At 30.7% G+C, this 72,089-nt stretch overlaps 2 protein-coding genes and 2 long non-coding RNA genes across 20 annotated transcripts; 3 read left to right on the forward strand and 1 right to left on the reverse strand.

Moving 5' to 3' along the window:
• Positions 1–15,383: 15,383 nt before the first annotated feature.
• On the forward strand, positions 15,384–24,014 carry LOC121124558 (uncharacterized). 17 transcript variants are annotated; one of them, XR_011781880.1, is made up of 9 exons: positions 15,460–15,798; positions 16,640–16,677; positions 16,754–16,964; positions 17,020–18,559; positions 18,687–18,922; positions 18,973–19,013; positions 19,557–19,664; positions 20,316–20,387; positions 20,641–21,398. XR_011781880.1 is itself a non-coding variant. In XM_040719716.2 (7 exons), exons 1-7 carry the CDS (start codon positions 15,657–15,659, stop codon positions 23,781–23,783), a joined length of 1,095 nt encoding a protein of 364 aa, XP_040575650.1. In that variant the 5' UTR covers positions 15,463–15,656; the 3' UTR covers positions 23,784–24,014. The 17 variants fall into 17 exon arrangements, 7 of the variants coding, with proteins under 7 accessions (XP_071747269.1, XP_071747268.1, XP_071747271.1 ...); XR_011781881.1 differs by having other exon boundaries at positions 15,460–15,679; XR_005866339.2 differs by having other exon boundaries at positions 15,455–15,679; positions 16,754–18,559.
• Positions 15,711–16,638, forward strand: LOC139906296 (serine/threonine-protein phosphatase PGAM5, mitochondrial-like). Its single transcript, XM_071890940.1, has 2 exons — positions 15,711–15,798; positions 15,940–16,638. Exons 1-2 carry the CDS (start codon positions 15,711–15,713, stop codon positions 16,539–16,541), a joined length of 690 nt encoding a protein of 229 aa, XP_071747041.1. The 3' UTR covers positions 16,542–16,638.
• On the reverse strand, positions 21,954–25,395 carry LOC121124559 (uncharacterized). Its single transcript, XR_011781882.1, has 2 exons — positions 24,751–25,395; positions 21,954–22,162 (listed from the first exon to the last, which is right to left on the reverse strand). It is a non-coding gene; the product is annotated as an uncharacterized lncRNA (long non-coding RNA).
• A 4,208-nt stretch (positions 25,396–29,603) lies between these two features.
• LOC139906388 (uncharacterized) lies at positions 29,604–51,111 on the forward strand. Its single transcript, XR_011781883.1, has 2 exons — positions 29,604–29,738; positions 50,078–51,111. It is a non-coding gene; the product is annotated as an uncharacterized lncRNA (long non-coding RNA).
• Positions 51,112–72,089: the final 20,978 nt, after the last annotated feature.

Genomic DNA, 72,089 nt, shown 5'->3' on the forward strand with positions numbered 1-72,089 from the left:
ACCTTCTTGAAATAATATGCAAGGTATATATTAGTGATATGGACAACAAGATCAAAGTTGGTCTAGATACCAATATTTGAAGTTCATAGTCTCGTCTCCATCTCGATCCATGAATTTCTTGTTTCTGTTTCAAATTCTTGAAAGTCTTGATCTTTGTGTCAAGATCACAAATCCTCTATTTCCCCTTGATTTTATCTTTTCAATGTCATGATTATTGAGATTCGTTGTCTTGAGTACAACACAAGTATATTATATATACTTGTTATTACAATACCTACGTACCCCGAGAATGACTTTAACATATTTCAAAATAGATTAATTAAAAAGGACAATCTACTAACAACTGGAATCGAAAAAGAAAAAAAGATTTGTCATTATATCCAATCTTTCAAAATTTACACAGATACTAACAGAATTACTTATGTATAACTTGTATGGGCATACCCTATATGTATTTTGATATTTAAGTTATCCTTATAAATCAATAAGGTTTTCTCCCTGGATCTTGTTTCCCTGAAATTTTTAGGAGCTAGATAGCTACAAGAATTTACTCAGAAATCCCGCCTTTAAATATTTTTTAAATATATGTTTCACTTAATAATAAAAATCATTAAACTAAACAAGGAATCGAGCAAAAAAACTTATTGATATGTCAAGTAAATGATTTGTAAAGCAAAAACATAATGTATTTGGAATATTATGTATTTTGAATCAGTATGAGATTTGAAATATATCTAATATTTTTATAAAAAGAACTACATATATTCCTGTGATGTGCGAGTAGACTTTTAGCCCATTGGTCGGTTTATGTATATTACAACTCCCTACTCCCATAAAAATCAGGACCTCAAGGCTCTAAAAAACTCATTCCATGCAATATTAGTGATAAGGATTTAAATGAAAATTGAGAATAAATGAGTTAGACTAGCTTGAAATATATTTTATTTTCTCTAAATAAATAAAAATACTACAATTTCCCCGAATCCCCCTCAAGAACCTCTTCCAAAGGCAATTAGGAACCATATTAACTGCCAACTCATTGCGATCAAATGACTTGTTTTTGATTCAACATTATATAAGATATTTACAATTGTACAACATAAGTAATAATTAGAATCTTGAGTTGATTTATTTGAATTATGAGTTGTCTGTCTCTGTAAGACAATTCTCTAGCTAACAAAAATTAATCCTTCTGAGTTAAATGAACCCTTGATTGAAACCTTTTCTAGTTAATAAAAGCATGTTCTTCAATACATGTATTGTATGTAGAGGGAAGCCTTGCTTTACAAGTTTAATGTCATATTACCGTATGGACATTGAAGCATGTTTAGCAGACTTTATTATTAATCCTTATATCAACCTCGACTGGGAAATGAAATTTTTTAAATACCTATGGTTAGTGTTAAGGTGACTGACTGACTATATGTAAGGTGTGTCGATAAGACGTCACAATGGACCCATGTTCACGGATAAGTGTTAATTAATAATTATAGATAAACACTAGAAGTCGAAGAAGGATAAACATTTGTAAGCTCTGTGGAAATACATTTAATTCATAGTGATTTGGATATATCTTTCGTACGAAGGACTCAGATATACTTATCCACATCCACCCACCCTATCCGTTCCTAGGAATTCGAATTATTTCCATTTGGTTATCCAATACTGGGCCCTCTCTTTAACTTCATGTTAATGAGAGGATCTCGCCTCTTAGTCTTTTTCCCTCACTCGATGGATATCATCTTATTTAATGGAAGAATCCTGCATTGTGCAAGTGCACTTGACTTCAAGGTCTATCATAGTAACTTCTGACCTTGTGAATCATTGCCTTTATGCTCAAGAATAAATAAATTCTCCCAGATCTCTTACGAGATCATCATATACCTGGACACCTTAAGCCTGACCCCTGATTAGTTATTTCTTTATTACTTGTGAGTCCCTTTTGTGATTGAAAAACAAGTGGCAGATTATTCTAGACTTCAAAGATAATTTGTCTCTCTTTTCTTGATAGTTTTATCTCCAATGCATAATATATTCTGCTAATACCTTATAAATAGCTATGTGGAACTATTAAGTGATTATATGTCAAAAAATATAAGAAACTTCTTATTTTCTGTAGATTTTATTGGAATATTTGAATATCGTTGCAATTTCCAAACTAATTGACTCAAAACTCCCCTTCGAAGCAGGTAAATTGCTTATTAGCATACTGGAATATTTTTCTCTTGAAAATCTGGGATCTTACAAAAATAAACAAATTAGTAAGTGTGTGCTATACAAGCTATTTGTAAGCTGTTTGATTGAAGACAATATTTTAAATATCTCAAAATTATATTACGACTATTTGATTTGATCAATTTTATTTTGGACTTGCAAATGCTATTGCGTTATTGAGATTCTTGTCAGGTGAATAACGACTTCAAAATCATTCCTATTATTAGTTAAATAACTATAATTAGTTTATATTTCTAACTATTCCATGCTATATAAAAGTGAGGATGCTTTAGAAAATTTGATTTCACTAGTATTATTAAATGTATACTTATCTCTAGAGAGAAGACTCAAAATCACAAGGGAAAAGAGGCTTATTCAAGGCATCATATTCGGTTATGTTAGCAAGATAATTATATTGAACTCTACTTTTATTATATTCAAGATAAGTGACAAATTAAGATCTTTATGTTTTTCAAATGAGCATTTCAGATTTAGTGCATAATATTCTTAATATATTACTGATTTCTTCGCTATACTATATTTATTTGAAAATGTATGTTCTGAACTATTTTTTTTTTATTCAAAACAACTTTTAATTAATTTTTTAATATTAATTTTAGTACCGTAATCTTTGAAGGGTAAAAAATCACACTTATAGAATTCTCTGATAAAAAAATAAAATACTATTATATGATGTATTAATACGATTAGTTATATAAATTTGAATTTCCTCCTCAATTGACTCCTCTATGACGTCATCAAAATAGCCAGAACAATTGTAAACAAAAGCAAAGAAATCTCTTATCAACACACCTTATATATAGTCACCTTGGTTAGTGTTGTGGTGCCGAATCTTATTTAGGACTTCAGTCTTGCTTATCATACTAAAGCTGATAAAGTTCGGTCCTTGATGACGTTACTCAACTATGTTACTTTTTTTAATCAGTTCTAGTACTGAGAGTCCGATGGACCGACGGTCCTAAGGAACGTTCCCAAGAATTGATAGGATCGGTCCTAAGACTGGCCTGTACTGGACCAAATAAATAAGGACGGACACAACGCTGCATATCTTAGCTAATCTTCTGGATAGTTTTAATTGTCATCTGTTAATTATTATTAAGAGAAAAGTTATTAATTATTGTATAAATTGAATTGATAATTTTATCAACGTAAGTATCAATCACAGAGTATGAAATGACAAAAATTCTAAACGAAGGCCTTTAATTGATAATAATTAATTTAAAAATCTAAATTATTTATAATACTTTTTGAGTTCAGAGTACGTAGAGTCAACTGCTTTAGATCAGTAAAGAGTTGCCTTGTATTGATGTACTAGAATAGACACTTGGGCGACCTCTATTTTGACAGAATATCAAATTTTAAATGCAAAGAGGAAGTCGAATTTCTGTCGAAAAATTCAAATTGCTTCCTGGGCTCATTTTCCTGTACTATTAACTCTCCCTTGAGCTTGGATTTTTCTGACTTCATAATGTTTTCAGTAATAATTATCGTTTACAATCTTATTGAGCTTTGTCGTTTGTAGTTGCAGTAAAAATAAATAAATCTATTATTCTTAATGGATTTTTTTTTTTCATTAATGTTTATCCCCTTGGCAATAAAACAGTGCTTACATGACAGTGAGACTCGACAATTTACATTATTTCATTTTCAATTTTGACAATTGACCTTCCAGAGCGTAGTGCATCATTGTCATTAAAATTAACAGAACCGAATTGATGAAACAAAAATACCACGTAGTCAGCTCTTACAGTAACAGAACTATAAACACTATTCACATTTTGAGCCCCCTGGCTCGCTTCTTACACTTTATCGAAGAAAAACTGTAAAATATGTTTAGGCCGATTCCCTTTGAACGTGTCTGCCTTGTATGAATTCGCCTTATAACAATTTTGCCTGTCGACGTTTTCACCTTCTGACATTTTCACCTTCTTCCGGTTTTGCCCTGTACAATAATGATGCCTTGCAACGTTTTCACTTTGAACTTTTTCGCCTTGGATAATAATATTTTTACCGTTCTATTCCAGCTTTGAGACATTTGAAGCAAAAAGGTAAAGAATCTATGATCTCTTCATTCATATGAAGTCCATTTCATCATCAAAAGGCCATTAAAATAAATTAAAGTCTGTACTTACATCAAGGATTGCACTAGAGTTCTGGATCAAGATGTGGACCTCATCCATGAAATCATGTCTTCTCCTTTGCTGTACATACTAGGGTTAAATTTCAATCTGGCTCAGACATAGGCTCAAAAAAAATAATTAAATTAATAATAATATCAAGTTCTTAACGACTGCCATGAACCAACACTATAACATTACAAAAGAGTTTATATATTGTATCACCAATATTTTAATCCTGATATTAACTATAAATCATGAAATCAATTCATATGAATTTAGTGTTGGGATTTACCGTTGTGCCGTGATTATGTACATATCTTTATCTTTGAATATTTTACTCAAATTATGAGCATGGCACAAAAAGTATCATTTGTATTGTAAAATCATTTGAGGGTGTCGATTTGTCTAAATTGATTTAACAGTTGATAGAACAATACAAATAGATAAATTCATTATAAAAATATCCTTTTCAAATGGCTTAAGAGGTACCAAATACGGCCATTGAAAAATTAAACTTTTTAAACATTTTTTTTTCTTTCATCAAAACACAACAGGAAATCAAATCAACAGACCATCCAAAAATGATACACTATAAGACTTTAAGATAACTAAATAATATCTTGACTTTATTCTATTTTTATAATTTATATTTATAAAAATAATTATCATCTAGGTATTTCGATTCACTCTTTAATAAGGTAGTTCCCTTGAAATTTTATTGTCGCTGATGTTCAATATCCCATTCCAGAAATTGACTTTCTGAGTTTTTATAAGTTTGAAAATGACTGTGAAATAATAATTATAGTTATTCTCATATTAGTAAATTATATTACAACTTTAAGCCTAAAATTGTGAAGATATCCTGATCCTATGTACTCTATTCATCAATTGGGATATTGTAATGATGAACCTCTAAAAAGAGTGCTTTATTTAAGCAGAATTTTGAAACTATGTTTTTCTTCCTTTCGTTAGTATCCAAAATCCTCACAGTAATAGGAAGGAGTTAGTTCACACATAGAATCACAAAATACGATTAAGATATAAGCACATAAGATTCCAAGATAATTTACTCCCGAAGGAGAGGGAGGGAAGCACTAGTGAAGGATCGAAGCGAGCACAGCACAATCTATGATTGTGAAGTATCTTGATATTTATATTTAATATATCATATTCACAAATACATGGGGACCTTCATGGACGAGGTCTCCATCTTGATCAATAGCACAAGTACAACTCGTGCTGTAAATAGACATTTCAATATATCTTCATGGGATTTGATAAAGAAATGGACTGCATATCAATGCCAATGATTCTTCTCAACGGACCGACTGAGTGTTAAAATATTTCAAATTTCTCCTCAAAGAATAAGTTTTGCAATGAGTAATTACTCTTTTAAAATGATTTTCCTCTCTTCTGAGTAAATGCAGTTAACAAAACAAAAAGAAAAAAAGAAGATTCGTTCCGGTGAATTTAAAAAAAAAATTCACCAGTAGTAATCATGTGAGTCCTTACAAATGTTTTGAAACCTACGTATTAAGGTTTGAATAATTGTGATTGTCTAGTTTGTTTATTTTTTTGTTTCAAATTTTTCAAAGCGAGAATACAAGGATAAAAATAAAAGTAGTATTCCCTTTATTATTATCCAAGGTAAGGGGAGATGGTGAAAATGTCACATGGCAATAGGGATACAAGGCAAAAAATCCACATGGCAAAAGTGTTACAAAAATGACACGTTCAAGGTAAACATTTCACAGTTGAATCTTCCTGACACGGTAAAATATCTAGTACTTTCTCTTTGATGGTGTCCATCTTTGACGGTCGCTTAAAAAATACTCAGTCCAACAATCCTAAAACTCCCTGTAAGATTTTTTTTAGTAAGAAATCTTATGTTCCTTATACCATCCTGTGTAAAAGGATCGCACTTATACAACGAGAGATGCACATTACTAAAGCCCTCTATTGGCAAAGTAATGGATTTCTCTTATCTCCACCATGGAATTCTAGAAACATAGAAGACCTGTGCTATTCCACGTTGAGGTTTAAATTTCCCTTCTTCACTTTTACAGGAAGTAAAGTAGACAGACTATTATTATTCCTCTCCTACTTGTTTCACTCTGTTTATTATCAGTGATGCGTGTCTTTATACCCGAGGATCCTAGTTCTCTAGGACCACTACCTTTCATGTTGTCCTAGAAGACATTACATTATAGAAAATGATTGGATGATTGTTATTCGATACCAAAGGCCCGTTTCCTTGATTGACTAAGTCGAACTCTCACATCTCACTTGAGCCACTTCGTATAATGGACGGAGTCGGACTCTCTCAGAGCAAGGAACAAACTGACGTGACTCCTCTGGATGAAAATAGGATTTTATCCTTTGGGCTTTCTCTAAACGCTTCACTGGATTGATGGAGAATAACTATCACAAAACGTCAATCCAACAGAAGTGCGTCCCCTTGAGGAGGCTAAGAGACAATACCTGAAAAACTTTGGATCCAATACCCACCACCATTAGTTCCTTCCTCGTTGGTAGGACGGGGGCAGGCTTCCACGCATGATGGAGCCTCTTTACTTGAGCCACGAGAAGGCTGGGATCCCATAACCATGACTACCTGTTACCCCTTTGGGGGAAGGACGGGATCCTCTTTATGTACTCTTTTGTTGGAGGATATATCCACTGAAAACTTATACTTTGGAAATAATGTGTAAACAATTTTTTTCTTGATCTTAGAGAAATTTATGAGGACTAATTATTATTCGTTACCTATATTATTGATTGGAAGATAACTTAACAATTTTTTTGAGTATGTGTAGCTGAATTTTCATATTTATTATTTGAATTTAATTTGGAATCTAGTTTTTTCGCAAAATAATAATATCTCTCAGAACCCATGTTTTTTGAAGTTAAAGTCTTAGGCCTATGACATTTACTTCAATCCCCATACAAAACGGACATTGGAATAAGTAGGGTCTTTGTGTATGATTGAGCGTCTTCCTCTCAACTCTTTAATAATTAATTAAGTAACTTAAGATACATTGAGCCTATTTAGAAGGGGATTAATTAAACGAAAAATTTGTAGTAAGGATTCATTTTCCTGCTATGTCAGGCTCCATTGTGTACTACCCGTATATCTTATATACATTACATATATTCCCATGAAATAAGGACAGAAAAAACGGTCAAGATCCTTGACATTACATAGATAGTTATTATGTTATTATATATAGAAAAGAAAAAGTAATGCCTTCAAGATATTGATAAAACACAAAGGAAAAAAAATGTTATACATATGAACAAAAAGTAGGTCATGTAATCAGAGCTACAAAGTCGGAGTCATTCCCTTTTTTGGTGGAGCGAAGTCAAGGGGTTGGAAAATTAGTTTCGACTCCGACTCAGGCTATAAAGTTATTATAATTCATGAAAATCAAACTTATTTACAATCCAAGGCTTAGTAGATAAGGTGTTGGTAGAGTTTTTTCCTGAATGCCTATAAATGATTGCTATTAAATACTATTAATTAACATGGGCATCCGCAGGGGGTGCGCGAGAGGGGCAATAGCCCTTCCCGAATAAAGTATTTTTCACCTTTTGCAAGAAAATTTAATATTTTAATTTATTTTTCAAAAATTTAATATATGATATTTAATTTTTTTCCAAAAAATTAATATTTCGGGAATTACTTTGGATTTTTGAATCAATTTCCAAAAAATTAATATTTGAAATTTAATTTTGATTTATTTTGTGAATAACAGCGGATTTTTGAGAAAAAAAAATCATATATATGAAATTTTATTTCTCATTTTTTTTTTTTTTTCACTTTATTAAATTTCTCAAGTTTTTGTCGAAAGATAAATTAATTTTTAATTTTTCAAATTTTTTCCAAAAAATTTTAATATTTCAAATTTTTTCCAAAAAATTTTAATTTTTCAAATTTTTTCCACGAATTTTTAATTTTTAAACCAAGCCCCCCCCCCAAAAAAAAAAAAAAATATATGTATATATAATTCTTCACACAACTCTGATTAATTAAACTTGAAAGTTTGAAAGCATTAATTTAAAAGTTTACCTCACAAATTTTATCGTGCTCTATATTTTATACAATTCCTGAATATCTCTCAAGTCTAAGCTATTATCTTGCGTAGAGCGTCATAAAGTGTAAACTGTAAGGTTGCAGTGAGAGGTTGTGTGTATTGTTGCGTTTACGAGTTCATCAATTATGTTCAGAAAGAGATTAATGTATTCAGTATTAGTAAGAAATAACGTATGATCAATTTCATTTATTTGTCATGTTGTTGGTAAAAAACTTATTATTATTCTTTCTAGTAGATTCTCTAGATAAAGTCTTACAGTTAATATATATAATATATAGATCAAATGATATTAAAACTATAATGGACTAGAGCCTTGAGTCACTACATTATTATAAAATTGTGTGTTGGAGTCGGAGTCGGTGACATTCAAAATACCAAAATGCAGGAGTCAGACATTTTATGTACCGACTCCGTAGCCCAGTATGTAACCAAGACGAATAAGGGGATTGGGATGCTTTTGATGTCACTTGGTGTAGTAACATGGATTTTTTATTTTGTTCATTTCTTTTTGATTAAATTGGATTATGCAAATGAAAGAAAATAATTTTTATCACGAAATTTCCAAGAAGTCCATAAAAGGGGAGGGGGCGAACAGAAGGAGTTTATTTCCTTGATAAAATATGTAGATATCAAAGAAATGCATTTTTCAAAATAATAAACATGTATTGGTAAAAAACTTCCAACCGAGTAAGCAATATTTTTATAATACAATTAATAGTTGTATTTATGTATCAAATGTATATATTTTGTACTGTGTACTTCATGTTGTTAAGAATAATAAAAAAGGGAAAGAGGAGTCAAAGGAGGAAGGGTAAAAAAAGTAGTTGTCTCACTAGAGCACGAAGACAATTCTCTGAAGTTTTCCCCCCACCTACAGAATATTAGATATAACCTTAGTCTATTTACTAATACCATTATTAGCACTCAATACTTTTCAGTTATGAAGAAACGAACACGAATAATCCTTTGGCTCCTTCTTTTGATTTCCAACGATATAGAAATCAATCCAGGTCCAATGACTCAAGATCCAAACACCCTCCAAACTCTTCAAAAAGAAATGAGGGACGTAGTCAAAATAGTCGAGAGTCAGAGGGAGCAAATCTCGGATATGACTCGGTTTCATCAAAAAATAAAGTTGGAAGAGGAATTACTTCGCCTCACCAAAGAATTAGAATATTTGAAGGAACGGATCTTTGTCAATGGCTCACTCGTTACTCAAAATAAAACTGTTCAATCTGCTATGGACTACGAGGTGGCTGCTTTAAAAAAACTATCTCAGCAGAATAGAAATGAGCTTAAAAACTTTGGATCCCTAATGGTAACAGATCTAAGGAATATGAAGGAGGAATTGGGTCAGAATGTGGCTGCTATTCGGAATGAACAACAGGATAACAGAGAATTTAAAAAAGAGTTTTTGAGACTCAGTCGTGTTTTTCGTGAAATGACGGATGATCAGAAAGGGATGGTGGAATTGCTAAGAAAAGACTTTCTTGCTCTTAGAGACTTTAATCGATCACAATTGTTGGGTTTAAAGGCTGTGATGGACAAGGTATCAAGGGAAATAACGGATATGCAAAGGGAAGCAGCTCATTTTCGAACTGAAATACAGGGACTTAATGGCTCGATTCGAAATCTTTCATCAGAATCAGATCAACATCGATCTTTGATCAATCAAACAAAAAGGGTCACAGACTCATTAATTAACAAGGAAAAAAGTGGCGATGAGACTTTTGGGAATATTGGGGGAATTGAAGATAGAGTGAGCGAGCTTTCCATGAGATTGGATCAACATTCAGACTCTCTAATGAGTAATTCAAAAGACATCAATATTATTAATGAGCGAATAAATTCATCAATTCAGCAAGTTATGGACAAAACGAGTGAACTATTTAAAAATATCCATCATAACATTAATCAAAACTCAAAAGATGTCAAGGAATCCATGGACAATCTAAAATTGGATTTGACCGACTCTAAAGAGATGACCCATCGAAATATACAAATGCTTTCAGAAGAAACCAATACTAATATTTTAGATTTGAATAATAAAACCTCTAGAATTTCACAAAACCTTTGTGATAGGATGGATGAAATCGATGCCATGCATGATGACATGCAAGATCGAGTATTCGAAATTGATAAAAATCGAAAAAACAATCTTGTATTTTACGGATTAAAAGGAGAAGAGGTTGATCCAGATGAGAGTGAACGACTGATAAAGAGTTTTTTAAATATTTACTTACGTGTTTCAAGAGAAATTCCAATTAACAAAGGGATTCGCCTCTGGAATGGACCAGCCTTTAGAGGAGTTAAACCTCTTTTAGTATGTTTTCAACTCTTTAAAGACAAAGAAGAAATCCTACGGAAATCTGCATCATTACTCAAAGGAACAAACGTATACGTAACAGAGGATTTTTCACGTAAAATTCGAAAACAAAGAGAAGAATTGCTCAAATATGCGCGGGATCTTCGATCTCGAGATCCCGAAATTAAAGTTAATCTCGTGTATGATCGTCTTTACGTTGAGAGTGACGTTTATCTCTATAATGAAGTCGAAGCAAAGGTGGAAAAAGTTCATATGAAAATAATTCAGAGTGATGCTAGGAAGCAAGCAACCCCGGGATCTAATTTAAACATAAATGAGTTTGATGATCCATATGACGAAGATGTGAAGGACAGTGAGACTTCTACTTCCCTTCGTAGACAGAGGCTAGAAAATGCTAATAAGTCGTCCCTACCAAATGACTTTTCAAAATGTACTGAGCGAATAGAAATTGATATATTTCAATTCCCATCCAATCATCAAAAAGGCAAGGAGAGGTTTGAGAATGCAGTTTTTCCTTCTATAGACTCTCAGACATCGGGAAAAGCCACTTTGGGATCGTTGTCTAGAATGGATTCACTGATTAATGGCTCGAATCCTAAAGCTTTATTACCCATTATTAACAGCTAACACTGACTACGCGAACTAAATCAATAATAGATGGTTTCCCCCCGCCCAAAAAAAAAAAAAAAAAAAATTTTTTTGGATAATTAGTGCACTTTTCGGGAATCGAGATCAATACTAAGGATAATATTATTTGTAGCAGATATACAAATGTGAATGACTAAAACAAACTTTGAAAGCAACATTAATATAAGATATCTTATTCAATGATTAATATTAGACCTATATTTCATATATTTATGTACCTACTACTAAGAAATATTTTCAATGCACCATTCAATTTTGATATATATATATATTATTTTATTTTTTTGGATAAGTAGCGTCAGGGGCATTTGTAGGATAGGGGGGACTGGAGGGGCTGTAGCCCCTACCCCTAAATTAAAGAATTTTTGCTTTTTACTATAATTTTTTTTTTTACTCATTCTGGTAAATTATGCAGCAGAACAAAAATTATGCAAAAATTCCATAATTGATTGGGAGCCCTTCCATTCCACGTCCTGCGGACGATCCTGATTAACATACCCATTCATAGTACATTCAAGTAAGAAGTATGAAAATTTTATAGTAAGTTAGAAAAAAGAGGAAGGGATGTTATGACTTATGACGACTAAAGGCATGGAGAAAAATATTTTCTCTTGTTCCTACCCTTCTCTTCTGTAGTCCATGATATATTAATACCTTTTTTAAAATGAATAATTAATTAAAATCAAATACAATTATAATATATGAAATAATACATAAAAAAGAAATTCATGTCATAATTCAGTATTTAATATTGAAGTACAATACAAATATTTTTACAATTTATAGCAAAAAAAAAAAAAAATTATGTAGTAGAAATTAGAAAATTCCCTATGATTAATTATTATTTAATAAAAGGATGTAGATTTAAAAATCGCAACAATTGCTCTTAGAGAAAAAAGCGCAACCTTTTGTTGGCTCCAATCTCAAATTAAAAAAATGAGAACTTCAACTGTCAAAATGTGGAAAAAATATTAGGTAACTTTTTTTTTTTTATTGCCACCTGCTAATTATTATTTAGATAATCGTTTTTAATTACTATATACATTAAATTGATAATCTTATCAATGATTGAGTATGAAAGATAACAAATTCTAAACGAAGGATCTTAATATATACAGTTAGGAACGAAATTATTCGCCCACTTAATACAAATGATGATTTTTCTTCATAATTTCAATATAAGTCCTCTGAAACTATTAAGATTTTTCAGTATCTCGGAAAAGTTAGTGAGTACTAATCTTGGATGAGTTATTATCATTTATTTATTCACTAATAAATGTTGTTTAAGTTGTTAGAGAAAAATGCTGAGCACAGAAATATTTGCCCCTATTAGAATAATAATAATAATTAATAATCAATTGCAAATCCTTTTTGGGTGAACAGAGCGTCAAGTCTCTTTTTTATTGAAGTGCCAGGTTGGCGTATATATTCATAGAAAGTTTCGACAATTCCTCCTTAGCAAACGTTTCCAATTCATTTAAATTTTGGGGACTCCTAGCATGGACACGCAGCATTAATTATCTCCACAAGTTTTTAATTGAGTCGAGCTTTTGATTATGACCCTTTCAAACATAATGGCCATCCAAGTTTCGGAAGGACAACTCCATTGTCAAATCAATTCTACTCCAGGCAATTGAGAATAATATGACAGTTAATATTTAATTGAGTCATTAATTAAAGGATATTTACCAATGCAGGGTGCATATAAAAGTTAATAGACAAATTGTGCCATCTTTCTTTAATTCCTTACCTAATTTATTTTTTATACTGCTCTTATTTAATTTATTACTATATTTTAGTCAAATAAACGTTCGAGTTCGTATAATTTTTTCAGGAAGTTAATTAGGGTACTTACTTTGAATAATTGTGATCAGTCTATCCATAACAAATGGTTTATTATCGACATAGTCGCCGTGGAATTGATTAAATTCGTCTTCCATATCCTTTGAAAAGTTTATAAATTCTTTAGATGATTGAATTAATCCCCCTCTTGATAAAGTTTGCAGCCATAGACTATGTGGGACATTAAGATACAAGGTATGGATTCCTAATATTGGGGACGAGATTTTTTGCCACTTACCCCATAACATATATAAATCCCTCTTCCTGCAACATTGATTCCTTCCTCTTCCTAGTAACAAAGCAGACTTGCCTTGCCGCAACAGATCTGGCAGAGTATCTTCTCCTAGATGAAGACTTCTCCTATGCACTCCTCGACATTTTCCAGTCTGATCCCATCGAAAGAAGGTTCGTCGGGTATAGACAACAAAGGGGAAGTATCTACTACATCAGAGTGAGACAGCTCCTGGAAGCAGGGAAAAAGATTCTGATTCTTGTCAAATTCTCAGGTAAATAAAATATTTGTTAATAGTAAGCTTCTTTATTAAGGTATTAATTATTTTTACAATATAATGATATCATTACAATATTTTATTTTTTTAAATTTTCAGGTATGACTACTTCAGAAATTAAAGCTCTGCTGGATAAAGACCTGGTAAAGCTGAGCTCATTTTGACTAACTGGCAACCAGATGGCCTCCCAATTCGCTTCCAAGGAAATAGAAATTAATTCTATCTTCTTTGTTGCAGCCAGATATATTGGTTCTTCTTTGAAGAAGATCAGTTGTACATCATACCAAGAGTTAATGGTCATCAGAGACACACCTCCCGACTCAATAGCCTTCGATAGCCCACCCAATCAGCATGTAAACCTGAAAGAATTCATCGACATAATGAGCATATGGTGTTGTCGACTCCATCCTACCTTCTCTACCTCTCCAGTCTTTATGATCACTCCATGTTCTCTTACATCACAGCTACTCATAAGAGAAAGATAGTTCACTTGTCACCCCAAAATCCTACATCTTCATTTTTTGCCACATTCATTGGGGGGATGCAGGACAGTTTAAACTCTGACATTATCACCGTTGTGGGAGTAAAGTGCGAGGATGGACAATCCTGGTCAGCTTTTTCTTCTAAGAATTTCATTCACTTTGTTTAATGCCATGAGTAAAAATTCAAGTGCTAAACTGAATGATGACATCCGATTTTTAACAAAAAAGAGAATGGCAGCTAAGAATTCAGAAGCTAATAGAAAAAAAGATAAATTTCAATCATAATCTTCCGACTTGTAGACTTGGACCAACCTTGTAATTTTTGATAGTGCATTTTCTTTTTTATATGTTTTTAATGTTTATTTTGATTAAATTACTAATAGTATACCACTTCTATTAGAAATATATAGCCTCATTTGTATTATTTTGTTGATCTTCCCTAGGAAAATACTTTTAAAAACTCTTTATTTTGAAGCAAAGCACTTTAAGAGAGACATTCCATATGGAATAAACAAAGACCTATATTGGAAACGCGTGGGCGCAGTGTCCTGTCGTGCTTACAGGAGTCCTTGACACAACAATAATGTGATATTAACATATATTGTCAGAGAAGTAGGATTCGGTTTGCTCCATCACCATCACTACTACTACTTATTGCGCACTTCTATTGTTTGTATTTTTCCTCCCTCATCAGCTGACCAATATCAAACTTCTCTCTTACACGTTGGGTGTCTAACGTTTCATCGTTCTTAAGCTACTCTCAATGTGAACGTGCTCCTCAATGGGACACGCGTCGTTATCTTTATTGTATCATGCAACCTTTCATAAAAAAGAAATAGAAAAAAGGCCTAAAATCATCTGGTAGTTAGCCAAATAAGTCAATCGTACCACCACTATTTATATCTTATTTACTCGCAGACTATCACTATCATATTATTTCTTGACCATTTTAAAATATTTACATATTATTATATGTAACGTATAATACAAACATACATAGTATTTTATTCGATACTTAGTAATATTTGATGAAAAGAGTAGTTATGATAGGTTACATTATATTATTTTTATGAAAAAAATAGCCAAAATTTCTTCATAGAAATAATAAAATGACCAATATATATACAATATAATGGACGAGGGATCAACAAGAGATTATATTCCTATTCTTTTGGAAACAGAGTATATGTATTGAATAACTTATTGCCCATGACGTCTGAAGGGGGAAGAGGGAATGGACAGCTGACAAACCAATAGAAAGGGGTATTTTTGAGTTGGTGAGATACCTCATTGGCCCCCATTCATATTAATAATAGTAAATACGAACTAGTTGTAAGTGGTAACTCTTATGTGAACTCGATCGAACTTTCCTCGCACACGTTCTTCAGTTGAAGCTGTTGATGATGAATAAAATCCCTGAGAGGTAAGTGACTCCACTCTCACTCAGGTTCACTATGCGTTGGGTTCGTTGCCTCCTCTCCGCGACAGGATTGAGTCTAAGTCCGAGTACCTCTTGGGATTGGGACTGGGACGCTCGTCAAAGTATGTTTGAGTCCCGCTCACCCCCAACTTCCCCCTCCTCAAACTCTTTGAACAACTTTTCATTCCCAAGGGACTCTAATTGTAATGCTAATTGTAATATGCAAACGACAAAGGGAAATTGGGGGTCTGCGCGGTTACAGTAAGCCCCATTTATAGAGAATAGCCCTTCCAAAGCCACTCGCTACCTTCTCCTGGTCCGCCATGGACAGTATGACTTTTCCAACGGGAAGCTGACTCCCAAGGGCTGGGAACAGGCCTTTGCCACGGCAAGACGCCTCAAGGAACTGAATCTTCCGTTGCAGTACATTGTGAGCAGCTCCATGCCTCGGGCCATGGAGACGGCCTCTGCCATTAGCTCCATTCTGGAGAGTGGTGTTGCTCTTCTCCCGACCAATGAGCTCCTACGAGAAGGAGCTCCCTACCCAGACATTCCAAAGAGATCCTCTTGGAAGCCTCCTCTCTCTTACCATGTGGATGGAGCACGCATCGAAGCCGCCTTTCGCAATTATTTCCATCGCGCTCCCCCGGAACAAAAGAAAGATTCCTATGAAATCATTGTGTGTCATGCCAATGTGATCCGATATTTTGTTTGTAGGGCTCTTCAACTCCCACCGGAGGCTTGGCTCCGTCTCTCACTCAAACATGCTTCTCTTTCAATAATATGCATTCGTCCTGATGGGCGCATCTCTCTAAGAGCCCTTGGGGATTCTGGACATTTACCCCCTAATTTGTTAACTGTCTGATTTTAGGATTTTGAATAAATGTCTGGATAGCTTTTTATTATCAATCTCTAACTTAATAAGGAGCATTCACTGAAATTTCAATATTATTCTTATTTCAGATGGGAAGTTTACAATAATCACGGAGAAAGGATTCCGGGTACACCATTTATTGCCTTTAAAACACCTTTAAGTGAAGTAAGTGATGGTATACTAATCATAACCTATTTTCTTAGTGTATCTAGGATTCTGAGGAGCCTCAAATATATTAATCCGATTGTATTGAAAATTCGATTATTTGCAACTCAAGTTATGTCCTCATTTTATCGAAATGTCGTATTCGAGGGATTGTCGAAACTTTCTTCCTCGCCACTTCGATGTTCTAGTGACCCACGCCACTTCTTTATTTCAAGAATGAAGTTTGTTAAGTGTCCTAGTACTATTGAAGTAAATCCTATTCGTCTTCAAATGCCATTTACTCATTTATGTTCCTCTTCAATAGTTGAAAACTTTCCTCTTGACAAGCATATTATTGGAGTTTCTCAAGACCCACTAAACAAAGTATTCAATTGGGATTTAAATTACTCTTCTTTTAGCTCAAAATTGATATGTGAAATACTCTCTAAACCTGATACTAAAGATGATTGGGTCAATAATAATGATTCCTTTTTCTCACCTCTCAATTCTTCTCCAAAGAGGATTATTGTTGAGTTCTCATCTCCAAATATAGCTAAACCCTTCCACTATGGCCATCTTCGCTCAACTATAATTGGTAATTACGTTGCGAATATCAATGAAGTCCTAGGTCATTCTGTTACTCGCATAAATTTTCTTGGAGATTGGGGAAATCAATTTGGCCTTTTGGCTGCTGAGTTGGAGAAAAGGGGCATAGATGTTATTTCTCTTGAATCTATAAATGAATTAAATACATTGTATGTTGAAGCAAATAAAAGAGCGTTGACTGACGAAAGTTTTGTTCTTCAAGCAAAGGAGTGCTTCCGAAAACTGGAGAAGGGGGATGAGTCGTTACTGAATCAATGGAAGCATATTCGAGAAATAACTGTATCAGAGCTTGCTCAAGTATATCGACGTTTGGGTGTGGAGTTTGATTATTACCATGGAGAGTCCATGTACAATAAGAACAATTGTACAGAAATTATAGATATCCTAGAATCAAAAGGACTTCTTAATCGTGGTGAGCTTTTGTCTTTTAACGACGGGTTGGGCAAAGCAATTCCTCTTTGCAAAAGTGATGGGTCATCACTCTATGTTTTACGTGATGTTGGTGCAGCGATGGATCGTGCTGAAAAGTTTCACTTTGATAGGATGTATTATGTTGTAGAGAATGGACAATCCCTTCATTTTCAAAATTTGTTTCGTATTCTAAATGCTCTGAACCCTTATCTCAACGTTGAACATATCAAATTTGGTCGAATCCATGGTATGTCATCCAGAAAGGGAAACATCATTCTTCTTACTGATATTTTAGATGAGGCTAAACAATTAGCAATGGAGCTACAAGATCTCTCCATTAATACCCGCTTAAATTCTCATGAAGAGAAGGAACATGCAGCGGATATATGTGGGATGACCGGGGTTCTTCGACATGATATGTCTAATAAGAGACAAAAGGACTATCCCTTTCGATGGGAAAAAGCTATTCGTAAGAAGAGTGATACATTTCAGTACAATCATTGTAGATTATATCGTCTTTTAACGGAGCAAAATATTGTTTCAAATACTGAGGAGCTATTACTTGATGAAAATCTATTTTTGAATGAACATGATGCAGTATCCTTGGTTCACCAATTGGCCTTATTTGATGAAGTTTTGAAAGATTCGCATTCTTGCTTACAGCCTTATATATTAGTTAAATATATGCAAAATTTATGTGAAGCTATTTCGAAAGCCTTCAGAACTCTCTCTATCAAAAATGCAGAGAGTCACGCTATTGCTCGAAGCAGAGTCTTGCTATTTTTTGCTGCAAAAAGGACATTAAAGATGGGAATGAAGATATTGGGAATTCAGCCATTGTCTAAAATGTGATTTTATGTTCTAGAACTAATAGAAATAAACATTTCTTTGGAGTTGTTTTCATTCAATGTTGCGTTTCTTAAGATTCTTTCTCATATAATTGTTCTATATTAACGAGTAAATTATTTATTGCAGAGATTTTTTAAGAATGGTTGGGAAAATTATTACTATTATGAAAAGGGATGGGCAGATGATGCCTATTATGATAAATGGACTCCAGCTATTCTGGAAGGCACCATTCCCCAATTGGGATCCGTTATCGACCTCACAGCAACGCATAAATATTATAGACCTTACGAATTGAAATATGCAACGCATTTCAAAATCAAAGTGCCGGGACGGGTTATTCCACCAGAAGACATTGTTGAAAAGTAAGGGTAGCTCAATATCCCTAAATTATTACTATTTCTTATTCCCTAAGGTTTTTTGATATTGTGGATGAAGTGAGAGAATCCAAGCCGGGTAAATATGTAAAGAGTCCTATCCAAAAGTATTGTAACACTTCTCATTTTTTTTTTCTTAAGATGGTAGCTTTAAATATATCCATGTAGACAAGATAAGAAATGTTAACTAATTTCCCTGATTTTAATATATGGATGAGAATATAAATCAATTAATGTCATGGCTGATTGGAGGGCATTCCTTTAAATTTCAATGGATATATTTTTTGGTATATAACACTTATATATATATCTATCAGTCAATCTTATATCTATCAGTATATATTAATGATTATATTAAAATAGCCTCATTTCTAAATTCTACTTTATAATTATTTCAATGCCCATTGATCCACCATCTTTTCCATATCACCCATCGTAAATGTTGGAGCATAGATTATAGAAGCTAAAAAATAATAGCATTTGATATGCAGTTTTCATAAGGGGAAATTTTTATTTTAACTTTTTTTTTTTTTTTTTTTTGGGGTATTGTAGAGTTGTCAATTAGTTATTGTATTTGTTGAACCAATTCAGCAAAAAAAATAACAGTTTTATGTATTTATAGATAAGCTAATTGGAGTTCATTGTACTCATGGAGTCAATCGTACAGGATACTTTTTATGTCGATACTTAATCGATAAAATGGATTGGTCTGCAGAAAAAGCTATTTCAGGTGGGTTCATGTTTTATATAGTTATAGTTAATACTGGAGTTCAAATGATAGTGGATTTTAATGCTCGATATAATTACGATCATTTGGAGAGAAAAAAAATAAACGATTAATCAACCGATCAGTAAATACTATCTAATAATTGGAAATATGAAACTTTATTAAAAGAAATTGTTTTTGTTTTTTGTGGTTTTTTTTTTTTAATTTGAGTCTGCACGACTGTAAATTAAGTATCTGATTAATATCCTGATGAATCGGTTAAATTAAGATAACCGTGTTTAGCATTAACAAAGTTGAAAAGCCTTTAGATGAAAAAAGAAAGAGATTTCCTCATGTTAGTGACTAATGAATGACTTAATAAAAAAATACAGTCTTAAAACTTATAAAGTTCGGTTCTAATCAGTAGTAGTACTGACAATAATTAGTACCGATCTTATGACTGGAATGGACCAAATAAATAAAGACTGATAGAATACTAGTCATTTGTAGCTAGGTATCTATAAAATTCATATAAGTATAATATTATCAAAACAGTAAATCGTAGACCTCGACTTAAAGCTTCTGTTAGAAATACAAAATTAATTAATTATCATTTGAAATGAATAGGTATGATCATGTATTAACGTATCATCCATATATTATTTTCATTTTCAGAAGTAGGACAATCTCGTGGATATGAAATCGAAAGAGATTGCTTTTTAAATGGATTAAGACCCTCGAACAAAGGTTAGTTTTTATAATTAAATTTTGTGGTTTTTTTTTAATGAGGTTAGTGCACTAATTCAAAAGTTTATCCTTGTTGAAGTATTATTATATAATATAGTGATGACTGATAACATCAAATTGAAGATTATATGTCTAATTGTTTCTCAATTATTTCATTAGTTAAGAAATAAAAGAAAAAATATATATTTTAACATTTATAGTCCGATGTATTTATAGATCATTTCTGCAATTGATACTTTTTTCTGTGTTTTAGAATCCATTTCAATGCGTAGATCACGTAAAAAAGATACGAAGAAAAATATTTCAAAAGAGGAGCGAGAGCGCTCCGCCTACTAAATAGTTAATCAACCTCATTTATGTCGTGTCACTTTCCAATCCAATGCATCAATTGTTCCAGAGATAAGAATGAATCTAATCTCATTCATGTTAAAACTTTACTCAATACATGCTCAAGCACCTCAAAAGTCTTGTTTTATTAAATATTGAACCAAACTACGTGATGAACATGTATTCAATCTACTGCGGAAAATGATTTGAACCCTTGACACATTATAGTCTTCTATTAAGAGTTTGCTACCATTTTTTATCAAGCTATATGGAACGTTCCAATTCCATCCACTATTTCTTAGTTTATGTTTGCTCATGAAGCAATTAAGTCTATTTTTGTGAATAACGATATTAAGGTACACTTTACAATGAATCCAAGTATTATGTTTAAAATGATCCTCAATTAGTGTGGTGTTTAACTTTGATGTTCAATGATAATGATGTTATGGGGACAGTAGTCTAAGAAAAGAGGATGAATAGTACTTCAATGGCTCATATGATTGTGTGCCCCTTTTGAATTTCAAACTTACTGGAGTTATTCAAAAAAATCTAAGAGTGCTTCATTTTTATATTAGGCATAAAATAACTTTCAATTATTAGACTTTGGTTATGTGCTTTGATAAATATAATTTATCTATATATTATACCGATAACGGATTCTCGAAATATATAGAAATGTTGTTATTTCATACGTATTATTATTATTTAAAAACACTGCATTTAGTTATAAATGGTTCTTGACAAACCGTCATTCTTCATTCGTTAAGTTATCCTTTTGAGCAGAATAAGAATATTTATTCGATCATAATTGGTGCAATTTTATCCTTTGGGTCAAGCAAAGAAATGTCTATGTGTGTACAGTTTTACCACAGAACTGTAACCATAATTCATTCTGGAGCTATGGTCCAAAATCGAAAATGTTTGTTGGAAATCCTATTCTATGACGATATTTATTTATTTAGATTAAGGTCTAGAATTTGACATAGATCAGTAGTAATGTAAATCCTGTGAAATTTTGAGCCTGCCCGGTGTTTTTTTTTTGGAATTGTTAATCAGAGGAATGAATTTTCTTTTCGTTGCAGGTGTCAGTATTATTTAATTCCTTAGTAATGAACATTTTTTCCTAAATAAATTCAATTATATTCAAAAGCTGATTGAATTTCGTGTGTGCTGATAAATAACGGAAAACATTTTTGCCGCAGTATCGTTTGAGGCATTTCGCCGAAAAATGAGATTAAATTTATTTTATAAACGATTGTGTATTTTACTTCATTTTAAAATGATATGATAAATATGTATTTTTCATATGCTGTATATATCATAGGTAAAATAGCTGTGTGGCAAAATTGTCGTGTACGTTATCATTGTGAGCCAAAATAGTTTTGGGTAACATCGTCGTGAAGCAATATGACTGTGAGACATTATTATTGTGTGGAATTTCGTTGAATCTATATTATATTCAGACAATAAAATTATTGAATGATGAGGAAACTTGCTATTAAATTTCCTATTTAATATCCTCAGCCCACAGGTTGTAGAGGTTAAGGGCTGGGTCCTAAAGGTGTTTAACCACTGCCACATTTTTAAGTATTAATGGCACTTCTATAATGTGCTATAATACACCTAGAAACACTGGTTGTTTAAGTGAACCCTGAGCCTCGAATCAGGTCAAATTCCAGCGTCGCAGGTTTTCTAAACATCAAACAATTCTTTTAATATATAAAAATAAACCCTGACCAAAAATTTGAACGGTTAAAGTACCTCATAGCAGATAAAATGTTTTCTGAATAATTTCTCTTTTTTTCATTTATTGCGTCTTATTTCATAAACGTTTTTAATTTTTTAAGAAGGAACGGGTAAAAAATGATAAATTTTGTATATTAAATTATGGACTCCTAACATTACAACGATATATTATTTTCAATTTCCAAATTTTTAGTTCCATAATGTTTGCAAAAATCAACCAGTTATTGAGGGTCATTTTTTTTCGAGAACATTATTTCCAATAACTTTTTATTTATACAAGTTTTTTTGTGTATTCGTTTAATTCAAAAAATATTACGTGTACAAGGCTCATCTTAGGTAGATAAGAGTTGAAAATTCGATTCTGGTTGGTTGTATTCTGTCAATTGTCTTTAAAAATATCTTCCAGATCTTTAAAATAATTAAATTTCGTTAGCATTTAATCAGTCATAATTTATATATGAGGATGGGTACATGTTTTGTATCTTGGTTAGGTTGGAAACTTTTTAGACCACCTTCGTAACTAGAAAATTGCTGAACGTTAATACTGTTGTCAATTTATATCAAATCAAATTACTCTTAATTATAATGGTGCATTACTCTTTGTATGTTCCGTCCGGGGGTGCAAAAATAGAACTGAATATATAGAACGGCCTCGCCTGATGTATCATTTAAAAAAAAAATCTAAACTGCTATTTCTTTGTAATATAATTATGTATTTTTTTAATCATTAATTTGATGATGTTAAAATTCTTATCAAATTAATAAAATGTATTTTTCATTTTAGAGTGTACCATCAATAAACCCACTTGCAATTTGAAGGACAATAAACCACCTAAATATTCCGCTGATTATCCGGCAAAGAAAAAAAATAAGAATAAATCCAAGATAATTGTGGGGAGAGAAGCTACTAAAGTTTTAGAGTTAAAAAAAACCAAAGAACATGCAGAAACTCCAAAAATCAAAGATTTAATGGGTGCTTCGTTGAATTTGGATTTAGGTGGAATGGACATTGTAACAAAAGATGATTTTAGACAGATCGAAAGAGCCTTAATACGAAAAATTAATACATTCGCTGGTGCACAATATTATAGTTGTTTCATCGAGAATTTTTCGAGGAATTTGTGTGCTGACTTATCTTCAACTATGCTCAAAAAGATAAAATTGACATTTATCGCACTTCTTTCAGAAAGAATTAAAAAAGAAAATGCTGAAAAAATCAAGAAAAAAAATAAAAACCCCACTCTCAATGTTTATTCGATTAAGGACTATCGAGATACTTCAATAAACCTTGAGGACTATTATATAGATGAGGATTCTACTTAACTTGTTGTAAATAACGATTAATAGCAAACGCGAGGAAAAAGGCGGGATCATGACATACAGTACTATGCCCTGAGGAACTTTAATAAAATAATTAAGATAGAAAAGGAAGTAATTGTAACAAGGTATATATTTTTTTTTTCAGGTATGGTCTTCTATAATGTTTTTGATTTGTTATTTAATCTGATGTCATTGCACAATATATACCTTGGTTACAACTAGGTTTGTTCAGAAGCTGTTTAAGACTTTTTTCTACTTTTTTTATGTAAAAATTGAATACATCGGTATGTATAATACCGTTGTTTTTCCTTTTTTCCGAAGGAAAAAAAAGAAGAGTATGAGATAAAAAAAATTTCATGCTTTATTTTCTTTAAATGCAGGCTCTGGATAATATTTTTTTTTGTTTCTGTTATAAAATTAGGACCCCCCGCCGCCAAAAAAAAAAAAAAGTTTTATGTGAGGGCTTGATTTTTTGAAAAAAAAATCCCAAAAATTAAATATTTTTTAGGAAAAAATAAATCAAGTATTAAATTTACAAAAAAAATCAAAAACCCATCGGTATTCAAAAAAAAAAAAAATCCAAAACGGAAAAAAACAATTTAAACATTTAAATTTTTTCGAAAACAATTTCAAAAATTAACAGCTGTTTACACCAAAATTCTAAAATTAAATTCTAAATATTAAATTTTTGGAGGAAAAAAAAGGAACTTTTTTTACAATAAATATTTTTTTTGGGATATTTGGGGGAGGGAGTTACAGCCCCTCCAGTCGACCCTTCTGAGAGGAACATATAAAATATATATATGTTTAAAGGCAGGGGATATTAAATCAGAAAATTTAAGTATAATGTGTAGTACAATTAATTTCCCAAAATTAATCCAGAAATTCAAAAATTATTTGATTTACATCAAGGGGTCCATAGTGAAGTCAGTCACTCAAACCACCTCTAGCTTTAACCACAGATTCTCACCTGGCACAGGTATTGATAAGGAACTCTTTCTCCATGGTGACCACTGTCTCGAGAATGGTATGTAGTTCGAGGGGTTCAGGTCCGGCGAGCTAGGAGGTCACATATCCTTTAATGTTAATCGGGTATTCCTTTAATTTGTCCTCAGTTATTAGCCTTAAACGATCATGAGTCTTCCTTGAAGGTATTCCCGACCATCAAGCTCCTTGAAATCCTTAGCTACATGGGAAACAGTTGATTTGTGAACCTTTGTAAACTCCATTATCTCATTGGGCGTGTGCTCAGCACGAAGGCACACAATAATATCCTCACGGCGTTCGTATTCGTAGGACACCTTAAAAATTTTGTTTTTTATACTTTTCAGTTTTTTCAACAATATCTGATCAATACGCTTTCATAAACATAGATCTCAGGAAGGCTAAGCTATTGAGGTCTAAATTTGTTCTGGATTTAAGATAGCCAGCCTGTATAATTTAGTCCAAAGCTCTTACAAATGTTAAAATTATAGATTAATTCTATATCACCATCTTTTGTTGAAACAAAATAAGTTATTTGTGCAGCTGGACCTTCTATGACGTAACTTAGATCTAACCTAAGTGATGAAATTATTAATAACTTAGTATTTTTGCGACCTTATTTCAAAAAGGAGTATTCACTAATCAATAATATTTACGCTATTTTGAAATAACGTAATCTTCAATAAAAGTAGAAAATTGACTGTTTATTTTTTTTTATAACTTAATACTTAAATATTCCATGTTTACTCATTGAACCTATTTCTAGTTACAAGTAAAAAGATCAGGGAAGTACTCTCAATGGAATAATTGAAATAGGAGGCGCTTAATTGGAGAATAAAATGAAGATTAATAATCGTTAGATGGTAGATTGTTGAGTCTGATTAAAAATATAAATCTAGATTCTTGTTCCTTACAGTCCCCGTAGTCTCAGGTCCAATACCAGTACTTTTTTTATCCTGCAGCTTCTTGTACAATTGAGAAGGTGGACAAAATGATTTTTAAATGAGGACATGTAAATTTGGATTCAAATTGATTGATGCTAATAACTACAGCTACATAATCTATAAAAGATTTTCCCAAAACATTTATTAGAGATGTGGAAATCCCGATTGTTAGATAATTAGATTAGATTATAGTGAGATTTCGAACGTATGAATTGAAATTTCAATAATATTTCAACAGAATACAACTAATTAATACTTTTTACAGTCATAAATAATGTTCCTTTTGATTTAAAAAATCAAAAGGAACATCAACTTGAATAAAGAACAAACAATTGTTACGCCTAAATTTCATATAATTATATATTAAGGTTTACGTATACATGAGATGAAATGGCTTTAAGGCGAAATGTCCTAAGTATAAATTGTGTAAGGTGAAATGTCCTGGGGCAAAATGGTTTAAGGTGAAAGTCCCTGGTCCCAGTCAAAATAGATAGTTTTCTTTTTATATAAAAATATCTTCTTTCCAAATTTGTATTAACTATTGAGCATAGACCAATTATAAAACTGTTATGTATTGTCTTTTATTTACTTTTAGATCATGACGTAGGGATTTGTTTTAAATAGATAGTAATGTACCTTGTGTTTTACGAGTTGGTATATTTAATAGTTTTATACTATGTACATCCTTCTAAATGTAATCCCTTATTGAATATATGTTTTAGTGTATGATTGTACCCCCAATCCAAAGGTATTCTTATTGAATTTACTCCGGTCCGTTGCTTCCGTCTGTTGGTGGTGTTCGTGAACATTACAAAAACTTTTTCTCACTTTTCTTTTGTCCCAAATTATGTTATATATCCTTGTATTATCCAGAAAATAGTTAGTGTCACACTTGAATAAAAACTTATTAGTTGAGAAACTGCAGCGGTAAGGCGATCTACAGGATCCACGCTCCCCTCTTTGAGCGAGGAATATTGTATAGGAAGCCCAAAGGGTGCCAAATTCGGAATTTTTAAAACATAAATTAAACAATTTTATAAATAATTTCTTTCGAATGGTCTAAAATATAAAATGATGTAAGTAAAGACATATTTCTTCATAATTACTTTTCTAAAACAAGCACAAGACCAGAAAGTAATATAACAAAGAGCTCATTATTAAAAAAAAATGAATTTGTAATTCTATAGTATAGGGGCGCTAAAATGTACATTTGGCCTCTCCTGTAAAAATCGTGCTACTCCGTTACGGAACAGATGATTTTTCAGGAATGTTACTATACGTTTTATTATAATGAACACTGTTGTTCACTCATTTGATCGATATTTTTTGTAATATTTTTGATCCTCACCGTATTATGAATTGAGATACGACTGTCTATTATAATATATTTGGAGGGGTCCTTGAAACTCCGGATAGTGGTGATAGGTATTGAGTCACTTACAAAACCTGTTGGCCGAGTTGTATTTTGCAAAATAAAATGTGACAATCTTGTGACAATTTCTTATAAAACTAAAGTTTGATTGTCTGAGTACAATATTAATTTCAATAAAATGTACTATATACAAATATAAATGAAGGACAATCATAATCAAATCCTTCATGATCAAATTGCTTGCAATGAATTGATTAATAATCAAATTACTCACCATTATTTTACCTGACAATGTAAATGAAGTTCAAATGACCAATGATCACTCTATCGGAAGATTTTTTAGATTCTCGGGCATTTTGCACATTGCCCGTAGCATTTATGTTAGCCATCATATTATTTTTATGAATGAAGTTTGGGTATCATATAATAATTCAAATGTATAGCTACGTTTTTAATAAAATATTTAAAATAAACAATATAATAATTATGTATCGAATAAAATATTATGTAGGATTTTAATATTATGAAATATATAATATTTTTTATTCATTTAAAAAATTGTAGAGAAATAATATGACAAAGATAGTCTTGGAAAATTTAAAAATAAATGAATAGCATTTGTTGTGATTTACTTATTTGGCTAACTACCAGATGATTTCGGGCCTTTTTCACTTTTCCTTGTGGAGAAAAAGTATCAAATAATGCAGTAATAAAGGGAACGACGTGTTAACGTCCGTGCTGGAGATACGTGCTCGTCTGCTGATGCATGGCGTTAGTATCGCAGCAAAACTTGATAGGATACTATAACATTGACTGCAAATGAAATGATGAAATGTGGACAATTCAAGCTCATAGCAAATTTGTATATATCAAAAAAATGATTCCACGGAATATATTCATTTATTTGACAGAAATTTGACTTCCTCTTAGTGTTTAAAATTTAAGATTCTTGTTAGATTTTGACTTGATAGAGGGCGCCGTAGTGTCTATGCTTCTACAAAAAACAGTTCCCTTCCACTTTTTATATTAAATCTAGCTTCTGAAGTTATAATAATTATTATATTATACCAAAGCTACAATGATATAGCTGATTGGAATCAGCAAAAAATGTTACGTGCTGCTACCATTTGTCGCACTCATTTATTAATTATCATATTATATACAGATTTAACCTCATTTTAATAGACAAAGCACCGAGAAAGGTTATAATATATTAAATTATGTCGATGAATATATTTATATTGCATGACTTGAAGGACATCTAACAACATAAAATCAAATCAAATATCACGGCTCGCTTTATTGAAATAGTAGTAAAGGATACTAATTAATAATGATTTTCTTTCAGAGCAAATAAATCTGTTTTTAATGATTTTTTTTATGACAAAACTTGAAGAGCGGTGAGATTCTTTGACCCTTTATTGGGTATGTAGGTACCGATGACCATTATGAATAAATTGTCTCCTGGGGATTCCGATCGTACATATGTTGTATCTACAAATAATCCTTCATAAATACAAAATAAACATTAGAAATCCTTCTTGGCAATTAAATAAATATACTTTGCTCTGTTTTTCTTTTTTGTAATTTTCACAGTTGGTTTCAACTTTCAAATCCTTTTGTTTTTTGTTCCTTCACATTCTTCAAGAAGAAGAAGAATTATTATTGAGGAGAAGGATGAGAAAAGAGCTTCATGGTGCTATAAATAGATGGACATAATAATCATAGAGTAAAAGAAGGATTGAGGATTCAATTACGCAATTGGCGCCTCAAGAAGTATTAGTACAGTACATATTTATGACGAGAAATAGACAGAACAAGAAAATGAATTATAATATACTTTATTCATACTGTGTATGATTACTAGGCACTGCCAAAGGAAAATAAACACTCTTGATTAATCAATTTGACCTTGATACACAGCTATACTGATGCTAACATCAAAGGCTCAACCACCATCACCATTAGAAACTAGAGATGGGACGATTAATCGGAATCGGAGAATAGGGTGTATTTTTTTGTAATCGGAGTTGGGATGGCATAGGGAAAATAAGGTTTAATGTCCCATTCCGATTTTTATTTATTACTGGTATTTAACTATTTATGACTTTTCTATGTTATATACATATAAATACAAAATAGCCACTTTTTACTAGAAAATTTAATTTTTAAACTTAGTGTAATTTTCTGTGAATAACCATATATTTTTCTATTTTTCTCCACAATATTAAATATTTGAATTTCCTTTTCAAAAAATATTAAATTAAAAGTTTAATTTTACAATTTTTTTTTACAAAAATTATTTGTTGAGAATAGTTGGAGATTTTTAAATTTTTTTTTCCAAAATATTTTATTTTTATGAACAATTGATTGTTTCGGAAGTTTTTCTCCAGAAAATAATTTTTTTTGTGAATAGATATTGATTTTTGAAATTTTTTTCTAAATGATTTTTTTTTTGTGAATTTTTGAAATTTTTTTCTAAATGATTTTTTTTTGTGAATTTTTGAAATTTTTTTTTGTCTATAGGTGTGGATTTTTTGAAATTTTTTGCCTTTTGGAATCGTTTGATCACTATAAGAAACCTTTTATAAGTCATCACTACGACTAGCTCTTTTATTCCCTCTCAACATCGACTTACAAATGGACTTGTTGCCAACTGTGAGTCCTTATTTATAGAATATTTGTTCATTATTATATTATTGGTGATACCCAGGATTGCCAAGATTAATTAGGCGTCTATTAAAAGACAATTATGCTTAAATCAGATGCTTTTTTCATGATCACTCTCACATGTAACTTCTCAACTACTTATATCAATTTATTGAAATTTATGTGAATAGCTGTGGAATTTTGAAATTTTTCCCAAGAAATTTAATTTTTTTGAAATTTTTTTCACAAAAAATTTTACTCACTGTGCATAGCTATGAATTTTTGAGTGTTATTTTTATTAAAAAAATTTTAAATGTAATTTTTCAATTTTTCTCCAAAAAATTAATATTTGAAGTTTAACTTTTGAATTTTTTGAATATATATTGATTTTTTGTACATAGCTATAAATTTTTGAATTTTATTTTTCTTCAAAATTTTTTAAATATAACTTAAAATTTAAATTACCTTCAAATTTTTAATTTTTTTTCAATAATCGATTATTTGAGAATAACAATGGAGTTTTCAAATTTTTCTGAAAAATTTAATATTTCTTTTTGAAAAAAACTCATTTGTTTCTGATTGGTTGTGGATTTTTAAAAATATAATATTTCTTTTTGAAAAAGACTAATTTGTTTCTGATTGGTTGTGGATTTTTAAAAAATTAACTTTTTTATTTTTTATCAACTAAGCCCCCTCCCCCCCACCAATAGCCATATTGAAAAAAAAATATATATACATATTATCCTACGGACGTCTCTGCCTAGTTATTGATGTTACATATATTGATATAATATATAAGTCAGAGTTTATGAAGGGTAAATGAGTGACGAAAAAGTTTTGCAACTACTTATGTAGTTAAGTATTCTAACTTTAACAAGTCAAATAGAAATAAGGACTTTAACCTCAAATTTGCCTCCCCTTTGGGTATGATTAAGAGTAGCAAATAAATAATACAATTGACTATCCGATTACATCATAGTCATCATCCCTCAGTAATGTGCACATTAGGTATATATATATGTATTATTGAGAATTGGGTAATGCTTGTAAGAGGTGCATATTACATAGGTATAATTACCCCTTCACACCACAATATTTAATAGTATATACTTATAATAGGAGGACGGCTGTTCTCATTTTACGAAGAGGGGGTCGGAAGTAAGGCATACAAATATATAAACTTGCCTTTAACAAGGATTTGACATAAAATTTTCTTTACGGAGTGAGTTAGCACTTTTATTAAATCACGCAACTTTTCCTACAAAAAAAATCAGTGAAATTATGATTCAATAATTCTAGAGAAGTGTTCAAAGGCGGTGGGTTGTAGCCCCCCCCAAAAAATAAAGGAATTTTTGCTTTTTACTAGAAAAATTAATATGTGAAATATAATTTTTGAATTTTTTTGTGAACAGCTGTGGATTTTTGCTTCCCCCCCCTCCCCCGAAAATTTACTTTTTTGTAAATAGCTGAGAATTTTTGAAAATTTTTCCAAAAATTAGATATATTTAAAAAAAAAAAAATATTTGAAATATGTTTCCAGAAATTTAATTTATTGTGAATAGCTTTGTATTTTTGAAAAAAAATATAATATTTTATTTTTAGAAACGTCGACAGCCGACAACAAAATACACTAAATAATATTTTTTTTATCGAAAATACTTATCATTCAGCCTTTCATAAGATAAGAAACTGAGGGGGGAGAGGAAAAGCCAACAATCAATTTAGAGAAGTTAGTCAATTTTTCCCATCACTGAAACTATTATTGCATTATTCTTAAAAAAAGCCAAAATTGAGACAGCTGGCAACAAAATATATAGGTTAATTTTTTTGTAAAATAGGTAAAGTATTCGAGTATTAGTTACTTCTTGAGTCCTTCAAGGTCCAAGTAGAGTCTCAGGTCGTTAATGTTAAGTCCGATTCATATCAGAAATCAATATTGGCTCGTATCAAATCAAGTCAAATGTATTTGGAATACGGAATTCTAAGTAAAAAAGTATGAATGTTTATTCAATTAACTCAAATGACAATTGAGCAATACGTTAAGTAGAATTTAAAAAAAAGAAAAAAAAACATTTCTAAAAATAGATGGTCTAAGAGATTGAAGAAATTTCAAGTTAAGACATAAGACCCTTTTTGGTGGTCTTCGCGTCAGAAGTCGGAAAATTTTCACCGGCTCCCATGTCAGCTACAAAAATTATTATTATTTATATAAATAAAACTTATTTATAATCTAAGGCTTACATTGATTGTAATCTATGAAACTTGAAAGTTAACTAATTTATAAGTTTACTGCACAAATCTTAAACGTACTCTGTAGTATATACAATGCCAATTCCTGACCATTTCTAAAGTCTAAACTATTATGTTGGGTAGAGCATAGTCAGTAGGCATGCTAGTGCATTACTTCGTATAGTGAATAGTCAGAGTCTCATTGCAGTGAGAGATTGTCTTTATTCTTTTTCTTTGGTTACGATTACATAAATTATGTAGATAAACTTATAAATGTATTAGTAATGTATAGATTTTTGTCCAGCTCATTTGGTGTTTATCTTGTTAAATATCTTATATTCCAAATATTATAAATATACAGGGTAGGGAAGCAAAACGTCTACATATTTTGTTAACATTGCCTATTATTGGAAATATAAATTTTTTGATGTATTTCTAAATCCATCTCTCGAGTCCACGTTTTTCTGCCCCACCCTGTAATATTATATTTTAATACCTATAGCTATAAATTAGGTATATATTTGTAGTCTCTAGACTCAAATGATTCAATAGTAAAATATAAAAAATAAATATATTATAATAAAATTGCAGTCCGGATTACTACAAGTAGAACTGTCAAAGGGATTTTTCTTTGCAGGGTGGAATGGGGGGAGGTATTTTTAGAAAATCCTTTTTTTTAAAAGAACTAGCTTACTTCTGCCTTTTTTTAGAAATTATGTCCATATTAAATTTAATGGCGTTTTTTTAGAGAGAAATATTTCTTTAAAAAATTAATTTTTCAAAAAATTTTAATTTTCTCTGAATAGCTATAGATTTTATAAATTTTTTTTCAAATAATATTTGAATTTTTTGCAAAAAATTTAATTTATATGAATAGCTATGGATTTTTTAGTATATGTAGAATCTAAGTTTTTAATTTTTTTTACAAAAAAATTAATTTTCTGCGAATAACTATACATTTTTAAAGAAATTTTAGAAAAAAATTAATTTTTTGTGAATGGGATTTTTGAATTTTTTTTGAAAAATAAACTCAAAAAACACTGCTCCCTAAAAATTTAATCATGTGGACGCCTCTGAAACAACTCACGTGTCTTCCAATAAAGTTAACTAATTTCACTGTTATAACTAATACGAGATCACTATATCAATATTCTTCTTGTACTGAGTGCTCATGGTGATAACTAGAACAATATTTTTCTTAGCAATGGACAGCTAATTATGTGTTCTATAACATTGCTTATTAGAAAATCGTTGAAAAATAACTCTTAAGCTCTCAAAGTTTGCATAATAAAGAAGAGTAAATGATAACGGTTGGTCCAATATATATATTATAATAGTGAATGGGCATGTTAACTTATATTAATTTAAAAACAAAACAAAGCGACAGAGAGTTGCGCCGTCTTGTGGCAAAATACAACTCCATGATGATAATAGTATTTATTATAAAATATAGTTGTATGCCAAGGTTAATAGAAATACAAGGTTAGATCATCATCTAATCCGGCTTGCTATAATTTTCAATTTGATGTATCGTACTGACTGCTGGGCAAGACAGACAGATTTTGGTAAAAGAAGAAACCATTCATAGTCTATGACGTCAATATTAAAAAGCGTGGTGGTAGTCAAACATCAGTCGTACAAGCGTTATTGTATAACGCTTGTATCTTGCTCATATAAAGGACTCTGTGAAAATTCTTGCCGCATGCGCAATTTTTTAAAAAGGATTAGTTTAAACAACAAGCTAAATACTTTTTATAAAGATTGTTCATCCCCTATTAGGTGTGTTATGTCATTTCCCTTCAAGAAGAAATGTCTGACGCTGGGCTGAGCATGGGGCAAGGAGTTAAATTTAATATGTTCAATTCTTCTTTCGAGTGCAGACTCTAAATTAGGTGACCATTTGATGGAAGAATCTTTAGAAATCGGGGAAATGTAATGGATTCTAATTCTTCCTTCATCTTCTAGGGTGGTTTTATCACTCAATTTTGTAACATATATATTAACTAATCATTATAACCAATCACTTCTCAACGTACTCAAACAAAAAAAGAAATAGACAATAATGTACTTTAGGGCTGAACTTGTTGAAATAAAAATAAAAAGTTATTTCTTTTAGATGTTCTTGATCTAGAGGAAAAAATAAGTGCCACTACAATCATTAACACATGGAAATATTGATCACGTGAATTTTGATTCCCCACTTGCTGTATAACTTTGTTACACACATTAAAATCTTGTTGTCAAATTGTTCGAAAAAATGTAAATTACATTCTCAAAGTGTTGATGTTTTTTGACCATATATGTAAGTAAAACATTACTTCAAAATTGTCAAAAAGCACCACCCATCCCCCCCCAACAAAAAAAAAAATCCAAGTGACTGCTGCTTCTTCTGTTTTGTTTATTATGTTATGAAATACTTCCATATTCCACATAGATGTATAAGATGACTAAATCAATAAAACGTTCAAATTTCGCCCTAAATTTAATATAAATATATTTGCACATTGTATGTACAATGTGCAAATATAAATATAAGAAATTGCATGAAATAATCACGAAACAAAAGCATCAATTTAGAAAATCATTTGAGTCTATTACTGAGCTGAGATATGTATTGTATAGGCCTACAATATTTTGCACTTTCAATAAGAATAACAAAAGATATAAACTCTTACACTTGGTGTGTCATGTTTCATTTGTGTATGCCCAACTTTGCATCTCTTGCGATGTCCTGGATATGTCGCTCTGTCACTATTAATCTCGTGTTTGTTAATGGGACGTTCAATTTGATAATGAATCTTGTGTAAGGATCTATTCTCCAGTTATTTAAAGAGGTTAGTCAAGGTAGTAGTGAGTTTTTTATTTGTTTGTCACGAGGATTACGGTAATTGATTTTAATCAAACTTGATACAAAGATTACATATGGTCAGAGTAAGAGGCCATTAACTTTTGAGGGGTCAATGTTAATGTTCAAGGTCAGAATAAGACAAAACGTAAATAATGCATAATTGACAGTAACATAAAAACAAATTGAGATACATATATAACTCAATTTGATTTTAGGCAGAGGTTTTCCGCTCTACCGGGTGACCATTCTAGTTATTACTACAATTAAAGGTTTATCAAAATAAGGTGAGGGGTTAGAGGGGGAATTTGTTTTACTAATGAATCAGGGACGGTTTTACAGTTTTTACTAGAGTTAGTTTTCAGTTTGAAAATGCTAGACTATTCTGGAACTGTTGTGATTTTTAGTGGACTGAAACTATTCGGTCCTTTAAATAAGTTCGTTTGTTTTTAGGTTTGTCTCATAAAAAATTAGGTCTAGACGGATTTTATTGATAAATTGTTGACGAAATTATGTGTGTTTCTAAAAAGGTGAACACTGGCGCAATAAAGTGATATGAAATTATATAACTTCTGTAAATCAAATCTACACTAATTATAAATGAGGCATGGGAGAAAATGGCTTCATAGATTGAGAATGAAAAAAATCGGTCCACGATTTGAAAATGATTAGATTTCGATCCATCGAAATTTTGAGATGTCGGTTAGGATCGAAATATCTGTCCAAATCCAGTGGCGTACAGAGTATTATATATATATATATATTATTTTGGGGGGGGGAGGCTTAGCTTAGAGAATTTTTATCCAAAAATACCAAAAAATTAAATTTTTTAGAAAATAATTTCAAAAACCCACAGACATTTTAAAAAAATTTAAAAATCTATAGCTATTCTCAAAAAATTAAATTTTTTAAAATTCCTATAATAAATTCAATTGTGTGAAAAAAAATTATGTTAAAAACTAAATTTTTTGGAAAATGTTTAAAAATTCTCATCTGTCCAAAAAAAGTTAAATTTCAAAGATTCATCTAAAAATTTCTAAAGTTTATTGGTATTCAGAGAAAATTAAATCTTTTTGTAAAACAATTTGACAAATTTAATAAAATATCAATTATTAAATTTAATAGAAAAAAAATCAAATATTAATTCTTTTGAAGAAATAAAACAAAATATTTAATTTTCTAGTAAAAAGCAAAAATTCTTTTTTTTTTTTTTTTGGGGGAGGTACAGGGCCTCGAGCCCACCCCCGTGGACGCCTTTGAAATTGATGTAGAACAAATCATTTGTGGTGTTGGGATCATTCTTAGAAATAAATCTGTTTATAAGAATACTAAGACCAAATTTAATCCGTGTGTTTTTATCTCGTTTTGTAACTTTTCTTTTAAATAAGAAAAATGCGCTCAAACACGAGACATACAAAGTATTATTTCTTAATCTAAAAATATGGGTAAAGATCTGGAGCCTTTATATATTCTCTTAGTTGAAAACACACCAAAATCACTGATTCTTATTTGGAACCATTATCCCAAGATTTGAAATCGAATATGGGCTTTAAAAAAATACTTCCTTTAAACACCAGGGCCGGAAAAGATAGGAAATTGAGGAATGCTTTAATGACCCATCTTCTTTTTATGGATCCAGACATTATGTGTCTCCAGGACATAAAATTAAAAGTTTCATCCTCTTGCAATCCAAATTGTCCTCTCTGCCTTCCACAAAAGTTTAATGCCTTTTTTACTGGAGATAACTGGTGATAACATTAGAGGTGTTCTGACTAGTGTCAGTATTCAGGGAAAAAATTAATGATGTTATTTTTGGAAATGGTTACTCCGGCAAGAGTGACTGTAATAATGTATGTATGACCATCAATGGAGTGACGTTTTCCGTAATTAATACATATGGACCAAATGAGCTGTCTACTCCTTTCTTCCAATCTACCATCAATATTCAAAAGAAAGACCCTTTACCATTTATATTGACTGGAGACTTGAACCTTGACTTTGACGGGTAGACAAATCAATATCCAAATTCCAAAGTCTTACGTGAGCTTTGTGTGAGGTTTAATTTGGTTGACATCTTAAAAAAGTACTGTCCAGAAGAGAAAGCATCCTGCAAAAAAACAATGAGTCTTCCCAGATTGACCTGGCGTTGATATCCTACAACCTAAACAAAACTGTAGACGGAGCAATATATATACCTGAGCCAGCATCTGATCATAAACTAATAGAGATGAGCTTCTATTGTCATTTCAACAGTGTTCATTTATTTTATAAAGATGGATTGTTGACGAAGAAAAATTTGGATTAAAATTAAAAAAAAAAAAATTATTCAATATTATACGTCAAAATTCAATGAAAAGCAAGCAATACATGTTTTATCTCGAGCTATTCAAACGTCCGCTTAGGTTTTTTTTTTTTTTGGGGGGGAAGGAAAAAAGGAATATATCAAAACGGAATAGAAAAATTATTGAATTCTAGCTCTCTACTTACTCGAATCTTTACAGCAGATACTGTTAATTCATTTAGAATAGCAAAACAGAAGACTTAAAAATTTGCCCAGACAAAAAAAATAAAAAAATAAAAAATACTCAGCTCCTGGGATAAAAAAAAGATTATTAGTAATGACAAAGTAATTACAAGCCCAAAATAAATTTTTGAACATTTTCATTCGGGGTTTCAATCAGTAGTCCAAACTGAGGGGATTTTTTCGCCTAATAGGTGTGGATATGGCGTGAAAGATACCATTAATCTAATAGAAAATATTAAGAGTTTTATCAAGAAAAAGTTAAAAGCTAACAAGGCGGCCGCCCCAAATTGGAGTTTCTGGAGAGCTTTTTACTATGTGTCCGGATGAAATTACCCCCTTTCTGTATAGAATGATATGTATGAGGGAAAAGACGTTTAGAATGCCTGGATCATTCGCAAAATGAAGAATAGCTTTTATTCCTAAAAAAGAAGATGGGACGGACTTCAATCACTGGAGGTTATTACCGTATTGAATGCTTTTTACAGAATTTTATCGGGAGTTTTGGCTGTACAAATGGAGCCCATATTAAATAAAAATATCGGAAGGGCTCGGAAAAGCTTCTTGAAGAAAATGAAAATTTCTGATGTTTCACGAAACATTCAAGCAGCTATTGAATCAGTCAGTACTAGAAACAAATATGAAGCTATTATCGGAGTTAACATTAGTGAGTCATTCGATTCTATAAATCATTGTCATGTTTTTAAAGCTTTTATGAGACTTCTCCCCAAAAGTTTTTTAATCCTGTGAGGGCACTTTTAAATAATGCTTCATTTACTATTTTGTTAAATGGAGTAGAAAGTGAAACTAATTTATCTGAAAAAAAGCTGCAGACAAGGCTGCCTCACCGTGCTTCTTTTATTCTTTGCATCCATAGAAGAGTTAATTATACATATTTAAAAAAAGTACGACGGGTTTGGTGTTTATTTTAATGGCAAGCCGCATCGGATCAATGCTTATGCGGATGATGCCACTTTAACAGTAGAAGCTCATTCAGAGTCACAGCTTCAATATCCAGCTGGACTTCTTCGAAATGTATGAGGAAAGATCTGATTTAAACTCAAGAGGCAAAATACCTCAATTCTTCCTCTGGGTGCTTGGAAGCCAAGAGGGGATCAAAAAGTAAGAAGTTGTCGGGTCAAACATAAAATTAAGAACTCGGGCATGATTTGGGAGTGTCAAGGCGCTTATATTTTGAATTTGCATTATATAAATTGTGCTAATTACCGAAACCACGCTACGTGGATAAATTTGAATCTTCAGATAAAAATTGATGTATATAACACGCAAGTAGTTTCCTTACTTATATATACAAAACAACTGCTTGACCTCAATTTGCTATGAGGGTGATGAAAGAGGAACAAGAGTGGCTTAAAAAGCTATTTCACAAATGCTATTTGATTCCCATAAAAAGGCCTAAATTACTCATTGGAGGGGGGATGGCGCTTCTAAATAATATAATTCCAAAAAATATATATCAAGATTTTTATCGATATATCAAGGAAACTGGACGTTGAATGGAGGAGACAGGTTTCATCCAACGAGTTCTACCATAGGTTCATGATTGGTACTGAACTCATCAACGAGAAAAAAACTGGTCACTCCCTAGTATGATCCGGAGCTCAACTCATTATTTGGTCAGTTGTTCCTTTATTTAATGGAGATTATATTCTGGACATAATCCGAGGCAACTTTAAGAAACCTGTCTTCTTTAGGAATCTTAACACTCCAAAGAAATTTGAGGAAGAAGTCCTGGAAAAAAATATTTTAACCTTTCATGACCTAAAGGCCCAACCCCCCTTTTGCGAAGCTTGCTTTTACTTCCCATAAAAAAAAAAAAAAAAGATTTTATTGTTCCTAGACCCTGGCATCTTAAAATCACTTTTATTAAATCAACAGACGAAGCTCAATCTATTTGCGATTACTTTGTAAATGAGTTAGAACTTCGAGAAAATTGGATAAAAATAATTTCATCTTCCCTCATGTATATTTGGATGGTAGGAAATTTACCGCACAATTTCAGATCTCTGCCAATTGTCTGAAATTTTATAAACCATGCAAAGATTGTGGGAAATTTCTTAACAATATACTGCATGCTTTTGTAGATTGCAGAGCTGTCAAAATTCTGCAAAGATTCGCCGCCATCAACATCAAGGGTCTGGAAAGTAGACCTTTGAATTTAAGCTTCTATACTCTTCTGATTATCTTACAGGAAGAAGGAGTCTCAATCGAAGTCTAAATCCATTAATTTTTCTTTATTAAACTCTGAGGCATTAATTGCTGATAAGCTTATATTATATGAGCCAAAATACCCTTACGAACTTAGAGCAATTTTTATGGCATCTGCTGCTAGATATACCACCTTTTCCTTGAAAATCCCTAATGCTGAGGACACGTTCTGGATCCCGAGGGATAAATAAATCAAATTATATCAATCGGTATCACTTCAACAGAAGTTTTAGAATTTCTAACCCGGACTCTTGATTGCTAGAGTTTATGTTGGTTATAATTATTTTTATATATTAACAATTTTAAGTAAGCTGCTCTCTTCCAAAACATTCTTCAATTTGTGTGATTGAAATTAATTCATATTTCGACATATTAGAGCATAAATAATTAGTGTCAATACAAAACAAACCTGGGCTCTCAGTAACCAAATATATAGCATTTGAGACGAAGCAGACAATGATGATGAAAAAGACAATTCATTATTGGTTTTTTTAATGATGTTTTTTATACTATTACTATTGATGTGCTTGATTTAAAAAAAAAAATCAATGACACTTAACTTGCCCCACTAGAATACACTGCTTACATAAAATAGTTTATTGTGTGGTTTTTTTTCAACTGCCCTTTTTGATAAAATTTTTAGAAAGCTATTATATGAAGCAATAACTTTCAATTATAATGTTTATATATATATATGTATTTACGTGATTGCTTTGTACATATAAAAGAACGGTGAAGAAAAAAAAAATGTCTCATTTAAAATTCTATAGATGAATTGTTGATGATGTCAGCTGGGATTCAAAATTGTGAGCATCGGAGAAATAACGTCATATGAAGTTAAATATATTCAATAAATCATATTTTTACAGCTCATAAATCAGAGTAGGAGAGAAAATCATTCCACGATTTGAAAACAATTAAGTTCCGGTCTTCTGTCTAAGATCGCGTTCGGAACAAAATATCGGTGTAGATTGCTATAGAAAGAGACTGAATAGGAAAAAAAGGCCTTAAGCCAAGTTTCTACCTAAGACATAGTTGAATGTGCTTGAGCCTTTTCCCTCTTTCTTTTAAATTTACTGCCAATGCCCCCTCCTCCCCACAGACAAGAGTCCTTGTAAATATGCTCTCCTTTAAATGTCAAAACAAATTTATGAAAAAGATAAATTATTCTGGTAATTTTTTAATATTATAACAAACTTTATATTTTTTTTATAGTATAAAAGGACGATTGATCCATAATTTATTTTTAAATACATCGTAATTAGCAACAGTTAAAATTCACCAGTTAATTTTTTTCACAAAAGTTTGTTATTGATAAAAAAAAAAGCTATAAAAAACTCCCCAAGAAATATAATTGTTATAATAAATTATTAGAAATATATCCTGAAAAAGGGAAAAATTAGTAATAAATCACCGGGATAAAAAAATCAAAGTTAATTAACACACCCCTAAAGAAAAATCCACCTCTCTTGACAACCTCGGCCACACGGTACTAGAACCTTTGGCAGGCCAGGGCCATCTCGTACAGATTTAGCTTTACCATTGTACGGGCAATGGACTTCTTCAGATACTCTACAGACGATTGATACTTGGCAAATTTCTCAGGCTCGACCCTCCTCCAGAGATAGAAATTGCATTTTTTCAGCTCTGAACTCTTTGCAGACCCTAAACCTAGGCTCCAAAAGTAAAGACATTTTGTGGTCAAGACATCTTGCCCTTTTTTGGCCTTCTGTGCAGGTGCACTGTCTTGTTGGGAGATGTAATTTCTTCTTCGGGCTACTCAATCCACCCATGGAAAGTAAATTAAAAGTGTAAAACCTTAACCAGTGCAATAGCAAAGCTGGATCTGTACAAGATACCCCGGGCCTGCTAAAGTATACGACGCTGTGTGGCCGAAGTTATCAAGAGAGGTGGATCTCATTATGAATAATTGAATTCTATTCAATGTAGATTTCAAATAGTAAAACATTGTTAGTTCTACCCCATCTAGTTCGTTCGTTATAAGTTTCTAAAGATTTTCCGAATTTATCTGGACCACCCTGTACATTATTAAACCACAACTTCAAAAAAAAAAATGTTTTAAATGAGTTTCATACCTCGTCAGAATTTCACACTCAATAATCAGACAATCATATTATTCAATAGTGTGAGTGTCTGTTTGTAAGATCTTAGTTTGAAATTCCTGAGTCAATCAACTCACAACTAACGACCAGGAATGTGAAAATTAGAAAAATAAATGAGAGACAAGGTAATTCAAAGATTCTCTTTCTTGTGAATTGAAATGCAGGTTCTGAAAAATAACAAAGAAACTTCATCAATTAGAATAGATTGAGTCCACCTTAGCAGAATAGGCTCTATATATACAATTGTTTTCATATTCATCCACATGATCCTGCTAAATTAGGAGAAGGAGTATCATAAATAAATGCAGGTCTGGTCTTAGGTCACTATATGCAGTGGGCCCCGCACATATTTATATTTAAAAATAAGAATTAAATTATTTTGAGAAAAATGAACAAATTTCTAGGCCATTAAAAAATAAAAAATCTAAAAGGCTCCACATTTTGAAATAAAATTGTCAAACGGTCCATGCATTTTATATCATAAACAAATAAAATATTTACTGAAGGACACCGTAGTTCATTTTCTACAAAAAATTCAAAATTAAATCCTCATATTTAAAAACAATTTAAAGAAAAGAACCTCGGATATTTATCCTAAACCCATGTCTTGTTCATTGCATAATAAAACTAGAGGACACTAGCATTAATTATATTTATAGCTAATTATTATTACTAAAGCGCAATCATAGGGCGCTCACTGCAACTTATGCGACTGTAGTGGGCACTACAAGTTCATTAAGCTACTCTCTTGATTAAACAAGAAAAGAAATGTCTTTCCTAATATTATTTATTATACTTCCCTGTATTTTATTTATATAAAAAATTTAATGAAAATTAAATATAAATTAAAAAAGAAAAAAGGATTTGAAGAAAAGAGCCACACATATTTATCTTTACCCCAGTCCCCGCTCACACTAAAATCGACCCTAGCCTCAGTTATTGTTAGTGTTGAAATTTTTTTAAGGAAAGGAAAGAGTAGAAGGAGAAGGCAGGAGTGAGACATATGGTATACCTGAATTAGAACCTTTGTTAGTATCAGTTGCCTGTTAAATGATTTCTGGGAGAACAAATGAATTAATGCTATAAAGAGGAGAACCTTCCACATTTAAAATAGCATCCCTGGAAGGAAAAAAGTATAATCATAATTACATTCATATTTATTTATTTTATTACGTTTGTTTTTTTAAAAATCAATTTATACCAAAAATAGGCGATAGTTCTTAGTTCAGAAGCAGAGACGACACACGCAACAAAAATTATTCCTTGTCTATTATTTAATGGTATTTTTTCATTATAAGACCGCAACTCTAGTTATTATGAGTAATTTAAATCGTTTGCATTTTTTAGCTCGTCATTTTTTTTTAAATCGCTAATTTAAAGAACATGTAAATCTTACTAGATTTACTTCCTTTCTTTGCAAAATTTAGAATTGAACTTTTCCTACAGGTAGAAATGGGTTGATTTTTCTGCAATCTCTTCTCATAATCCCATTTTTTCTTTTTAAACAGTCTTGGTTTGATTTTTGCAAGACTAGTGAGAGTACTCGACATTGCTTGGAATTACTTTGCCGCCTAAACACTTTTATTTTTCAATCATTAATATGCATTCATATTAATAAGCATGAGTTCCACTAAAAAGGTATTTGTTACAAACTATAACACGACCATTGTAAAATATTAATTGATTGACTATATAAACTGTTGAATTACGCTGTTGACCACGATTCAAATAAGTTAAACCAATTAATTTGTAGATTAAGAGTCCTCTAGAGAACTACACAATTTTTTAAATCGCAAGTTTCAATCATTGATAAAAAATCTGATTTTTTGACTTACAAGTTTTTTAGGGAGCAAAAAGTGTTGGGGTGAGTATTCTTGATTTTTGTAGAATAATGGTTCAGGCGAAAAACAAAAGCAAATTTAAAAAAAAAAAAAAAAATGTAACAATATAATAAATTCGCTATTCCTTTCTCTTTCTATTCCATTTATTCTTCTTTAAAAAATAATAATCTATAGCATGAAAATAATGATAAAATCAAAGACAGTTATCTTTGTTATAATTTATGTTTCGCTTATGAATAAATGAAGTAGAAAATAGTAGATAGTTTGTCCATTGTCTGATGATATTGCAAGGCAAATAATCTCTGACGGATATTTAATTTAACATTTTTATTGTTAGTATTCTATGTATATATCTACTCATAGTGTTGGGTATCGGTTTGAAAATCTTAGACCGGTCTGTGACCGTTAGGGTTCTTAGTGGACCGAACTATTTCTTTTCCCTAAAAAAGTTCTAGTTTGAAGAAAAAAAAAAATATAGTTTGGATCTGTACTACAAAAAAAACCGGTCTAGATCGGTGTAAAAGAAAAATTCAGATTGGATCGATCTCCCTTAAAATTCGGTGTAGACCGATTCTATAATGAGTTGTTTGTGACATCAGTTGTATTTAAAAATTGTAGATAGGACCTAAAATGATTTCATATGATGTACACATAGAGGATGCGACTTCCATTTTACAAATAACATCCCTTTTTTAAATGGATTTTCTCATAAACAAATCATTTGATTTTTATATGAAACAATGCCAAATAAAAGATAAATAATTTTAAAAAAAATTATTCAAAATAATCGCCTTTGGCGTCAATAACGGCGTCGACTTGACCTCAGAAATGGGAGCAAGTCTTGATGAAAGTCTCTTTTGACAGATTCCAAAATTCCTCTCAGATCCTTGACATCAGCTCGGATTTTGTATTGAAGGAGGATCTGTTGGCGTGTTGTTCAACGGTATTCCATGAAAAGAAGTCCAAGGAGTTTAGTTCCAGTGCACTTTGGGTCCAACAATGTCGAAAAAAAATATATATGGCAGTCTGACCTCATCTTGTGATCAGCATGGTTTATTGTAAATATTATTCATAACCACCTCTGGACTCTTACAGTTCCTTCCTGACCCTCCAAACAAAAGACATATAAAAGTTTAAGAAGTTTATAATATCAACATTGTCTTTTCCGGCGCGGATTGCATCAAAAATACTGCTTTTCCACGATTTTGGAATAAACAATTCGCCTTCTTTTTATAACTGATGCCAAACACTTGTGTCTATCCTCCAAAACAACATATAACGTTCTGCCTGTGCGTGCACAGTTGTTTCAGTCTCTCTTAATTCCTTGTTCAACAATAATATTTATACAACACATAAATCTAAATGAGGAGAAAATTGGTCAATAGATGGGTACCAAAAAAATCGCCCCAAGTTTTGAAAACGAAAAGTGGTGAATATGGGCCCAATAACGTCGTATGAAGTTTAATGACTTGTATAAATCATATTTATACAACTCATAAATCAGGAAAGGGCAGAAAATTGGTTCATAGATTGAGAGTAAAAAAATCAGTCTATAGATTGAGACCTACAAAATGTGGTCCACATTTTAAAAATGAATAAATTTCCATCCACGGTCTGTGATCGTTTTCTGGACTAAAATATCTGTACAAATCGGTCTCGAAAAAATCATTCAAAACAGAACCTAAAAAAATTTGTTCTCTAACGGATTTCCATCACTACTACAGAAATATGTATCACAACGATGGGTCCGTTTCAATTAAATATGCTATGTGAGATTAAGAAATTAACTTGGCAATGTTTGTCTCTTGTTATACATAATATTTTATTTTTATTGCTGCAATTTCGAAACGTCTTTTTCATCATATTTTTTCAAGGTTTATACAGAAAATATTTTTTTACTCTAAACTTCACATTTAGGCATTGATAAAATTAAATCGGTTGTATAAGAGCAAGTTGGAGTTTTTCAAAATCACATAATATAAATAAAGTATTATATCTATGAGTTGGATTATTTTCTATATATATATATATACCGGCCCAACCGTTATTATTTACCCACAAAAACTATTGAAGTCCATTGAAAAAAAATCTAAAAACATTCAAAGATCTATAATTATTTACAAAAAAATTAATTTTTTGAAAAGAAAGTTCAAAAATCCACAATTGTTCAAAAAAATATAATTTTTGTATAAATTTTTTCAAAAATTACATATAAATATTTAATTTTTTTTGGAAAAAAAATTCAAAAATCCATAGCTATTCACAAAAAAGTAAATTTTATGGAAATATTTTTGAAAAAAAATTTCAAAAATGAAATGACAAAAAAAATCTAGTAAAAAGCAAAAAATTCTTCATTTGTGGACGTCCCTGAGCTACCACAGGCTTAGACGTCTTAAAAGTTATCACATGTAAATAGTAATTACAGCATTAAAAAAAAATTAAACTGGGAGACCCCCAGTCCCCTAATTTTTGTCCAGAAATACTTTTCTATGAAGTAAAACTTTTTTCTTTTGAATTAAACCTTTTTTTTTTTTTTGTTTAAAATGACTTTTTGTATTCTTTAATGTGTTCCTGAAACAAAACCTGCAACTTCTAGAACACGATTAACGTTGTGTCTCTATATATTTGTTTAAAAAAATCACGAAAAAGATAAAAATCAGTTTTGTTATTCAGTAAGAAGTTACAGATGCATTCTTTTAAAAAGAGAAGAATAAGATGTCAAGTTATTTTGCTCAATCCTTTCTAGATTCTTCAGACGTAGAAGTTTTCATTAAGCCTAAAAATGCTGATGAGAGCTTTGATTGTGAAGAAGAAATTGTAAGGTAATTCAAGAAATCGAGTCATAACAAAGATAGTTAGTCTAATCTAGTAAAATATTTACAAACAGGTTTCGGTTATCATATACAGTAGTGGCAAACATATATATGTTGTCGAATTTTTTAGAAAATGATAGGCAAAACGTTTAAAGGGAAGGACAGAAGTACGGACACTTGGCCGAAAAAACAAAAATGTTATGAATATTAATGCTACAATAATTTATAGTTCTGATTCCCATTCAAATTACACCAATTTTTATAAATAAAATGTTTAATTATTTGCTACGAATTGCAATGATTAAGTGTTGATGAATTAATACTTGAATCATTTTGTAGAAAGATGCTTCAACAGTTGTCTCAAAGTGCTATTAGAACCAAAATCATGGCAATTGTCCAATAATTAATTAAAAAATTAAATTAAAGAAGAGAATAAGTCAATAAATCAATCAATAATAGAGATTTAATGAACAATGCAAATAAATCCATCTTTTATATCGAATATGTTGGGGTATGTAGAAGAAAGTCCTGATTGTCACTTTGCTATCCTTTTGTTGTCTTTGTCATTATAACTATGATATGTATTTGTCATTAGAGTAGTCTAATATATAATTCTATAGAATTGCAACCTGAATCATCATTAAATATATTGATCATTATTTTATTTTTTTATAAATGGTTATTGAGCAAAGTGTTGACTGGGAAAATTGGTATTCGGTAACGTGTCCAAATCCTTAAAGGAAGAATTATTGAAAATAAAATGAATCGTTCTTTAAAACAATATTAACCTTATTCAAAATTGTTAAAAATGTTGAATATCCAGGGAAAAGCAATGACAGATTCCGATCAAAAAATATATTTACCACAAAAAAAAGGAACATTAAATCATCATACAACTCTGTTAATTATCTTAATTTTTAATCACTTAAAAATTACAAGGTTGAGATTTGTAAGATTCATGATTTAAAACTAGAAATAAAAATTGTCTCAATCTTTTTAAAAATTTAAAAACGATAATAAAACAAATTTATGTTAGTCATCCTTCATTTTCAGAGCACGAAAATGCATATATTTAACATGTTTCACGAAAAAGTTGAAGATCAGGCGAGATCAAAACTATCTGTGCTAGAAACTCATGAGAGCCTGGAATCACTAGTAGTTGCTATCTTTTGTGACGGTTCTAACACCAAGTTAAGAATTTTGTCTGGCATCGAAAGGGGCTTCAAAATTTTGTGTGTCAACTGTATATGAATGAATTGAATTGAAATTGAAAGAAGTATTCAAGCAAATAGACGGCGAGTATTCAGGACAAAGTATTTATTAAAAAATGAGTGAAAATATTCGAGCAGATTGATGTAAATACCAACACAACCTTATCGACATTGCCTTGGCTACTCATTAAAAAACATCCCCATTTACCTTTTCAGTAATCAGGAATCTTGAACGAGGCCAAAGGCCTGACCAAAACTCCTAAAAATTTGAGATATTTCATATTAGATAATAAACCAAGCTAGACTCTCTTGAAAATGGTAGGGGTTATCCTAAACTATTACGCTCCAATATGGTTTGCAATTAAATTTCAAGGTAATTTATTGGATGGTTCGAAGCATTTTTAGCTTGCCATTTTACTTTCAAGTGATATTGATCAGGGTCTTGTTCTTATTGTATGAAAACTACTTAGCAGAAATGCATTATTAGTTAGCAGCTTTGGAAGATGAGGATTCGGAAGTTCATAAATTTGCATAGAACCTAGTCATTAAGGAAATAATTAAAGGTATTCATAGCTTTTAATTAAGTTAACTATGGAATGAATCATTTTCTGAATAGGATTGATTGGTCCAAGAGAATAATCTCTGTTTATCAGTCTGAAAATAACTTATGAATGAACTTATTCCATGACATTCCTAATTTGTAGCAAGAGTAAAGAAACTTGTTTCAAAGGCTTCCTTTAAGGTGTATGTACATAAATTTTCTCAACTTTTAAATCAAGAACAAAGCTAAGGAAATTTAAAACAAAGTCTCAGAATCAAGTTTGATATATAGGTATGTATATAATGTATGACATTATTATAGATTTAAAAATAATAATCATTTTAGATTATGAAAATATTATAAGTAAATTTGAAAATTAATCTGATATTGTTAGAAATCTTTGCATATGCCGTTAAAGTTCATGTGAAATATAACTAGATATTATATTGTAATTGATATTTACCGAGAAAAGACAGATTATAAAGTAATTAAAATATAATATATACATTATATACAAAGGGTGTTGTTGGTCTTATTTGTAACTATAGAATCAAAAATAACTGACTCGCTGAAATTTCTCCTTTTCATAAGGGATTTCCATCTCTTATGGTCTATTTTATTACCAAATACATGGGCGCGCAACTTTTGTTGTTTAAGGAATATATTACAATATACACAAAGTCATGTTTTTAAGTAGGCAAAGCTTTTTTATTGACCACAAAAAAAGTTTAAGTAATAAGAAATTATCTTTTACTTCATACAGAAACCATTCCGGACAAAAAGAGAGGTTGTATGATTTGTAAGAAAAATTTATTTTATTGCAAAGGTTTCTATTTATAAATGGCAACCTTTGATATTCCTAAATCAGTGAAAGATCATTTTATGTTCCTCTGAGATCCCCTCAGAACTATTCAAAGACATCAGCAGGGGTTGGGTTGGAAAGGGCAGTAGCCCATCCCCCCAAATAAAATAATTAAGGAATATTTTTACTTTTTATTATTATTACAAAAAAAATTTAATTTAATTTTTCAATGAAGTGGTATAAATTTTTTCTCTAAAAATATAATATTCAATAATTTTTTAAATATTATATTTTTTTATTTAAAAATCAATAGTTAATCTAATTAGAACTAAATTGTTTAAATTGAATTTTTGTGAGCAGCTTTGGATTTTTGAATTTTTTTTCCAGAAAATTTAATATTTAATTTTCTTTTCAAATAATTTCAGCTGTGGAATTTTGAAATTTTTTCCCTAAAAAAATAATTTTATTACATTAACTATTAATTTTTGATTTTTTTTCCCACAAATTTGATGGTTGAAATATAATTTGTCAGTTTTCCAAAAAAATTAATTTTTTGTGAATACCCATAGATTTTTGAAACTTTTTTCCTCAAATTTGATGGTTGAAATTTAATTTGTCTATTAGTTTTCCAATTTTTTTTTTTTTTTGTGAATAGCTGTGAATTTTTAAATTTTTTCGAAAAATTATATTATTTGAAATTTTTTTTCAAAAAATTTAATATGAAAAATTTAACTTTTTCAATAAAAAAAAAGAATTTAAAAATAAATATAAACCGGCGTATATAACTATTAACATACACACATTAAATAAGAGAATAATACTTCAACGAATTAATCACTCAAATGACAATCGTTCATAATTTAAAAGTCATATCTTGGAATTTTTCTATGTTTTATTTTGTATAGAGTTGAGTCCTGTTTTATTAGATTTGATGGATAAGCAGGTCTAACTAACAGACGCTATTCCAAAACACTACCTAACAGAAAAAGAATTTAATCTTGAATCTGAGATCTTGTGACAAAAAAAAAATAATACACAAACAATGCATTGATTCCCATTAAATCTGCATTCACATAGTTAAGGAATAATGATTGAGTTGACAGAAAAAAAACAATTAAAAGATTCTCAACATGAAATACGTCAATTAAAAATTACGTACAGCTATATTCATTTCTCAATTTTGTTTCTTTCAGGCAGACATGGCAAGGTTGTAAATCGAGAGGACTTACAAACCACAAAATTTAGGCTGTGTTTATGGCATATACGAGGGTCGTTTGAAAAGTCCGTGCAAAGTCCGAGAGATGGCACAGCTGGCGCGTATCGGGGTCATGTTTAGTTAGTAGAATCTATTGAAAGAACACTCACAAAATTTACAGCCAGATCGGTCTATTTTTTCTGTTTGGAATCGCTTGAATTGAGGAATCTGCTGGAAAGTTGATAGCTACTGTCTTTTGGATTTGCAAAGACTAATTGTCATCGACTATCTGGAAAAAGGTAAACTATATAATTCATTTTTATTGGACCATTAGAAAACTGAGCTGCAAGAAAAGTACCCAGGATTGAACCACAAATAAAACATTTTTCCGTCACGACAATGCACCAGCTCATACCCCCACAGTTGTGGTAGCAAAATTAATGGAAATAAGGTTCTAACTCGAGATATCCATATAATAAATAATGTCATGCGCCTTCACTCTTCTGTTATCCATGACCATATAATGGATTTTATCAATGATTTCTTGAGTAGTCACCTCAATACGTCCCGAGCCTTCAGCGTCACTTGTGCCCATATGGTCACTCCCTAAATTTTAAAACCACTTACAAACTGTTCTAACAGAAAGTGTGGAGTCCCCACAATATTTATCAATTTTTTTAGGCTCCTGAGTCGTTTTGCCTTTCGTAAAGTAATATTTAATCAACACACGAAATTCTAAGATTTTAATTATAATTCTAAGCTAATAGAAAGGAGAAATTTATAACAGAATGGACTGTTGAATAATCCTTCTTGAATCTTTCAACAAAGGAGAAATAAGTATGTGCCAAATTGCGAAGTTTAGCCATTTTTTAGTGGTGGTAATGATTAAGTATCTCCATTTAAAAAGATTCCTGAAGATCTCTCCAAGTTGAAATTTGCTCCAACTACTAATTTGGAAATTGAGCGTTCTTTCAGTAATTTTACTTTTATGAATAAATTTATGACAAATATAAAACGACACTAATTACTTTAAATTACCCTTATAAAACTGTATCTTTCTTTAAATAATAATTGCTTAATTTTGATAATCTGGGTACTCTTTTTCCAAAATTTTAGCACCCTTTATTGCTTCTTTTGGGCAAAACAATCGCTCAAAAATCCAAAGTTTAGTACAAACTAGTTACAAATGATGGGTTAATCCAGCATTTTCAAACTTTTTAGGGCCATGGACCTTTCAAAAGTACATACAATCTCATGGCACCCTAGTGAAAACATAATTAAAATAACATTCCAAAATTTAAATGCAAATCCCCTGTTTATTTAAACGAGACAGTAATGGACTGAGCATAATATGAACTAAAAATTATAATAAGTTGGATTGAGATGCCAACAGTATCTGCAACCTTCTTGGAATTCACACTGGAGCGGAAGAAGAATACACAAGCTTAGCTTTTTTGTTGTTGCTTTGACATTTCTACACTTAGAGACAATAGATCAAAACCTGACGAGTTTATTTTGGGTTCAGCTGTCATTTTGTTGTATAATAAACCCTCATAATTAAAAATAACTGAGATAAAATCGTAATTAAATTCTACTACATGTTTTAGTAATTATTGTAACTTGTTTTAAGAGGTCACCAGCACTAAGCGGTCGTTTTTTCTTTGCCTGGGCACTTTATACAGGTTACGTTGTATGTATGCTGTTATTTTCTACAATTATTTATTGAAAATCACTTCTCTAGCTACATTAAATATTCTATTATATTGATGTTACAGCTAAAATACTACTATTTTTTTACTATTTTTGACTTTGCAACTAAAGACTTGTATTTCAATATCCCTCCTATATGCTGATTTGTATGTCAAAAGTAAACATTGCGCCAAGGGGCCCTGCTCTTACCTATGTGGTACATTATATTACTGAAAAGATATTTGTAAATTAAAAATCGGATTCATTGAATCCGGTTTTATCTGGGTATTCACAACAGATTATGTTCTAATTCAAGGGTGCCTACACGTGACCCGCACACTGCATTGCAGTATGCTTAATATTTAATTCGATCAAATTATAGAGCGGTGGAATTTTTCTCAATATTTTCAAAAAATTACAAAAAAAAGCCTGATTGTTTTTTTTTTTTTTGATAAAAAGTTTTTTTGCAGTTTGGCTTTGAAAAATTATATTTGCCCTTAATTTGAAATAAATATGTATATAATAGTTTTGTTTTATACGGCCGTTTTTCATGAAATTTAATTTAATATGTACTGTGGCTCATTAAAATATTTCAAGTGGCAAGGCAGCCCATTATATTAAAAGGTTGGGCATTCCTATTCTTATGTACCCATTTTTTCATATGAATCTACTTATGTAGATGGATGTACGTATTTGTTAGTTGAGAATTCACTTTCATTTATGTACAGTAAAGTTCCTTAAACTTGTTTGAGGCTATGTATTTTTTTTCATTTGTGTATATTTTTCGTTGATGTTTCAACTACCTACATACAAACATGCAGTTTCCTTAATTACCTACCCATTAAGCCTCTTGTATGTTTTTACCCCCTTTCTTCCGTCGTGTGACTCTATGATTAGCTTACAAAAAAAATATACAATAAATAAATGTACCCATGTTTAAATTATAGTGGCATACCCAAGTCTTACCCTCTTTTTGTGCCATTATTCTAGGTCAACGTGTGTGGTGTCGTATAGAGTTAATTTTGTATCTTCTTTAACTAAGTAAATAGCTTCATTAGTAGTACCCCAATTGAATAATAATCAGCATTTGAGTTGTATTTTTCCTGTAATTGATAAATAAAAGTTGGGAACTATTTATTTTTGAAAGAGTTCCTCTGAGAGAAATAAATAATAGGGGTAGTGTTGCGTCTTGACGAGGGAGAGACACAAACTTATTTATAATAGGAGAGATCCAGGATGACCGAAAGACAAATGAGATGATGGAATGCGTGGAGGAATAATGTAACACTGTTTATAAGATCATGTGTATTCTAACTATACTCTAATTTATTTACACGATACAAGACTATTTATAATACGTAAAACACAGTACTTATAATACATAGACGAATATACAAGAAGTTAAGAACATGTAAGGAAATATTAAATACATAACAGGTAGTAAAAAGAAATCCATTATTTCCCCTGGTGTATTACTGCGATTGATTTTAGTTAGATAGCGGAAGAAATATAAAAAACTTTTCGACAGTTTCGTCATAAGATGACTCAGTAGTATTGTTTGAGCGCGTGTCAAAAACCAACAAGTCGAAAATTCAAGCCAGCCGGCTGGAAATGGGTGTATTATTTATAGTCCTGATTATGTAACATACAATCGTTTTGTTTTTTTGTTTCGTCCATTCCGTTCCTCTAATTAGATGTCAAAGATGCACTACCCTCTAGAAGGCCAATTGTCGAGTCCGACCTTCATGTAAGCACTGCTTTCATTACCAATGAGATAAACATTAATGAAAAAAAAATCATGAAAAAAAATGGATTTCTTTTTCATACAAATTTTATATATAACCGTCAAGTTATTTTTGATGGCAGATTGCACTTGTCCATCAGATATCTTTTTGAATATAAAGATTGGATAGAAGCAGGTTTATACTATTTAGCATTAACCTTATTAATCGTTTTTCACATCAGCTAAATTGATGAAATGATTGACTAAAACAATATTCCAAAAGGGTTAAGGTAATTAACTCCCTTTGGGTTGATTAACTCTTTAATAGTGTGGATGTCTTCTCTTTTGCAACTCTTTTCTTTCTCGCTTTCTTCTCTACTACATCCTTATTTGTTAACAGCTGAAATTTAGATCAAGCTTTTTGCCAACTTGTGACATCTTTATATTTTTTTCTAGAGTGTTGTCCTAAGCACAATGTTACATCTTATCGGCTTAACAGGCCTCCCTTTTATGAGTGCTCTGAACGATGATTAGTTGAATTAGAATTAGATCTGGGAAAGTTGTAAAGAATTTCCAACAAACATAGTTGGAAATTAAACTAAACAACTATCAACGACTTGCCAAATTTTTTCTGTTTCTTTTCGGAGGAGAGGATACAATAAATTAATTAAGTATTAAAAAAATTCCATTTAAATTTTTTACTTTATATACTAGGCCAACCATTATTATTTACTTATCTCTAGTATACAAATTTGGAGAAGTTATGAGTCATTTTTTTGTATTTACAATTTTCCTATGAGCGACGTTGTAGATCGCATAATTAGCTTACATGCACTGATGATACAGTGTATATCGTCTTCCTTGATGCCCCAGTCTGTTTCCCAATGGTCTTCTGGGACAATTCTGCGTGGAGGTACGCTGCTATCTCATTCCTCCTCTATTACTGGGTGGTCATTGAGGGTACTAGGACATTTTTTTCCTTAGCAATTGACAGCTAATTACGTGATCTACAAGATTGCTTACTGGAAAATTGTAAAAAAAATGACTCTTAACCTCTCAAAATTTCCATAATCGAGATGAGTAAAAAATAATGTTTGGCTCGGTATATATAAAGACCAATATTTCATACACCTTTTTGACTCAATTATAGGCTGTATATTCAAATTTATGGAATAAGTTTAGATAATCAAGAATTTAGTCAATAGTTTACAACCTGTATCTAATTTAAGAGGCTTATCCCTCCCTTCAAATATAAGAATTTCTCAATATCTCATTGCGACGGCTAATTTTGACTACTTACAGTTTAAAAAGAATAATTTGTTGATAAAAATGTATAGTAATTTGTCGCTGAATACAATTGTAATCCACACGCATACTTTTGTGCTATCAAATCAAAATATAGAAACTCTAATAGTTCAAGAGCGTTGTTTACCTAAATTAGTTTGTAAACAAAGCGACAGAGAGTGGTGCCGTCTTGCGGCAAAAATATACAACTCCTGAATTATAATATTAATTATTCAAAAATATAGATGTATATTACTCACATACCCATTTTTTTTTACACAACAAGCTACAGACTAGACTGTCACACCACCTTGCAACTTATATATATTTTTTAGTTCCCTCATACCTATTCGAAGTCATGTTAAATTTAACTTCAAATCGATTATGACCTCATACTAGGTATATTCATGCGTATTGAATTTAATCAAGAGATCTAAAATAAGCAGTTACTTTGATATTGATTGAAAGCAATAATAACTAACCAAGATAGAATAAGAAGAAGCATACAAACCCACCTATATTCAAAATACTTTGTGGGATTAAGGAGGTATAAATAAAATGATTTAGCACTTTTTTGTGAAAACAGTTTGTGTGATAAACTTTATTCAGAATAGTGATATATATTTCAAATAGATTACTTCTAAGACAATAAGGATGGTTTGGATGGATCTTTTTGCGTTTGAAATAAACAGTAATGCATACGAGTTTAATTCCTCCCCGAATCGAGCTTCTAAGTGAACGCAATTTATCCCATAAGAAATAACTAAGAAAAACTTTTGCTTAGAATCCAGCTTGTATCTCAAAAAATTGTACACGGGTAAAGTTGTGAAAATATGATCTAAAATAAGTTTGAGTTTTTTTTGTAGTTTCAACCACAATAGTGTTTTTATTTTCCATAGAAGTTATTTTTATATATTAGTTATTCTAGCAAAAACATTTAGGTATTTAGTATAACAACGAATACTCGAGCTCATAAAATACGGAGAGGAGTAGAACAGGAACCATAGTTGCCATTGCTCCCCCCCAATCCTTTAGAAGATTTTTTTATAGTTATGGCAACAAAGAAAAAGTAAAAATTTCTACTTGCCCCAAAAAGTTGTAGAAATCATTATTTTTTGAAAAAAATGGAATTTATTTATTAAAAAAATATATTCATTTTAGGGGTCATACATTTATGACGTACAGTAAATAGTACAATTTCTGACTCCCCGTTCCCTGTGCAGGGGCGCCCGCATGATTATATTTTGGGGATGGCTTGGTTTTTGGATTTTTTTGAAAAAAAAAAATTTAAATTAAATTTTTTAGGAAAATAATTTCAAAATTAAATTTCTCCGAAAAAAACTTCATATATTTAATTTTCTAGTAAAACGCAAAAATTAATTTATCAAGGGAGGGATACAGCCCATCCAACCCCCTCCTGCGGACGCCTCTACTGTCTTTGTTTGTTTAAAACTTGATATCTCCCTCAAAAATGACTTTTTAATTTTTACAGCCCCCCCCCCTGTATGTACTTGTAACTAAAATATATTCATTATCTTTAGGACAACTGATCAGGGGCGTCCGCGGAATTATATTGGGGAGGGGGGCTTGGTTTTTGGAATTTTTGCTCCGTTGCATAATTTGGTGAATGACCTTTAATTTTAACCCCTATTTTCAATTTAAAAAAAATTATATTATAAAACAAAAAATGGTTCGTTTGGGAGCTATAGCTCCAAACTGTTTTGGGCCCCCTTCCTGATATACTTCATATTGAAAGGTTTTGTTGGTTTGTTCTCAATGTAGCGAACTCCTAAATATCCCCTCCCCCTCCCTCCCCTCTAGACTTCATAAATGTATGACCCTTTAATTTAGTCTCTACCCAAAAAAAAAATAACATAAATCCGGTTCGCTCTGAAAAGCATGTTCTAAAAGAGAGAGAATCACTCTAAAAGATGGAATGTTGTTGACTGTCGTGACTAGAAAATCAAGGTATTTGATAGAAAAGAGAAGAAATCGAAATATCAAAAAAGAAAAATTAATCAACTCTATATTTTTTTATAATCTAGTCCCGATTCAGACCCTATTTCTGAAATAGATTGTTATGAATTATCTCCAACAGTTCATTATCATTTGTAAATATTAAAAAGATTTTTAGAAATGAGAAAATACTGTCCTATTAGCCATAATTTATCCAACCAAGGTATACATTCTAATTTGGAATAAAACTGCGTTAGTCTGATATAAAAATGACTTTAACATATTTCAGAATAGATGGATTAGTTTATATATTCTTCAAAATATGGGTTTCAAATATACAACCTCTGGGCTTCCATTGCGATTAATCTGTGTCGGGGGATTGTTATGCATTTACTAATAGGACCTATTGATCTTCTTAGTATGTGTTTTATATACATGTGTTCAATAAATGTTTTACTTTATATTTCTTTCTATAAGTACCCTCACAAGATTATGAATGTCAGAATAGTGTCATATTCGAATGCATAGAATATTCGGGAAATTATCTTATACCTTCATGATCTCTCCCTTTATTTCACTCAGCCATTTTAGATCCTCTTTGTGGAATTTTTGTCAAATAACCTCGTCAGACACAACAGGGATAAATCTACATTTTAAAAGGGGGTTTAGGTAACTTTTTTTTTTGCGTTATCCCAAAAAAGCTTATAGTAAAATTGATTTAATCCTAAATAGTGGCAAGATTTTTATTTGTTTATTTCATTTTCGTTTCTTTCACTTACAAAAAATAATTGTTAAAATTCAAGAAATTTATACTTTTAAAGAAGATTTAATTTTTGGTAAATAACTTTCGATTTTTGAGAAAAATTTAATTTTTAAATATTTTTTCAGACAAAATTAATTTCTCAAATTTTTGGCTTTTTTTTTCATAAAATTTAACTTTACAATTTTTTCCACTGAAATTTAATTTTTGGATTTAAAAAAACAAAAAAACGAAAATTTAGTAGGCAGTATTAAATTTTCGGTCATAAATGATCATAATATTGTCAACTAAAAGATCATGCTTCTATAATGTTCCTACATTTTGTCTTAACAATTCTTTTTTCATGCTGATTGTCAGCAACACCACATGTTTGAAGAAAAGGCAAATTCTTCTTCATCTGTTTAGACGATGTACTGTACAAAAATACTTGAGATACAAACATGTTGAGATGATGAAAATACCATGAAATAATAACAAGATATTCCTTCATTCATTGTTTAAATGAATGAATTTGATTTGTTGTAGAGTTAAGTGATCAGAATCACTTCCTGTACTTTACTAATATGGAGAGAATATTAATTATTATCACGTACCAAAAGACTAATGGAAATTCTATTCTGATATATTGTGGGTATTGGAGTCAAAAATGTAATTAATCTATAAATACATAGACTTGAAGCAGAGAATGAGTGTGATTCAAAGCGTTTTTGAGAACTTGAACCGGAACAAATCTTATGGAACGAATGACAGAGAGTAAAATCAAAAAGAAAGAAAGAAAAAAAAGGATCAAAATTCATGGGTAGTTAGCAGGAGCGTCCGCAGGGTGTGAACTGGAGGGGCTGTAACCCTCTCCCCTAAATTAATGATTTTTTGTTTTTTACTAAAATTTTTTTTGGTAAGGATTAAAAAAATTCTTTGCGAAAACAGGGTTAAATTTTTCTTAAAAAATAAGGTCATTGGAGAAAATTATGCAGCAGAAGAAAAAGTTTTATGTTAGATTTTTTTTTTGGGAATATCTATGGATTTTTAAATTCTTTCTAGAAAAATAATTTTTCTGAATAGCTATGGTTTTTAAAATTTTTTCCAGAAAAATAATTTTTTCTGAATAGCTCCGGATTTTTAAATTTTTTCCAAAACATTCAATATTATATCAAAAATTGCACCCCTCCCCTCAAAAAAAAATCAATGCTTGAACGCCCCTGATGACGTCATTACTATATAATTTGTCTGAATGACCCCCCCAAAAAAAAAAAAATACAAATACATTCTGACACCAATGACCACGTCCTTGTAGACCTCCTTGGTCACCTTCTGGCCCTTTTGGAAGAAGTGGGGGGCATAACTTGTCCTTTCAAGACAACTCTGAAACTTTCAGTCCAGATTTTATCAGATCTTGTTGAATGAGCTGCTCTCTCAGTCTTTCCCTCCTCATCAAAGGCCTTTATCACGTCATAAACTGTTAATTTTGATATTTGAAGAAGGAAATTATCTCTTGAGCAGAGCTTCAATGATGGAAATTATTCTGACTTTTTCTATGCTTGAACGACAAAATACTCAAAACATCTTGTTATTAAATTCGATAGATTATACGTTTAGCTTGTCGCAAGTATTAAAACTTTTAGCACTCAACCTATACAAGTTTCATAATTAGCTGTTATTCTGGATTTACCTTGTACACCCTGTATGTTCGTAGTATGTGCACTATTAAAAAAAATGTAGTTTACCAAATGTACAACACCCCTGAAATTTAAAATTCATCTTACTTTTCGAATACACCTCGTATGTTGGCCCAGATATGGCCTTATAAAAAAACTATCATTTGTTAATAGTTAATGTTTTTTTAATATTACAACGACATTAAATTAATATATATCTACCCATAGATATTCCATTGCATAGTTGTCTGACAAAGGAGTATAAAATGTTTGTGAATCATCAATAGATCCACGTTGTAATTGTCAAAAGATGTGACACATTCATCGTTAAAGTATTATTTATCTTAATTATCCCCGAAAAATAACGTCATTGATGCAATGTCATCATGTTCGGGGATTTAATCCTTTCTTAGAACAGTTTAAATAAATATCTATAATAATGTGACATAACGTGCTCTCAATAATTAATTAAGAATAATCTTAACCCTATAAAGTCATAAGTATTCCTTGGATCTTCTACATATTTGGGTAGTTTGACAATTTTTCACTCAAAAACTGTATGGATGCAAGTGAAAATACATTGTTAACGAATCAGTAAGCAAAAAACATTACAAATTTCTTACTAATGATCATAAAGTGTTGCAAACATGTTATGTCATCGAATTCTAACCAATTCATCATGGAAGTACTGACTAATAAAATAAAGGTAATATTTATTTATTTTATTTTTTTTTCAACGAGTGTTTTTTTTTTAAATAATGTACTAAATTCACGTATATTTCCAAAAAATGACACATATCATTTAAAAAATGACATATAATTTAAAAAATAACACATATAATTTAAAAAATGTTTAATATAAAGAAAATCATTCACCTTTTTTATACACATCAGCAAGAAAAGTCAGTTGATTACTTTAAATAAATAAAAAATATATTAAAACCTTGATTTAAAAAAACAACAATTTTGATCGATTTTCAAAAAAAAATTGTTTTTAGAAATGGAAAATGATTATAATTCCAAAACATCAGACAATTCTGACCATCTTATTAACATTGTGGAGGTTATAAAGATGATAATATTCTGGAGTGTTCTACAAAATTGTCACTGACTACTTCTTTACCGGTGTGGCCTTTTAGAAGGTAATGAAAGAGGTTGTGGAGTCATGGTTGAATGCCAACTAGCCTGAAGTGGATTACTCAAGATTCAGCACCTGTCCATAACATCTCGAGCTTAGTGCAAGAAAAACCTCACCAATTTCTGGCCTCCAAACTTGTAGCACCCTCATTACCGGACTGCTTTCTACTTGACTATAGAATATGAGGTTTTTTGAAAAGTCCCCCACCAAAATGTTGATTCCCTGAATGCCTCCGTTGAGAAGGAGAGGGTTGATATATTCAATGACTACGTCATCAAGCTGTGAAAAGGCCTTCCGGCATAGACTGGAGATAATAGAGGCAGCAGAAGATGGATATTTTGATAAGTAATTATAAAATTACCGAGTGGTCCATTGAAATCTGAACACTTTTTAAGTCAATAATTAATTAAGGTTGAGTGATTGAAATTAATTTATATTTCGATTCACTAATGTATAAATAATTAGTTAGAAGAAAAAACAAACTTGACCATTTTAGATTACGTACAAGTCGAGAAAAATTATACTTGAACGTGATCGATGAATTTCCATTTGCGCACTCCAAGCAGTTGGGCGTCTCCAGGACTATCATCTACTCCGTCAGCAAGTCTGAAACGTTGGAGACGAATAAGGGTTCTTTCAAAAAGGTCAAACTGGACACTGAGGAGTTGAACAAAACCGGCGAGGCCAATCCCTTCAAATCTATGTAAGAGATCCTGCATTGCAAAATTCTTTTGCACTCTTTTTTGACAATTTTGTCCCCCCCCCCTCTTACTGCCCGTATGCAACTCCTTATACCTTTTGGGTGCATGTCGACGGAAGACATGCAGTGTCTGTCATCTAACATCGAGGCCTCAAAGCCACTGTCAGCCAGTACTGGCTCGCCATGACAAATGACTACATCCGCAGGGGGTGTCAGAACTTTTGCCGCCGCCTGGAAGACATCCGCTAAGGGCGGCTACATTAATTATTAAGAGAGCCTAGGCACACATCTATTTATAGTATTAATTTTGTTGAAATTATATCGTTAATTAATGAATTATATCATTTTGAATTTTAAAATTCAAAATGTTCCCATTTTGATGCACCACTCGGTATAAATATAATGAGGTCGATTTAAAACTAACTATCAAAAATGGTGAGATTTGCGTACGCACACTATAGGAATTAACTATGTATGGCATTCTTTTTTTCTAAGTCTTTTGGAAGAAAAGGTTGAGAGATTTTCAATCGTATCAATTAGATAGATTTGTCATGATATCATTTAATTGCATCTAATTTGAATTGAATGCCACTATGTAGATATCCAAAGGAGGAAAAATTATAATATGACCGCAATTTTATCATTAGCTTATCTTGGAAATAATATTAATCCATTTATGTCAATTACATAGAAAATGTATTCTTTGAAAATCAAATATTCTTCATCATCTCATATCAAATCAATTTATTCAAAAGATTTATCCATAAATAAACATCTTAGGAATTCTAAAACTAAATATATATTGTCCATACACAATATACCTATGTAAAGTATATCTGTTTTTGTTGTTTTGAAGGTCCTTTTTTCATAAGCAATTGTGCACACTTCACATGCCTATATTTTTGAAACTATTGAATTAAATTCATTATTCTCTAAGCAGGGGCGTCCACAAGGGCTCGGCTGGAGGGGCTGTGGCTTCCCAAAGTTAAGGAATGTTTTCTTTTTAATAAAAAAATTAAATTCGGATTTTTTTTTTCAATAAATTAAATTTTTCAAATTTATTTTCTAACAAATTTAATTTTTCAACTTTTTTTCCAAAAATTAATTTTCTGTGAATAACTAGGGATTTTTTACATTTTTATTCAAATATTAAATTTTTAGATTCAAAAAATTTAATCTTAAAATTTTTTTTTCAACAATATCAATATTTGAAATATATTTTTTGAAGTTTTTTTCAAAAAGTTAAATTTGTTTGTGAAACCCTTTGACTTTTCGAAATTTTTGTCTGAATAGCTGTCAATCTTTGAATTTATTTTTCAAAAAATTTTATTTTTTTGAAATTTTGAAATTTATTTTCATAAATATTTAATTTTTGTGAATGGCTGTAGGTTTTTAATTTTTTTTCCAAAAAAAAGTAATATTTGAAATTAGATTTCACCAATAATATATAATCATGTTGAAGAGGGAATTATGTATTTTTCTCAAACAGTTGTTAAAAGTTAGTTTATCTATCTATGTATGTAGATGATACACGTAGCTTTGTTTACAATGGAACAAAGCAGTATATTTCATTGAACAAATATGGCACGGCGTTACCTCGCTAACACAAAATCTCCTATGTATTTTGTTGTTAGCTGTCGATTGCCTCCTCTCGCTCTATACGTCATGGCTATTTCATAATTTATTCTTTTTCACACAAAGTAATAGGTTATTCTATACCAGGGTTTCTAACTTCAACATGATCAACCTTGTATATATATATATTGGCATTTTTATTGTTTAAATGAAGAAATTTTGCCTTTCATATAGAAATGCAAATGTATAGCTACACTTTTAATAAAATATTAGAAGGCAATATGATAGTCAGAGTTGGGCAAGTTAATGCAACTTAACTAACATAAGTTAATAAGTTAATTTAATTAACTTATTAACTTAACTATTTAATTATTTAAACAGCATTATTTCAACTTTAACTTAAATAGTTAATTTTTTTATTAGAATTAACTTTTAACTTAATTAATTGATTTTTTAAACTCCATTATCTTAACTTGATTAAGTTAATTAGTTAAAGTAAAATTTATTTTTTGATTATCAGTTGAAAAACTAAAACAACTTTCATCAAATAACCGTTAGTTCTCCGATTTAGTTATAAGTACATTGTGTCGACACTATCCGTTTTATTAAATTTTGGAACTGGGTCATTCCACACCAAATCGTTTTTATATAAAAACTCGAAAATCTAAAAATTTTAGGTTTCTTTAACTTTCATTTAATTAGTTAATTTATCTTCCATTGCTTTTTCGCTTGGAAAAAGAAGTTGTTCGGTGTTTGAATCTGTATTTTTTCCTTGATCGTTCAATTAGAAGTTGAGAAAACCCCAGCCATAAAGACCAACAGAATAATCTTTATTTATGGTGCAATTTCTTCCTTGGGCTACTCAATCTATCCAGGGAGTGTAAATGAAAAGTGAAAACCCAGAGCCAGTACAATGGCACGGCTGGATCTGCACGAGGTCACCTGGGCATGTTAAAGCTTCCAAGGCTGTGTGGACGAGATTATCGAGAAAGGTGGATCCTATTATGAATAATTGAATGTCATTAAATGTACCTTTAAAATGATAATAAAAATATGATTATATCCCAACCTGTTCGTTTCTTATAAGCCTTTAAAGATTTTTCAAATTTAACTAGATTAGCCAGTATTGTATACACTTGATGAACGACTTCTTGAATGAATGCTTTTTGGTAAATCTTTTTTTTTTTTTGTTAAAATGATTGAATATCTATTATGCAAGACTTTGCTGTCTACTAAATTACATATATCCTGGTTCCAAAAATAGAAATATCTTGTGAGTTAAAATCATGACGCTTGAATTTAAAGTATAGTATGTATGTAAATTATAAATGTACTAAATTTTTGTTTCTTTATTAAATCCAATACTCACAAAGAACACATTAAGTCATTTACTCATGACATAATAATATATTCCAATTTTTGCATTAATTGTCCATCCAATGCATGATAATAATCTTACTTAATTGTTTGAAGATCAGGAAAAAGAATTGTACATACATATTGAATGAATTTTTTCCTTCATATTATAATTTCTAACGTTATAGTCATAGTTATGGCTGTAAGTAATATAACCTGCCGGTATGCTAAATCAAAAGAGACCGAAAATGAACATTGTTACTAGACTGCTATTACCGTAATACCATAAGTTGGGAATTCGGTTTTGCAGGATATTTTTTATTTTGCATTTTATTCCTCTAATCAAGAAATTCACCATCAAAGTAAAAAAAAGGTCCTTCATGGATGCATTTTATTTGAAAAATTGTAATATGTCGAAAAAAATAAAATTTTGATTATGTATCTTTTAAATTATCGATGTAAGAGAAGTTACAGGATTTTTATTTTGTAAATATTTTGGTAATTATTTTGTGTTATATGTTGTATTCCAAGAATATATACTCTATAAAAATAAATCTAGTCAGATCCGAATAAAGGAATCTTCTATTTTTCTGATGAAAAGATGAATATATCTGGATTTTTCTTATATCTAACGTAGTTAAAAAACCCACAATTTGTTGATACTTATGTTAATAAATTATTTACATGGTTATTTATTAGATACAAATATGTTTATGAAATATGAAGTGCACCAAGTGACTCGCTATCATATATACAGAGAGACAGGCTTTGTTTTATTAATATAGATTAGTGCTATCTTGTATGCAGTGTGCCAGCATGTAACAGTAGTTTTGTAAGTGCAATCAGACTGTATATAGTTTTAGAACCTCTGGTAAACCAACTCCTCTGACACATTGGTTATTAAATCAATTCACATCATTAATTTATAAGAACATCTGTATTCCTATTAATACGAAAACCTACTCTAATACATACATAAAATGCACGACTATGTATACCTAAAACGAGGTAAAAGACAGTACTTTACACACATATATATATACAAGAAAATAAGAGAAGAAAACACAAATACATTACAGTTGCATATGGATAAAAGACTATCAGGATCGTCCACAGCGGGTAGGCTGAAGGAAAAATTTTACTCGAAAATAGGAGCATCAATTTTTTTTGTTCTTAATTCTATCCTTTAAAAAAGTATTTGGTGCAAATTATACAGCAGAGGAAAAAATATCACATTTGGTCATTTTTTCCAAAATATTAAATTTTTTTCGGAATAGCTATGGATTTTGAAGTTTCTTTCCAAACAATTTATTAGTTTGAAAATAATTTTTAAATTTTTTTCATAAAAAATTTGAAATTAGATTCCTGAAATTTTTTTCGAAAAAACTTAATTTTCGTCGAATAACTAATGATTTTTGAAATTATTCTCCAAAAACTTAGTATTTAAAATTTTATTTTTGAATTTTTTGTAAGCATGTAAGTGGATTTCTGAAATCCGCCCCAAAAAATAATAATACTGCGTACGCCCGACTATGAAGGAATGGTAAACGGAAATAGTTTTAAAACGATTTATGATACATGTCATATTTATCAAATTTATTAATTTCATAAAGCGTTTTTAAGAATCACTCTAAAAACGAATAGGGTGCATGATTTATTGTTTATTATGATAATGATTTTTTTTTTAAGGTAAAATATTAATTTACTCTTTGTATCAAGGAGTGTCCTTGTTCCTTCAATTGACAAAAGAACAAACTGCAATGAGTACTGATTATTTAAGTAAGTACATTTGTTATGGTAACAGTCAATCATATAAATATCATTCTCATTGATATGATATGTACATTAATGTACATATTTGTGAACAATTATTTTAGCAGACAAATATTGTACACTTTATAATTAGATATTAAATAATTGTATCTTATGCTTTATGTACATATTTCACTCAAGGACTTATAAAGGGTTATTCAAATCCGACTTTATGATACAGTATCTTATAAAAATAATCAATAACGAAAGTTTTTATAGAATTTTTTATTATTATTATTAAACAAATTATCTACATAAATGTTGTCTTTTTTCGACAAATTAAAACAAAAAAAATTTTTTTTAGGGGGGGAAGGGGGGGGTACTATCCCTATACATACCCATAGTCACGGTCCTTGCCATACCCTACATTATAAAGTAAAAGACACACTCAAGGCCGCTGGGGGACACTGCCCACGGATTATTGAGTCGTAAACAGTGGGATGTCAGTTGGAAAATGAATTTAGACTATTTTTATAATCTTAGAAAAATTATAATATATGGTAGTTGGAATATTTTTTGAAAAATATATTTTCTATCAAATATCATCGAAAATAATTTCAAACATTCGATTATCGACCTAAATAACATGTAATACGAGTTCAAAATTATGCATAGGTCCATAAATCTGCAAATTAAGACTTTCATGATAATCCTTATTATATTATCTCATTCTGTGACCTAGGGTTTATGTTCACAAATCAAAAGTTTTGGATTTTGGATCTCTAACCGCTAAATTAGTAAAAAATTTCAAAAATGAAATTTTTAATATCAACATTTTTTACAAAGATTTTTTAAACTCCAATGTTATTCAAAGAGAGTTTAATCTTTTGGAAAAAAAAATTAAAAAACAATTTGTCAAAAATATCAAAAATAAAATTTAAAATTTTGCATTGAATTTCAAAAATCTACTGCTATTTACAAAAAATTAAATTTTTTTTTTCCCAAAATATATTTCAAATATTAATTTTTTTGAAAAAAATTTCAAAACTTCACAACAATTTCTACAAAATTAAATTTATTGGAAAAAAAATTCGAAAATCCATAGCCAATCACAAAACATTTAATTTTGGTAAACAAATTTCTAACATTTTAAAATTTTAATTTTTGCTCTGCTGCAGAATTTGCCCGAATGATGAAAAAAAATTCTGTTAAATAGGAGAAATTCCTTAATAATGGTGGGCTACACCACCGCTAGCCCCCCTTTGCGGACGCCCCTGTCACTTGTATAACAATTAGTCATTTTTGAATAGGAATAAGGTGAGGATACAGAATAGGTGAACTAACACCCAAAATAAATAATTTTCTTAATCTTTAGTATTTTTAATTGTTTATTCCTGGATCTTTTTCAGGATATTATCCAAAATGAAATTTTAAAAAAAGACTGGGAATTAGAAAATGAATCCCTTCAAAAGAAACTTTACAATTTTTGTAGAGTTTATCACATATGTATTATTATTACCCAAAATATATTAACAAATAAAGATAATAAAATAATTGAAAAATGCATCAGATTTCTTTATGCAGCTGTCATGTGTTTTATAGAAGCAAGCTAGTATGATATACAGCAAAGATCTAAAATGACAAAAAAAAAAAAAAGTTGTAAAAAAATTGGTACATGATTCATGTCAAAATATCCCGAGGCTCAAATTATAATTAATAGAAGCAATTTTTTTTTATGAGGATGAGATGTGGTAATAAAAACGAATCAGTAATTTATCAAGTATAAAAAGTCATAAAACGACGTAACTCAAAAGATTCAAAGAACTTTAGAATTTGGATGTAATCTGATCAATCTTCAAAATGAATTTGAGATATACATGGGTTCTTTTGTAGGTATATCCAAATTTACTAGTAAAGTTTACCACCGGTTTCCCCTAAGGGACAGGGTGCTAAAAAGGACTTAGAATGGCTGTTTTATGGGGGGGATTGGGATTTGACTAGTTCAGAATTTTTTTGATCGAAGTTGAAACATTTATTTATAAATAAATTATCAATACTGTTGTATATTTATATATGAATAGGTTTAGTTTATGTATACTAGCAGAGGATTCCTGTGTTGCAGCCCAAACAGGAACTAGCAACACCGCTGCAACCGTTATAGTTTTGTTTTTTTCACAAAATTAGTATACAAAAAAATTGTAATGATGTTTCTGATGTAGTTCCTATTTTGAATGCTTCTGTCCATTTGATATTGAAACCATTAAAAATAAACAGATCCCTAGTGTTTATTATAGCCAGGGTCGTAGGAAAATTATAAAAAGTTAGACGTTAAACTTTTTGTGAAGTCTTGGGCATCATGTCGACAACATCTCCAGATATAAATAAGACTGAATATACATAAAGAGGAGGAACAGTGTTATCACGTGACGGTGTTTTTTTACCATAAAAAGATGGAGATTTGAAATCGGGAGATCTCAAATGCGACTGGCGTCCCAATCCGGACCGTGCAAAATATTCAATACAAGACTCAGCACTTTGTCATGTCTCAGACAAGTCACTGAAGTGGTTAAGTGTGCATTACCATGGCTTTAGTGGAAGAAAATATGGAGTGCATGCAGTCCAAATGGTAATCCAAGGGGCAACGGTAGGGGGAAGAGCTGTTGCCTCCCGCCCCCCCCAATTAAGGAATGGATGAAAAAATATGGATATGAAAGCAAAATTTTTTTGATATGGTATAAAAAAGGATAATTAATATGAGAATACGCTTTTATGTCTTATTTTCTACAAACCTGCGGACACCCCTGAATCTGATTTATTATTTTGTCTGGGGCTACGTTGAATCTAAAATAAATTGAACATATAATCCCATCAAGAACTCTCTCATTGTCTCCACCAAACAGATAATCACCAATATGCCAAGGAACTGCCTCGACACCATGGAATAGTAAAAATATAGATTCGAGTGCAAAAGCTGTTTTGAATTTTGCCTTTTGGGTGGGTAAAAATCAGAATACAACGTACCTATTCTGGTTCACAGTAAATCCCTGATTATTTAGCGCTCTTTGAGATGACGGATCCATATTAATTTATGAGGAAGAAAAGTGATGGGAACAGTTGCACAGTAAGGAAACACTAAAAGACATTTTAATAGAAACATCCCAAAATCGTAACATATTAATAAAATTAAAGGGAAAATTATCTGTGCTTCTAACTCCATCTCTGGAAGGTATATAAACGTGGCTTGGTGGTCGTTAAAATTAGCCAGTAGCCAACAGTCATAGTCTTTTTTTTGTACTAGCCCTCTGAAAAATGTACTAGCCCAAAATACAACATAATATTAACTACCTATGTACTTGATATATATACAGAGATATTTGACTACCTAAGATTCGAAGTGAAACACCTTTCAATAACGTTTTATCCTATCAAAGCGCTCTACAGAGTTTGTTTAATAAATCGGTTGTTTCTGGAATTGAAAATAACAGAATGTTCCGCCCTTAGAAATCTTAGTTTTGTTAAAAAACATTTCCAAACTTTACGAGAAGTGAAATATTACGAAATTTGTCAAAATATGTTTACTTAAAAATCACAGGTACTATTTGTTTTTAATGTGTATTAGACTTATGACACGTTGACAGAAGGTAATACTTATGATTTGAACTTAAAATTCTTTGCGTATATGTAATATTTAAGGTACGACAATACGTAACCAAACGGGGTAGATACAGACAACCCTGTACTAGTCTGACTTGTTTTTTTACTAACCAGAGACAGCGTGTCTGTCAAGTACTGGAGTTAAGGGATCTAGTAGAACATCCGAGCGACGATACTTAAATTAACCTAAGATTTTTCTTTTCCTTTTTGATATTTATTATGGAAATGTGTTTCAATTTGTTGTCAAATATTAAGCATTTTGACAAACCTGTTGAACAACAAGCAATGTCTTTTTCACAAATAATTCAAAATTTGTCAACAATATCTCTGGGGTGTTCACAATATGGAGAGGTTGTACCCCCCACCCCCCAAATTAAGGATGTTTTGTTTTTTAATAAAAAATTTAATATTTCTATTTCTTTTTCCAAAAAATATAATTTTCTGTGAATAGCTGTGGATTTTTAGTTTTTTGTCCAAAAAGTTAATATTTAAAAAAAAAATTATAATTTTTGTTATGAAAATTTAATTTTTTAAATATTTACTCTACGCTTTACTTTTACTCTAAAACTCTACGCTTAATGGATGTGGTAACCCACTTTAAGACTAACCCCAAGGACTGGTCCTTAAATACAACCGAACAATATTAATGCATAAGGAAGCAACACTTCAATGACGTCAGAAGGGATTGAGTGTTCCTTCTTTTTAATTTAAGGACTACGAGGTGAGACGTACAAGACTGGACTCAACTGGACCGCAGTACTCGGTCATAAATAAGGACCGAGACAACATTACTTACTGCAGCTCTTTGGTAGGTAATGTATTAGGTGAAATAAACACTTCTGAGAGTTTATCGCTAGATATCTTTAGTGAGTTACATATATCTCACAATAAACACATTGAATCAAAAAAGCTTAAAGTATACTAAATAGTTCAGCGTCCTTAAAGAAAGATCATTTACAGTTTTTGTTTGGTGAAGCCGGTTGTGTGTGAGAGCGTTTCAAAATGGAAGTAAGAAAAGTGAAAATTCGATACATTCTTCAGTATCACTACAAGAAATGTGAAAAGGCAGAGAGCACTCTGCTACTTATAGGCTCAATACAAACAATTTTGTTCGGGTAATATGGATGTCAAAAATGTCGATAAATAATGGAAATCGTCGAGTTGGATCCGTATTTGAGCACTTATTCCATTGACCAGGAACTGAAGATTGGCCAGAAAACCGTAGTGAACCATCTAAATTGGTTAACCCTAACAATATTTATTTTATTGTAAAAATAAATCGAAAAAAAACCGCAGAACTTTTACCCTCGCATATTATTAGACAAGAGGATTTATCCAGAGTATCTATTTGTCTGCGCTTTCAACATGTTTTGAATGAAATAACGACTTAAAAACTTCCCAAACAATATGAGTAATTATTATTTGCGTTACTTTTTAAGTCAAAGCAACATTCACAACGAACCACCAACCAACCAACCCATTAGTTCCGTGATTAATGAATTCCTTCTTTTTTATTTTCAATGAAACTCATTAGTGAAACACATATTGCATTCTTATCTTCTCTCAAACAAATAGTTGGATCCACATATAAAAACAATTGTATAAAGTAAAACAAAAATAAAAACAGAGTAATTTAAACTGTCGAAAGAACAAAATATTTTATTTATATACTTTAAGAAGCAAAGAAAAAGAAAAATCAATTTGATTTTCAATACCTAGCAGAAAATAGAAACAGATGTTATTGTTCATATATAATAAGTTATAACTGACCATTACTTTAAGGTTCTGTTCCCTCATAAACAGAAAGAACAAAAAACTAATTAAAAATTAACGTTACCAATAAAAACCCAAAGTTTACTTGAGTTTAAATATATATATATGTATATACAAAACCAAAATTGATTTCATATAATAATTAATTATATGTCAATAATTAATGTCACCTTAAAGTGGCACCAGAACTAAATAGTCCATTGTACACCACTTTTTTGGACTACGTGGAATAGTTATATAATAAAAATGTAAGGTTGTGTTACTATGACGTTAATGTCTGACCTTTCCACATCATGGATGGGGCTAGTATACTCAATAGGATTTCATAGGATATTTATGACTGAAAATATAGTAAAATGTGAAAAATCTAAGCTCAACACAAAATTGATTACACAAAAAAAAAATAGTAAAAAGGAGTAGTTTGAATTTTCCGACAATAATTTGACTTCCTCCTACGTCGATACTTTTATTTTATCACGCAATCCGTCCTCGAAATAGAAACATAAAAAAAGCCCTGAAATCTGTTTTGCTCTCAATATCCTGATATTTTACGGATCTTACCCATTCAAAGTCTGGTTTCCACAAAAACGGATCTGCTAAATTATCTCACACTCCCAATCCGTTCCAACAGTCAAAACATAGTCTTGTCCCAACAATTGTTATATTTGACTGTCATTCCGATGTGGCTCTTAATTCTTTTGATTAAAATTCTAAATTCTCAACATTTTTGCGTACGTTTTTCTTTACAACACAAATGAATTGTAGCGTAGATACTAATTTATCCACTACCGAGAATAGTAGAGTGCACCAAATACTGTTTCGTTTTGCAGATAAATTACTTTGTAGACCAATAAATATTATATACTCTAATTGATCCTATAATAAGGATTGAATATTGAAGCTAAAAAAAGCTATTAACGAGTAAAGGTGTTTAAAATGTATTTAAAGCCCCAGACAAAATAGGCACTGTAAGTTCATATTTTAGAATTTTTATT

This window comes from Lepeophtheirus salmonis, chromosome 9 (genome assembly GCF_016086655.4).
Source record: "Lepeophtheirus salmonis chromosome 9, UVic_Lsal_1.4, whole genome shotgun sequence".
NCBI classification, from domain to species: Eukaryota; Metazoa; Arthropoda; class Copepoda; order Siphonostomatoida; family Caligidae; genus Lepeophtheirus; species Lepeophtheirus salmonis.

Excerpts from the sequence above, each read along its gene's own strand:
- LOC139906296 (XM_071890940.1), top strand. The coding sequence starts at position 15,711 with ATGCGTTGGGTTCGTTGCCTCCTCTCCGCGACAGGATTGAGTCTAAGT. Across the intron at positions 15,799-15,939 it reads GGACTGGGACGCTCGTCAAA|AAGCCCCATTTATAGAGAAT; the intron begins GTATGTTTGAGT and ends CGCGGTTACAGT.
- LOC121124558 (XM_071891168.1), top strand. The coding sequence starts at position 16,830 with ATGTCCTCATTTTATCGAAATGTCGTATTCGAGGGATTGTCGAAACTT.